Source organism: Macrobrachium nipponense, chromosome 15, assembly GCF_015104395.2.
Source record: "Macrobrachium nipponense isolate FS-2020 chromosome 15, ASM1510439v2, whole genome shotgun sequence".
NCBI classification, from domain to species: domain Eukaryota; kingdom Metazoa; phylum Arthropoda; class Malacostraca; order Decapoda; family Palaemonidae; genus Macrobrachium; species Macrobrachium nipponense.
In genome coordinates this window covers 6,923,242-6,995,330 of record NC_087208.1, presented here as the reverse complement: position 1 = coordinate 6,995,330, position 72,089 = coordinate 6,923,242, and the positions used below count along the sequence as shown (strand labels likewise).

Sequence of the window (72,089 nt, the reverse complement as noted above, 5' to 3'; positions counted from 1 at the left end):
CCCAGCAGGCAGGTCTTCCTGCCTGCCTTGTGGTAGGGGTGTAAGAATACTACCATTGTAGGTCCTGCGTGTCGTAAAAGGTGACTAGAAGTACAGCTGCTGCCTTACTCTTTTAGTAAAAGGCAATGCCCACTGCCAATAACTGTGGAAACTGCTGTCTTGCAGTTTTAATTTTAGTAAAAGGCTAGGCCCATTGCTAATAAATGTGGAAACACTGCCTCGCAGGTGGACTTTTTAGTCAAAGACAAGGCCCACCACCAATAACTGTGGATGATGACAGCAAGGGCATGCAGTCGTAAAAACCTCTTTGCCAAACTATAAACATGCCTGATGTTGTAAGAAAAGTTGCATCAGGCAACCGACCCCTTAATGTAGGGATAACGGTGGGAAAGAAGAAGAAGAAAGCAGGTCTCCCCGGTTGACCAGAGATGGTGTATTCTTTTCAGGGTACTGATTTGACTGAGATTGGGTCTACGTTATATGGTATAAGGCATCTTGTAAGTAATGAGATAATGAACAACATAGGTTTTGGGTTCAGCATAATTAATGTTGTTATACATAGTTCAGTTTAATGAGATCACAGATGCAGTTATAGACTCATAGGGCTTTTACCTAAAGAATTTTTTCATAAATGGGGTGGCATAATGGTTAATGCTGGTTCAACCAAATATATTGTTGAACTCTGCTTGTAAATCATAATAAAGATAAGATTTGTTTATTATTATGGTAGTATTATCATCATGTTAAAGCTGAGCACACATTAATTTGTAAGAAAACCAGAAGACCATTAACTTATTAGAGAAGTTTCCTAAGAATATAATGCCCTCATCAGGAAAGGATAGATACTATATACATAAGTAAGCAGTGGCTGGGAAGGTTAAAAAAAGGTTGCGATTTTAAACTGGGCAAGAGGAATTGGAATAAGAATAGAATGAGTTGGACTGCGATGTTGGAAGAGACCAAAGTGAAAAAATGGGCCATAAAAGAAGCATTGCTGCTGAAGTCCAAAGGGATTCTGCCGAGATCTAATGCAAATGCATTTCATCATGCAAGGCTTACTGTAGCATTCTACTTGCAGACAAGGTAAGAAGAGTGATGCAGAATTAAATATCATGGGACATAGGCATGCATGTCAGAGGCAGAGATTTACTTTAAGTGCATATCTTATGAAAACAGGTAAGAGCAAAACTTACAGGAGCTCACTATCACCACAGCTCTGGGATGGTAATGCTCCAGTCATGCTTTAGTACTAGATGATTCTCATAGACTTATTTTTCGAGGTCTTTTGGCACTATCGTCTAAATAATTTAGGCTTCAGATCCATGATATCTCTTGTGGAAGTTGACTCATTGAAATGTCATAATATAAAAATTAATGTGGCCTTTACTTTTCACAGGCCAAACTTTGGTGGACAGATGGAAGAAGATTCTGAGAACTTGTGATATTCCTCAGTAGATCTCCCAGGTAAGTAAGAAAGCTTTATCACCAAAAACTGAGACGGTTAAGCAGATATTGCACATGAAGAAGATACACTCCGAGTTTCTTGAAGATTACAAGAAATGTTTGTGATATATAATGACTATATGGAAAACCTTGTTTTTACTGTAAAATTTTTGTTTGATTGTATGTCATTTTTTATTTATTGTAATAAATAGTATAAAATTTAGACTAAAGTACTGTACAAAGATGGGAACTTGCCTGTCATCTTTTATCATTTGATTTATTACTTTACATGTCTCGCATATTGTTATGAAGCTTTTGTTATATGAAAGTGGAAGACATTCTGTACCAGTTAGCTACATTAATTTTCTTTTAAATTCATATTTAGTGGAAAATTTTTGTGAAACGGAAACTTTTCAAAGCCTGTGCATCAAGGTTTGTTATCATTAGTTTTGGAATCAAAGATCACAATGTTATTCAATCATGAAATACGTAGAGTATTGGTTGGTTTTTACTTTTATGGGTCATACGTCCATTTCTATCATAGGTATTCTGTCTCCCTTTTACAACACTCAGTTTGTATCAGATCTTCATCCTGTTTTGAGAAACTAAGAGTCCAGTTTTATAGTTCTTATGAACTATTGTAGCCTTACCTTGTACCTTAACTATCTCTTTAATTATCCCATAATATCCCAACTTATTCCTTATCTTATTTAGCAATTATAACCATTTCTTTTTTTAAAGCATAGCCACTGTTTGTCCTCAAAGGAGTTACTCTCATGGTTCCCCCAAGGCATCTGTAAGAGAGACCAGCCTATCTCAAAGAATTCTTTTATAGTAGTTGGTCTCAGACAAAATGGTGCTTGTTGGCTCAGTGATAGAATATAAATGACTCAAGACAAGAGGGCTGTATCTCTTGTATACTGCAACTGCATGGCTATTTTCCTAATCAAAGTTTCGGACTGAGCCAGTGTTGGATATCCAAGGGTTTTGTTCCAAAAAATTTGTTTTTGAGTTCATTTTTCTTATCAAGTGAAGTTTTTCAAATGATGAATAATGAACTCAGTGAAAAGTATTAGTTCCGTTAAAATTATAATAGGTAGGCTTATTTTTGTTAAAATTGGGAGCCAGTAGGTCTCTTGGCAGGTGAAAATTAGAATGAGATCATTATGCTATGCTGTAGGTGCCCTGCTGTTCTTGCCTATCTAACAAAGCAATATGTATTTAGCATTAATGCAATAATATTAGACAATTTTGATATTGAAACTCATTAGTGAATTACTTTTTTTAATACAATGGCGTTCCCTACCAATGCCGATAAACCACTCGTAAGTGGTTTATCGGCATTGGTAGGGAGTTTATTGGTGTTGGTATGTAGTTTATCGGCTTTGTTAAGGGAGTTTATTGGCGCTTATGCCATTATAAACATCATTTATTACCATAATTATTGTGATGTTTCAGTGAACAACGATTTTTGGTTGTCAGCACTCGACTTGGAGCGGAACCCCCTCATAGGCCGTCCCCGGTTAATGGCGGGAGGGGGCGGTGGTTTGTGTTCCATTCTGTTCTCAGCAGGGTGCTGATAAGCGAAAACTGCCATTAACCGAAACTTGGTGATTTATGTTGCTGAGTTTCGGTTAATAGTGCTTCTGTTAGGTATGTTATGGTGCCACTACAGTGTTGGCGTCCCACCTCGGTGGTCGCGAGTTTGAATCTCGGCCATTCCATTGAGGAGTGAGAGATGTGTATTTCTGGTGATAAAAGTTCACTCTCAACGTGGTTCGGAAGGCACGTAAAACCGTTGGTCCCGTTGCTGAATAACCACTGGTTCCATGCAACGTAAAAACACCATACAAACAAACAATCTATTATCAGTACCCTGTGGCCACAATAACCGAATCTCTACTTGTTATGATGCCATAAATTGCCGATTTTATGGCACTAGACGAACGCCATAAAACTGGATTGCCATTCACCAAGTCTGCCAATAACAGAGGACTGTCTCTTGTATAGCACACAAACAATTTCTTACTGGGAGGCCCCAGCCTTCTGCCCCTTCACTTTTGAAACAATCACTCATGTGAAGACAAAATTTCAGGATTTTGTGGTGACTGAGAAGCAAGAGTTATGGCAGAAATAAAACTACAGACAGTCCCCAGTTATCAGCGGCCTCGGTTATCAGCTGGTTTTATGCACTTGTTTAACACTGGAAATTGGCTATTTTTGGCACCGAAATGCACTGATTTCCAATTATTAGTGTTGATGATAGAGTACTATTAGTGCCGATACATGCCTAACAGAAGTCCCATTAATGGGTTATCAGTGCCAAAATCCTGTTTTTGGTGATTTTCACTTGTCAAGCATCAGAATGGAACCCCTGCCTATAACTGGGGACTGCCTGTATTTGTCTCTGCCATCCCAATATCAGATAATTCTACAAAAATTTGTCCTTCCTTTTGAGGGAAAAATTCCCAGTGATGTGGCTACACTGCAATTGGAATTCATATAAGAAAAATCTCAGATATGACAGACATGGCTGAATTTCATGTTAGGCTCCTCCTCTGAAAATCAACTCCTGGACTGCGTAATAAAGGCAAGGGAAAGGATGTAGCCCAATAAGACTTTTGGGGGTTGTCTTCTGCAGCATCACAGGCAGTGGGAGTCTTTCCCTTGGGAAGACAATATTATTTTCAAGTGGCTACGGTGGAAATGGTACCACCATCCCCCTCCTGTAAAGAAAATGGTTGATAACATTTTTTCCTTGGACCAGTATTCCAAAAACACTACATTATTGCTATGAGAGTGATGGTCATACTGAGGTTAGTGGGGAAAGTGCAATAATTCTAAAGTCAGAGCCATGACCAATAATACGTACAGGTAGTCCTTGAGTTATGCTATTTTGAGTTGTGTTTTTTTTTTGAAGTTACGATGATGATACCAGTTACAACATTTCGAAGTTACGATGGCAGTACTGGTACAACAAAATTTGAAATTTTTGAAATCTGGCACAGTGGGCATAGGCAGCAGTGTATGATGTATATGTTGCCTTGAGAGTCTGGGATGTCTGTATCTCTTGCCTTGACCGATCCCTTGCTCATGCTCGCCATCCACAGTGTCAAGTTGTGTCAATTTGTGAAAGATCAGCATGTCTTTCAAATGCCCAAGTGAGTCCTGCTGGTGGTGTGATGAAGAAGAGGTATATCATCACTGTAGAGCAGAAAGGCAGTCACAGTTAGGCTGCCTCTGAGTTACAATATTTTCATGTTCAATGGATCATTGTAACGTATCCCCATTGTAGCTAGAGGACCACTGTTTGTAGGTTTGTGTATTGATGTTTTCTTTTGCCAAACCCTAATGGGTATCTAGAATAAAGAAAATAGTTGATTACATGCCACTATACCTTGGACCAAACTTTGATCTTGGTGGTTGGAATTTACTATATACTATACTTGCATATCATGCAACTTTTGAAGCCTTAATTTTGAAGCTGATTTTAAAGGGGTCACAGCATACATGAGATGTAAAATTAGTTCATGTAATATTTGCATATTAGCATCTTATAACTTACAAACATAACAAGTATCCATCTTTGCTATGGATGTTTTAAAAGTTATGCTTTACTTCACCTTATTATCCAGTAATATTGTATGTAAGGTGGTACCTCATTTGTCGAACATTCTGTTTTTTTAACTAAATTTTTTAGAGCATTTTGCATGGTTTGTCTGACAAATACTCGTACTTTGAACTGACTGATTATTTGACTAATTTATACTTGTATTCAACGGCCTATTGCATCCCACAAGAAACACTGTATTAACATGTTTTTTCCTTTAAAATATATAGTTTAATGATAACCATATTCAACAAAATGAATAAAAGAATGAAATATTTCTATATGAAATTTAGCATAAGAGATGTACAAAATCATACTTCACCATGGTGACATCATGCGCAGCTGACTTGAGACTGAATAAGGCAGTGGTGACATTGAGGAGAGATGGAGAAGAGAGAGTTAAAATACTTCTGGATGTATGTAAAAGCAATAACAATTCACATTAAAAAAGGGAATTTCACAATAAATTTAACATATAATAAAATATGAAAACAGTCAAATGCAATACAGAAACAGTGAAAATATAAAAAGTCTTAGTTGAGCCAGTGTTTGGTGCGCTGAGTGAGACAGTATGCTTGTTTAATGATAACCAAATTCAACAAAACAGTAAATGAAAGAATAAAGCTTTCCATAATAAAATTTAGCATAAATGATTTTAAAAAATCATTCATCAGTGCAGTGATGCACAGATAACTTGAGATAGAGGGAGAGAGCATGTATATTTTTGAGGAATAATGAATGAATGGTTTTAGGTTATCATGCTCCATGCAGAGGCGTAACTAGGGTTACTGGCACCCAGGGCAAGCATAGAAAATGACACCCTTTGTTATGGAATAAATCCTAAGGATTATGGATCTGTACCACAAAGATTCAGTTGACAGTGTTACCATCATTATTGAGGGAGATACAAATGTTTTACCAACACTATTCTGCCCACAAAAAAGAAATAGGGAGTATTTGAAAAAAAGCAATACATAATCATGAAGTTCTGAACTGAAAAACTGTGGAAATTAGCATTGATAAAAACAGTTTTTGATCAAAGTTTTAATGCACTCAAGCTTCACAGTGATACAAAATCATTAGTTATAGTCATGGAGTTTAGTGATACCAGCGTTATTGAGGGAGATACAAATATTTTACCTACAGTATTCTGCAAAAAATAAATAAATGAAATAAGATTTATTATTTATAAAAAAAAATAAAAAAATAAATAAGCAATACATAATTCTGAAGTTCTGAACTAAAATAATTGGTAAATTAGCAGTGATAAAAACAGTTTTAGAGAGAATTTTTAAATGCATTCAAGTTTTAGAGTTGCAAACTTGTTAGTTTGAGTAATGATTTGACTTGTCATTCTCTAATAGCCCTTACCAATAAAACGACTTTCATTAAAACTGAATAAACAAAATGAAAACTAATTTTTCAGCTTCTGAAACCGCTTAGATTTAACATTTAGAATGCAACATTCATTATAAAGAGATTAGAAAAAATAAAAGTTGATGGCAATTATATTTGGACTCTGAGAGACTTTGCTGAAGTAAAATTATCAATAACATCATCAAAGTTAATGAGTTCTACCTCTTCATGCTCAATATTAAGAAATGATGGGGTGTTAAGTCTATCCTGCTCCCATGAGGCTCTGAGATAAGCCACAATAAATTTCAGTTTACTGAACGAACGTTCACAGCTTGCAGTTGAAATTGCTATAGTGGGCATAAGTTGGATTGCTACTCTTAAGTTGGGGAAAACATGTTCATCACCATATATTATATTGTATAATGAATTGGATGAACTTCTCTGAGGTGGAAATCTGAACATCCGTTCTACTGGCCAAGAGCATTCTGCAGTCTAAGATTTCCTCTCAAAGTTCATTACCATCCAAATCACTACATAGAATTCACCAACATGTAAACAGTTTTCCTTCATTCTCTCGACACCCAGCCTTCAAAATTCAAATTCCAAGGTTACGTTGTTTTAAGGACCATCATTCTCTCTCTCTCTCTCTCTCTCTCTCTCTCTCTCTCTCTCAATCCTTTAAATTATATAGTCTAGAAAGGAGAAGAGAACGCTACATGATAATTCAGGCATGGAAACCGGTAGAAGGAATAGCTGAAAACATCATGGAGCTAAAAATATCAGAAAGAGCAAGCAGAGATAGATTAATAGTGCCCAAAACTATACCAGGAAAAATAAGGAAAGCACACAGGACATTAATCCACTACGCACCAGCATCGATAATGCAGCGTCTATTCAGTGCGTTGCCAGCTCATCTGAGGAATATAACTGGAGTGAGCGTAGATGTGTTTAAGAATAAGCTCGACAAATATCTAAACTGCATCCCAGACCATCCAAGATTGGAAGATGCAAAATATACCGGAAGATGTACTAGCAACTCTCTGGTAGACATTAGAGGTGCCTCACACTGAGGGACCTGGGGCAACCCGAACAAGATGTAAGGTCTGTAAGGTCTAAGGTCTCTCTCATTTCAGTTATTTCAATATGCTAATATTTTCTATTTTCACACAGTATATCACACGAATATAGTATATATGTATACAGTGGGTCCCCGTATTCGCGGGGGATGCGTACCAGAACCCCCCGTGAATAGTTAGAACCCGCGAATGTTTGGAACCCCTATAAAAACGCTAAAAACAGCCTATATTGTTAGTTAAAACTCAAGAAAAACCCACTAAAAATGTTCATACTTGGTTTTTTTAATAGTTTTATCACAAAAAGTGCATTTTACGATGAAATTGATAAAAAAACCAGGAATTTGGGGATATTTCTCATAGAAAAATACCATGAATGTGCGAATTTTCCATGAATAATGCAGGGAAACGTTCCCAAGAGAAATCCGTGAATGTGTGAGTCCGCAAATCGGATACGGGGGGGTCCACTGTACACACATACACACACAGATGTGTTTGTGTGTGTGTGTAGAATACAAATATGTACCAGAAACCCTTGATGATGATGATGATGATTGTTGATGATGATGATGAATTATATTATTTAAAAAAAAAAACTATAATATATATTATATATAATATTATATATATATATTAGATATATTATATATAGTAGATTATATTATAGATAATGATATATATATATATATGATATAATTATATATAAATTATATATATATATATATATATTATAGAGATATATATATAAATAATATATATAATATATATATATGATTATATATATATCTATTATATAGAGAGGATAGAGAGTAGCTATATATATAGAGATATATATTATATATAGATAGAGATATAGTAATATGTATTATATAGTTATATATTATATTACGATATAGATAATAGATATATATATATATAATTATCTATATATAGGATCTATAAATCTATATATCTATATAGATCTATATATAGATATATATATTATTATAGATAGATATAGATATACCACATATATAATAATATACAGGCAGCCCCCGGTTAACAGCAAGGTTCCATTCCTGAGCTGAGCATATATATATATATATATATATATATATATATATATATATATATATATATATATATATATATATATATATATATATATATATATATATATATATATATATATATATGTATACTATATATATATATATATATATATATATATATCTATATATATATTATATATATATATATATATATATATATTATATATATATATATATATATATATATATATATATATATATATATATATATATATATATACACACACACATATACATATACAGGCAGCCCCCGGTTAACAGCAAGGGTTCCATTCCTGATGCTGAGCAAAATTTGCCCCTAACCAAAATTCAAAAGTCTACAGGAGTCACAATCCACCTTACAGTGCCCTACACTTGTTAATGATGCCTTAGACAGTGTCATGGCCAGATATTTTGCCCTAATATGTAATAATTCTTTGATGAAAATGTGGAATTTCATTTGCCTAATTCTCTACTATGGCCTGCTTGATAATAATACAAATTTTCAATGTCAAATTCAATGAACTTACTGGTAAATCTTGGCCTAGTGCGAGAGAGAGAGAAAGAGAGCTCTTTATTTATCATATCTTCCAGTTAAATCAACTAAAAAGAGCAACGGAAAATGGTAAAAGTATCGTATCGTTAGTACCGTTATAATCGTTGGTTGAACGCTTCAGCCATAAACAACTTGAATGATAACAGTTGTTTTGTTACAACAACCAAACTGAATCTGATGATAACAATGTTTTGCTTGCATTTCAACCATTGAATGAAAGAAAAATTACCGTAGTTATGTTATAAATGACGTAAATTAAGTAGAATAGGACTTGAATATTTTTGCATGATGCCTTTATTTAGTATGGAGAAAATATTGACAAGGAAATATAGTACTACTAAATTTAAGCAGCAGTTGTAGCTGAAGCTGAGAAAACAAAATTTTCACACTGCTAATGACTAAATTATTGTGAATCAGCAACATTGATGCAACTCACTGCAAATAATAGTGGAGAAAAAAGTACTTTAATATAAAAAATACTGGCGTGAATGAACACAATTTACTGTTGGTTTTCATGCCAATAACCGATAGATATATAAATCTCATATTATTATGAAATAGGATGAAAATACGAACATAATCAGTTTTTTGCACACTATTAACGAAAAAAATAGAGATCGAGTTCACAACAAGACGCACATATTTAAGTCATATTTCAACTTAAAAGCACTTCATGTAATGAAAAATAACCAATTTACGCTAAATCGAGTCAATTAGGGTGAAATAACCCTGCCTCTGCCCTCAGCTGATTTTTCCAAACCAAAACATAGATCGCTTTGTTTGTATTTTATAATACTATACATAGTAATATGAGACCACATACAGTATTATTGGATTCAGTGAAGCAAAGCATAACTTTTTAAAAGAGCCAAGGAAAAGATGCATATTCATTATGTTTGTATATTTTATGAGGGTCTCTCAGTGCTTTGGCAAGTACTGAAATACGCACCGATAACCAGACAACAGCGCCATCTATTAACGAAAAAAAATAATTAAGTTATAAAACACAACAACAATCAAATGCAATACAGTAACAAAAAATAAAAAAGTCACTTGAGCCAGAGTTCGGTGCGCTGAGTGAGACGGTGGAGAGGAGTAGTGAAGTAAGGGATGGTGGTGGGTTAGGTGGTGAGATAGGTCTGCTTCCTACTGACTTACCAGCTGGGCTGAGATGACTATTCGCCCATTTCTTTCACTTCGCTCAATTTGCCCAAATCACTTTTTTTTTGTTATGGTAAAATACCTATTGAGTGACAATTGCTTTTTATGACTTTTTAGCAATGTGAAAGTAACTCGGCTCCATAATAAACACTATGGCACCACGTTCAGCTTCTGTGTGCCTTCGATTGTTTGTTTAAAAGAGGTTAGTCTATTGTAATTTGGTCTCTCAAAAAAGGACCTTGCATGATACATGAGATACATGATAAAATAATTTTTTAAGGGTGAAAATTTTGGGGTGACACGATTTGCGAGGTCGCACGTTACACGAGTACAAAAATGTTCTGACACACATATTTAGCACTTAATGCATATGCATAGACTATTTTGCTGCACTATGAAGAGAATAGCAAAATTACAGTTCAGGAGATCGAAAAGCGAGTGTGTCAGAACATTTTTGTAATAGTCATCATTGACTCTCATGGAAACTGTAATTTCATTATTTGGGATTCATCACTTTTTGGAGATAGGGGGACATTGAGACTGCTGTCTTAGCTCTTGCATCCATGACTAAGGGCAGAGAGGTCATATGTGTTTGTTCATGAGCGAAAGTAGATGCACTTCCAATCTGTGTCACAAATTCTTCCCATTTAATGAACTCATTACGTGTCAGTGACGTCATCTAAAGGGGAGTGTCTTGTGAGGAAAGTTTGTACATGAGTACGTACGTTGTGTTGACCCTTGGTGAGAGGTATCGATGGAATTTTAAGGCACTGCGATTATAGGGCCAATCCCGGAAAGGTGGTGCGGTGCAGCTGTAGGGACTTTGCAGAATGGACATAGAGGTGAGAGTCGTTGAAAACTTTCACTAATAACTTCCTTTTCAGTACCTCGACTCATTTATAAAATGTATTACTATTTCAGTCATGGTGTATGTTAATGAGGGTCGTGTTTCTTTTTGACAGGAGCTCTTGTTGGCCTTGGTGGGCCGAACTATTACCAGTTCTGATAAGCCCATGTTGTGTATTACGAAATGAAGAGACTGTTTGATACTGTGTGACTTTTTTAAAATTTCTGGACTGAACCTATCTGCATTCGATGAGAAATTATTATTTTCTGTCTTACTAGTGGGTTCACTTCAGTTAGCCAGGTCTTGTTTTAAACAGTCCATGTTCTGTGTATGTAGTTTAATTGAGAAATCTTTATTTCAATTAGTTAAATTAATCTAATTTTTCTCATGGTTAGTCTTTTGCTTTTTCTTTATAAATAAAGTCTGTTTTTTAGTAATTATGGATCTGATTTAATGACCTTAGGCAATTGTGGTTTATGGGTTGCATTGAACTGCCCCCTTATAGCTCATACAGTATTTATTAGGAGCTAAGCCATTTTGCCCCCTGTCCATTTCTTTTTTAAGCTTCTTAAAGGATGAACAGCGACTATGCCATATAAAAAACAAGCTTTGGTGTAGGTAAAACCTATTTTTGGTGGCTGCTGTGAGTCCTCAAACCATCTCGCTTTCCCTGATGTACAAGCATGGGACTAGGGTAAACATTTGGCTTGCACAGACTTGGCGTGTTATGAGAAAAATAGCTGACATACTCATTGTTGCCAACTCTGTGTGAGAAAGATGAAGGGAAAACTGAGGCAGTCACTGTAGACCAGAGACAAGCGTCCTATTGTCTGGAGTCTTACTTTCTGCCATTGTGCCAGCAAGCCCTATTCTGGCTTAAACCAACTGTAAGAGAATTATTTGAGATTGGTTGGTATGTCTTACAGAGCTCTTGGGGAGCTGTGAGAGTAACTCCTTTGAGGATTCACAGCATCTACCAAAAATAGAATTTTCTTATATCAAAACCTGTTTATTACAAATTGTGCATTGAAACCTTGCATATAATGTGCCTTGACCTTTCTTGATGACAACAGTGACTATGACTATTTGCAACCTTAATACGTATACAGTTAATTTATTATTTTTGTGTGCTAAAGATTTTATGGGTACCTCTTAACCCATGGAGTTGATGGTGTGAATTCAAGTTGGAAAAAAGTGTAATTCATAAATTTTCCTCTTGATAGCATATTTTATTGATGGTGTTATTTGTGTTTTGCAATTTTCCATTGGAATAACTTTCTTACTAAACTACAGAGTACTGTAATATGAAAAAATAACATGCACAGTACTAGTGGGTTTTCATTGCACTTGGATTTAAGCAGTGAGTTTCTTTCTCTTTATCTTAATCCTTGTTAAAATGGTACTATTATATTTGAGTTTTACTGTGTATGCATTAAGTTACTAGTTTACAATTATTTATGTTTATCTGGGGGGTTAGACTAAGCCCTGAATTACAAATGTTTTCATTAGTGCTGTTTAACTTGTTAATGTCATAATACCATTGGAAACATAGCTCTCCCATTCATTGGTCCCTCCCTTTCCTTCTGTCAACATCAAATAAGTAACCCAGTCCTTGCTTACTTGCTTCCTATCATCCTTGCTTTATTTTGTATTTTCCTGTTTTAGCTCTAAAGTGGATCATATAAATTGTTGATAATTAATTTTGTTTTTTATGTTCAGTTATGTAATTTTGTATTTCCAAGTTTCACAATGTTTGTCATACTTATCAGAGCATAACAGAATTGTGTGTTTTGGTTATTGCTACAGTATCACTGAATTGCCTGTTATTTCTTTGGCAATTAATAGTCTTGTGCTATCTTTATATTTTATATTGCCTGTAGATTTTCTGATGCTCAGTGATAAAAGTTTACTATTTCAGTGATTCTGGAAGTATACTGTATAAGCTCCCAAAAATTATTTTTAAAAACTAATGCATTGCATTACATACTTATTCATAAATTCATCAGTATCACCTCCAATGCTTTGTGACACAAAGGGCTTTTGTGAAGTTTTGCCACTCATGTTTTTCCTGTGCTTTATTTGCTGTAAATCTCCCTTGATCTTCTGCCTCCCTTCACATAGTTGTCATCCGAGTCAGGTGTGGGCCTTCCATCATTTCTAGTGCCCACAAAAGCCCAGCTGATACAAACTGTTGCTGGGCTTGTGCAAAAGATGTTTTCAAGCCATCTCCATCTCCCTTTCATCAAAATGTAATTGCATAAGGTACTCATGTAGTATTCCTTATAGTACAGGCAGTCCTTGGTTATCGGTGGATTCAGTTATTAGCGATCCGGTTTTATTCTAGCGCCATAAAATTGGCGATTTATGGCGCCATTACTGAAGTGAGAGGGCGAGTCCTACTGCTTATATTGTGGCAGTGCAGCGGCACGAAACCCCCCGCTGCACCGCCACAATTTAAGCAGTAGGACTCGCCCTCTCACTTCAGTCCTTCTCCCACCTCCACCCAAGAGGATGTCTGAGATTTATTCAGACGAAACGTCCGGAAATAATAGAAAAGAAATAGAATTTAACATCAATTCTAGCTGCAATAAACTCTACGGGATATACCCGAAAATTACCCCCACTGGAATTTTTTACCAATAAAAATCCAACCGTTTGACTATTACCTATTTGAGATATGTCAACCTTCGGTGCGTTGCTCACCAGTTTAAGCAACAATGAGAAAGCAATAATTAGAAAAATAGAGAAGAACCTGTATAAAATTAATGCAGCTGAGGCAGCAATCACTTTTGATAAAAAATAATAGTAATAATATTTGCTTGAAAAGGTTATTCCTTTTCATTATCTCTGCCATTTGATGATTGGAATTTTAGTGCTTTGTAGGTACTTCTATAAGCAAAATGTGAAAATACAAATTACTAAGAGATGAGTTTCCCTTCCCTTTATCTTGTTTTTGTCACTAATTCACCATCACACAAGAGATAATTCAACATTCAGGACTTGGTCTAACCTACAAAAACTGACAAAATAGGCATTTATAAGGCAGTGGTTAGGTGTGAGATGATATTGTTTTGGGGACTCCATTTTTTGCATGTACTAGTTGTCACTCTCATTCTTCTCTTAAGAATTCATGACTTTAGCCCCTTTGATTTTCACTTTGGTGACATTTATAGAGTTTGATATTCCATATGAGATGTGGATTTGTTGATCTATATAGTAAACTATATTGTATGACCAGATTTTCATGGGTGTTAATCATAGGTCTTTGTGTTTGTCTCAGTTATGAAAAGGTTCAGTAATGTGTGTATTACATAACATCTTTACCTTCTTTTTGTAAACTGTCTCATTTACTGAAGATACGTACGTCCAATAACATTTTTATTTAGTTTATGTTCACTAATTCAATTACCCTAGGAGTTTGATAAACCTTAATTAACTTAAATGTTTCTTTGTTCATATGCAGAACAAACCCTCGGTCTTAACAATAGGATAACTTTCCAGGCACCAACTGGTAACTGGTTAACACAATCAAAGATTGTAAAGCAAGGAATCTGTGAGATCTGGCAACTCCTGTGCGTACGAGGTGATAGCTGGTCAGAGACTTTCCTTAACCACCTTGGGGAGTAGACATAGGGAAGGAGATTTATCTCCTCCTGCTTCTTCTCCATCACTGCCTCGTCATCATGTAAGACGTTGGAGGATAAAGGACTTTGTGGTTTCGTCTTCTGCGAGTGGAGGGAATGCATCACCTCCTGCCTCTCACGACTGTCTCTCACCCATGCACGTCCATGTTCATGGGAGAGAGGTGCTTCGCCAGCTGCCCCGCAGGTTCATGCTTCTCCATCGCAGGCTCATGAGGCTGACAGTGAAGCTTGTGGAAGGGAGGCATCCTTGTCTTCGTTACATGGCCATGTGTCTCCTGTGTGTGCTGGTAATCCATCGTCGTCTTCTCTTCATGGGTGTGTTTCTCCTCATGGACGTGTTCTTGACAGTATGAGTGTTGAGTCTTCACCTTTCTTAGACGGACGTGTCTCATCCTTGCATGTATGTGTTGATGATTTTGGAGGTACTCCTTCTGTTCCGGTTCCAGTTCGTTGAGGTAAGGATGATAAGGCGCCGATTAAAAGGTTGAAAGTTGCAGAGACGGAAATGGTCCAGCCTGTGTTTAAGGATTCTTTACTCGACAGGATTGTGGTTGACAGTCAGGAACATGAGGCTTCCCTGGCCCATGGACGTGTTATTTGTTCCCTTGGAAGAGGCCATAACCTTAAGTGTCAAACGACTTTGAGTAGCTCTCTTCAGCGATGTTCCTTGTCTCGTGACCATGCTTGGACAGCATCTCATGGACGTGTACTCAACTCGTCACATGGCCACATACTTGCTCATGATAGTTCCAGCGATGGTTGTACATGGTTCTTCACACAAGCCTGTACTCGGAACGAGCTGGGACCATGCGTGAATGTCGTTGCATGATGACACTCTGGAACCTTCGGTTGCAGGGTCTTCGAGTTTTAGAGACTTTTCTCCTACCAATAATGTCCAGAATGTTAAGCTTCCTAGGGAAGCTTCATCAGTGTTGTTGCGAAAGGAGGACGATACTGCCAAGCCTTCTTCACGTTGTTGGTCACCATTGCCGGAGCAGGAGGAGGGAGACACTCAAAAGTTTATGTCTTCCTTCACGGAGGTTCTTGATCTCATTTGTGAGTTCAACAATCTTGAGTGTAGGATGCAAGCTCAATCTTCTATCACCCCTACATGCATAGAGGCCTTGCTTGGTGCCAGTCAGCATCCCAGGACTTTTTGAACTTCCCGTTGGGTCACGCTCAGTCTCATGCAGCGTGTAAACACTGTGGTGTCAGACCGAGATGGCTCTCTGCATTCCCAGGGGTCATCCAGTCTCATGGCTTGACTTGTGGTCCACTGTGATAGCCAAAATTGCTTCGGATAGGGTGGTAGGAGGATTAGTGAGTTCTTCCTCACTCACTAGACTGTTGCAGTCTGGTGGTAAGGCATTTTCTTACCTGTCCACCTTAGTGTGAACTTGTGGGCCAACCATCTCCTAGTGAGGAGAGACACAGCTCTGTCCAAGGTGGTGAGTTCAGTGGACTCCAAGTCTTTATCAGCGCTCAGGAATGGGGATCTCCTGGATTTAGTCAAAGGCACGTTCAGGACACCCCCCTCCTTCTCCTCCTTACTGACAGGAAAGAAAATCTTCACCTGTTAAATCTCCTAAGGGTTCTGCTTCTGCGTTGGTCTCTCAGTTTCCCTCTCAGGCTAAGTCTAACGAGCAGCAGTGTCCCTTTCAGTCTCGCCTCTACAAGCCTGGGAGGGGCTCTAGAGGAAGGGGTCGTCAGTAGAGTGGATGCCTCTCCCTCTCCTTTGCCACGAGTTGGGGGGTGCCTTTCAGGCCAGTGGGCCAAGTGGCAAAGTTATGGAGTGGTGAAATGGGTGGTATATGTTCTGCTGGTGGGATGTCTACTACCATTCAACTTCTCTCCCCCCCTCTCAGACAGACCCTTTCTCAGTCATATTTATGCTCGCGTCTCCCCAAAGTTCTTAGCTCTTCAGGAGGAAGAGTTGAAAATGCTGAACAAAGGTGTGAAAGAGGAAGTAAAGTGTCCTGCTCCGGGGTTTTACAGTCACATTTTCCTAGTACCAAAAGCAACTGGAGACTGGTAATCGACCTTTCCACCTTGAATCATTTTGTCAGGAAGACAAGGTTCAAGATGGAGACGCCTCAGACAGTGTTTGCAGCAGTAAGGGACAATGACTTCTTGCTGTCAGTATACCGAAAGGATGCTTACTTCCAGATCCCTATTCACCCTTTGTCCAGGAAGTTTCTTCGCTTCACTCTGGGAGAGCAGATATACCAGTTCAATGTCCTGTGCTTCAGCAAGCTCCAAGGAGAAACTGCTGCAGGACTGAGATTGTCGTCTTTGGTTTTGTTGGGAGCTAGGCATAATACCAAACCTAGAGAAGTTGAACCTTGTTCCCAGCCAGAAAGCTCTTTATCTGGGTATGGTTATAGATACAGCAGCGTCAAGAGTTTTTCCATCAGACCAGAGGTATGAGAAGTTGCGGTTGGTGGCACGCAAATTCTTATCACAACCAGACCAGCCAGCTCACCAATGGCAGGTCCTTCTGGGGATTTTGTCTTCTCTGGAGAAGTTAGTCCTTCATGGTCGTCTTCATCTTCGGTCTTTGCAATGGAGATTGAAAGACTTCCGGTCCCCAGCAGGGGATTCCCCTCTTCAGGGAGTTCCTCTGTCTGAAGAGGTGAGGCAAGACCTTTGTTGGTGGTTGGACGACCAGAATTTGTCGGTGGGTATCCCTCTATGTTTTCCCCCTCCAGACTTCCTTGTGTTTTCAGATGCCTCTATCACAGGTTGAGAGTGCTCATCTAGGGGACCTCATTGTGTCAGGCATTTGGGGTGCATAAGACAAGCTGCTACACATCAGTGTTTTGGAGCTGAAGGCAGCTGTGCTGGGTCTGAGAGAATTTCGAGAGAAGGTAGAGGGCCATTCATTGGTTCTGATGTCTGACAACACCACGGTGGTCACCTATGTGAACAAACAGGGTTCTAGTGTCTCGTCACCTCCATTCGTTGACGGACGGTCAAGTTACACCAGTGGGTAATCGACAACTCGGTGGAGCTCTCTGCCAGATACATTCCAGGCAAGAGGAATGTGGTCGCTGACAGGCTGAGTTGTCAGGACCAAATCCTGGGCACAGAGTGGTCTCTGCATTAGGTCGTGGTGGATAGGCTCTCTAGGTTTGGGGGGAGACCTATGCTAGACCTCTTCTTGACTCGCTTTAACAAGAAGCTGGAAGTTTACTGTTCGGTGCTTCCAGATCCTCTTGCTCTAGCAGAGGATGCCTTCCAACACTCTTAGGACAACCTTGAGGTGTACACCTTCCCTCCATTTTGCTTGATCCATCAAGTTCTGAACAGGGTAACGAGTTCTCGAAATCTCAGGATGACTTTGGTAGCTCCTCTGTGGTGACAAGTGGAATGGTTCCCGGACCCTCTGTCAGAGGCTCCAAGAGAGATTTCCCCATGACAGCAGCTTCTTTGCCAGCCACATGTCGAAAGGTTTCACCAGTCGGTAGAATTCCTGTCTCTTCACTGATGGAGACTATCAAGTATTTCCTCCAAGCGAGAGGTTTTTCTCAGGGGGCAGCAGGACATAGGTCCAGTTACCTCAGGAAGTCCTCTTCAGCAATTTACCAGGGGAATTGGGCAGTCTACTGTGATTTGTGTTGTCGACGGGTTTCTCCATTCAAAACCTCTGTTCAGCTTATAGCAGATTTTTTTAGCTTCCTCAGGGATGAGAAAGGCCTTTCTGCTTCTGTGGTCAGGGGCTACATAGCAGCATTTAGGTTTGGTATTACGTCTGAAAGGCGTGGACATCTCTTCATCCTGGGAGATCTTGTTGTTCAGGGGTTTCAAGCAGACCTGTCCTCCAAGGGAACTTCAGCCTCCAGAGTGGCATGTTTCGCTTGTCCTCAGAAGTCTCACTCAAGCTCAGTTTGAGCCCTTGCGTCAATCATCAGACAGGGATTTGACGCTAAAGATAGTTTTCCTGTTGGCCTTGGCTTCTTCGAAAAGAGTTGGGGAGCTTCGTGGCCTAAGTTATGATGTGAATTCATGGCCAAGACAGAATTCCTTGGTGCATGACGATAGATTTACCTCTTTTTCCATTCCGTCTGTGAATGACTTTGTAGACAATGACCCGAAGAGCTCTTGCTATGTCCTGTCAGAGCCCTACAATGCTATTTTAAAAGGACTCACCATCCAAGACCTAGGTGTTTTAGGTCCAGAAAAGAGGTTTCCAAGAACACCAATTCTTTCTGGATCTGTGAGGCGATCAAGCAGGCTTACTCGTCTCTTGATGGTTCTGTCGTTGAGTTTGTGCAGGCTAGAGCACATGACATCAGAGATATAATTTCCTCTCTGGCATTTAAGAAAAATATTGCTGTTCATAGGATTTTGAACACTGGTACCTGGTTGCATCAATACACGTTCACTTCTTTTTATCTAAGAGATTTTGCCCACAGGTCTTAGGACACATTTTCCTTGAGTCCTGTGGTGGCTGCCCAACAAGTTGTGTAATTCACCCAGTGCCCTTCACACTGCAACTTTGTATCTTACTTATGATGATTGTGTGGACGAGAGAATGAGTGAGTTGGCGGTCTCTTTCTTTCTCTGTGTTCCTTTCTTCTTCCAATGGGCGGGTTGAGGAATAGACTCATCATATGCTGGACTGGTCTCATACAGGTGAGTAAGGTGGTCATACTGATAGTTGTTTTGCTTTATGTTGAAATAATCAAACCCTCTATTCAGTAGCAAATTCTCCTCTCCCTCTAGCAAGGGGGAGTGAGGAGTGATAACAAACCCCTGTGGCTAATATGGTTTGTTATATTGAACAGTCAAGAGTTTTCTGCGGTTCCCTAGCTGCAATGAATTTGCTCATGTATCATAGTGTTTTAGCCCAGACGGCTGAGTTGTTAGATATTGATTTATCTAGCTTCTCACGGGCATGGAGCCACCATCTTTAGAACTTTCTTCTAGGAAGGGTGGTCAGATGGGTTAACTCCCAGCCAGTTTAGGATACTTGTACCTTCCATCAATTATAAGTCTATCATATTGTCAAGACTGAAGTTTTGTTCTGCATATGAACAAATGACATTTTTAATCAATTTGTATTTTTCATAGCTAACAAACCTGAGGTCTTAACGTTTTACTGCCCACCTCTAATTGCCCCTCTCTCTCTTTTATTATACAGTGGACCCCCTGTATTCGCATTCTCCGGATTCGTGGATTTCTCTGTGGAACATTTCCCTGCGTTATTCATGGTATTTTTCAATGAGAAATATCCACAAATTCCTGGTTTTTGTATCAGTTTCATCATAAAATGCACTTTTTGTGATAAAACTATTTAAAAAACCAGGTATAAACTTTTTTAGTGGGTTTTTCTTGAGTTTTAACTAACAAAATAGGAGGTTTTAAGCATTTTTATAGGGGTTTCAACTGTTCGCGGGTTCTAACTATTCACAGGATGGGGTCTGGTACGCATTCCCCACAAATATGGGGGGACCACTGTATTTCCTGGTTTGGGAAAAAGACTGCAGCATCATGAGGTCTGGTGCACGGTCTCTGACCAGCTATCACATTGTACGCGCAGGAGTTGACAGATCTCATAGATTTCTTGCTTTATAATCTTTGATTGTGTTAACTTGTTACCAGCTGGCGCTTGGAAAGTTATCCAATTGTTAAGACCTCAGGTTTGCTAGCTATGAAAAATACAAATTGATTAAAAATTTGTCATGTTGTAATTTGGTAACAATTGAAGACCATTATATTTTTTACTTTCATTTGAAGTGATATAAACTTTTGTTTGATATCCAACAAATTTTCTTAAACATCTTGTTTTTGGAGCAATCAGCCATGATTGTAATTAATGAATGGTAGAATGTGTGTGATCATGAACTAGGTAGTAACAAATTAGAAGTGATCTACCCCAATGCAGAATTCATCATACCGAAAGGAATGGCGCAAGTAATTTTGACTTGACTCAGCATTGGTCACTCTCGTGAGACCCATGGATATTTGATGAATAGCCCACATGATCTAATCCTTTTATGTGCAGTGTGTAAAGTGACACTAATTGTTAAATATTTTTGTGGGAATGTTCAAATTATAATTGACAATGAATTTCAAGTTTTGTTAACAGATCAGTTAAACAAATTTTGTCAGAATCTTTAACATTTTTTAATTAACCCAATTATATGATTTAAAAAACTATGATTCAGTAAATAAAATCCAAATTTTAAAATAAATCTTTTGTGCTAGGCCTGCAAGAGCTGAATATGTTAGCTCAGTGGTGTGATTAAACTACTAGATGATAATTATAATAATAATAATAATAATTACAACAATGATGATTTTGTATTATATGATTGTAGTAGCAGTAAAGTTGTAGGGTGGAAGAATCATGGAATTTGTAATGTGGAATTGTCATTTTCTGACTTGATTTTATTAAGCTTAGGTGTCATGTATTCCTCAGGACTGGGTAGTAGAAACTCGAAACAGATGTCATCTAAAGGTGAGTTGTATTCATCATTTACAGATTTCATCATTTTAATTTTAAAAACACTTCCTGGTTACATTTCATGTTCTGTATTCACCATCAAAATGATAAGTTTCCCTGATTACATTAGTGTAGTATTATCTTATTATTTGTTCTCCATATCTGTATGTGCAAATTGCTATTTTTTGATGATTTATTTTTAAACTTTTCATCAAGAGTATGGAATGGCCTTATAAGCAATCAGAATTGACTGTAGATTTGAAAATGTCTATTTGATTCATTTTTTATTTGCATAAAGTTTATCAGGAAAAAGGAAAACCAATATTTTTTTATGAATCCTTTGACATTCCATTGGGCTACTGTATGAACCTCCCCAAAAAGGAATAACAGCAATATCTGTGCATCAAGTAAAAAAAATACGTCCTCTTAAAATACTTAATGGTGATTATTTTATTGATATGCTTCCATAGTAAATACTAGTCATGTTTTGAGTAAACATTCCTTTCCTGTCATTAGCAAACTGTGCTCTTTGCCTATTTTGAAAGCATATTTGAAAAACATGTGTCATAAGACTGCAGCATTTATTGGCGCAAGCTTTGTTTTTAGTGTTTATTCTTTTATGATTTGGTGCATTTTATCTTATGGTGGTGATTAATGTCTGGTTTGTTAGTTATTTATACCTGAGTAATGTAAATAGAAGTTTTTCAGTTTTCAGTATTCTGAGTACATATAGAGTTATTTATATACTGTTACTTTGGATGGGTGATTCCACAAGTACTTTTGCCTAAGAGTCATTTTATCTTATTTTGTTAATTTTAAGGTCTTTTCATCATTATATTTGCTCTTGGAGAGAATATTTGGTGGGAGAGTTAGTCCCGTAAATGAGTTAAGGTTTTGAGTGAGAGATGTGCTGTCTCCCCAAGTTTTGTCTTTATTATTAACATTTATTTATTAATTTTATCCAGGTGCCTCAAATTTGAATGAGGCTCTCTCCCAATGCTGGCCATTTTCTACTCAGTAGTATTCCTTTTATGTACACTTGATGTAATTAGTCATGTTATTTTGCATGTGTTGGATGTGTATTAACCTAGAAATATTTTGTATTTAGCTTGTAGTAAGGTTTTTGTTATTTTATCATCATTAGTATGCTATAAGCGCAATTGATTATTGTAGTACAAAGTTCAGCATTTGGTTGGGTATAGATCTTTATGAGTATGGTCAGGTTTCTAGTAAGAATTTACTTATTTTCATTGTGTAAAGATGCTGTTAGTTTCTATCTGTTAGATTTCTGTTTTGATAAGGTCATTGAAATTTCACTGATAATATTGTTCTTCGGTTTATGAAGTCTTCCTTACTACTTTTTAGACCAGTGGTCTTCAACCTTTTGAAGACCATTGCCTCCCACTTCTTGCATTCCAAAATAGTCATGGCTCACTGCCCTTCAGATTTAGACTTTATCCCCATAGGTAAATAAGACTTATGTACAGTGTAGGTAAATAAGACTTATGTACAGTGTTTAAAACTTAAAAATACTTTCAGGGCCAGAAAACAATTACTAGAACATACACATAATCACTGTTGTTTTACATTTAACTACTAACAAGGTCAAGCAGGTACATAATAATATGATGGCTATATACTTACTTCTTATCTACATGCAGTATTAGGCTTCTGCCCTTCAGATTTAGACTGTAAGATATTACAGATTTAGACTTCATTATTTTAATAAGTTCCTGAATAAAACATACTTAAGAATTATGTTATATTACAGTTTACTTTTTATTACAGAGAAATTCACCAATTTACTAATGTAACTATTAATGAAACTTGTATACGTATTGTATTGAAACTTAAAAATACTTTCATGGTCAGAATCCATCAGTGGACCCACATTCTTTCTTGCTTCAGTTTGTCGCGTATTTTTGTGGAATGCTTCTTTCACTTTTACTCGAGAACTTTCACCAATTCGCAAATTTTTCTATGGACTGTATCTCTAAAACATCACTAATTCTGGAAATAAAAATACCAAATTACACTCTACTTCACTGTATTCAATAAAATTTGTACACATTTTCCTAACATACATACATTACTGTACATGTACTGTACAATCAACCTCCGTAATTCGTGTTCTTGAGATTCGCTGACTCGCCCATTCTCAGATTTTTCTTTGGACTACGTCTACCCATTATTCACAGAGAATTCGCCTCTTCGCGGCTTTTTCCGATGATAAATATTCACTAAGTAATGTATTTTGTGTTATTTTCATGAGTAAATACACTTTTATGATATAAAAATGACTAATTTTCAAATATTAATATTGATTAATATTGTATTGGTAAGTTTAATAAGATTAAATATTTGAATAATAAAAATAATTATTCTCTTCTCTCTCTCTCTCTCTCTCTCTCTCTCTCTCTCTCTCTCTCTCTCTCTCTCTCTCACTCTTACAGAGAAGCATACTTTTTGTATGATAGATAAATGATTTACTAATTTTCAAATATTGATATTAATGTAAACAGCAATAATATCAATTCATTAAGAAAAATACTATTGTGAATTAGTAAGGTTTTAGTTTATAAATTTTAAAATTATGTAAGAATGAAGGAAATCCTAGACTTCTCTTTCTAACTCCAGGTACTAAAGCTGTCAAATATATCAAGTAATGTGACAGGAGGGGGAGCGAGCGTGTTGTGTTGCGATGCTACTAAATGTTTATGTAATCTCTCTCTCTCTCTCTCTCTCTCTCTCTCTCTCTCTCTCTCTCTCTCTCTCTCTCTCTGAATAAAAGAAGAATAGAAATAGGCCCTCCAAGAATTGAAGGGAGATTAACGAATGAAAAAAAGGAAATATGCAACATATTGGCAGAACGATATAAGAGAGAATTCACCCCTAGAATTGATAATGAAGATAATGATATAGAAGTAAGGGACAAAAATAGTGAATATTTAGCTGACATAGATATTAATGAACCTGATATTGTGCAGGCTGTTAATGAAATTAAAAATGGAGCTGCTGCAGGGCCTGATGGTGTCCCTGCTATTTTGTTAAAAAAAAGTAGTTCATTCTATCGCAAAGCCACTTGCAATATTATTAAGACAAAGTGTAGATACAGGCAAGATTTATGATGAGCACAAATTAGCATATATTACCCCTACTTTCAAAAGTGGATCAAGACTAGAGGCAAGTAATTATAGGCCTGTGAGTCTAACATCACATATTATGAAAGTGTATGAAAGGGTAATGAAGAAAAATATTATGAAACATTTAATAAAAAATAATTTGTTTAATATAGACAACATGGTTTCGTACCCGGAAAAAGTACACAAACCCAACTGTTAGTCCACTGTGAGAACATAATATAGTGGATAAAGTAGGAAGATGGTTAAAAGAATTTCTACACAACAGAAAACAGATAGTTATTGCAAACGATGAGAAATCGGTTGAAGCTAAGGTAATATCCGGTGTGCCACAAGGTATGGTGTTAGCTGCATTACTGTTTGTTATTATGATTGCAGACATAGACAGTAATGTTAAGGACTCGGTAGTGAGTAGTTTCGCCGATGACACAAGAATAAGTAGAGAAATTACTTGTGATGAAGATAGGAACGCTCTACAAAGAGACCTTAACAAAGTATATGATTGGGCAGAGGTAAATAGGATGGTATTTAACTCTGATAAATTTGAATCAATAAATTATGTAGACAGAGAAGGAAAGCTATATGCATATAGGGGACCTAATAATGAGACAATCACAAATAAGGAAGCAGTTAAAGACCTTGGTGTGATGATGAATAGGAACATGTTATGCAATGATCATGTAGCAGTTCTATTGGCAAAATGTAAAGCAAAAATGGGAATGTTGTTACGGCACTTCAAAACAAGAAAAGCTGAACACGTGATTATGCTTTAAAAAACATATGTTCGTAGTCCACTTGAATATTGCAATATGATATGGTACCCACACTATCAAAAGGATATTGCACAAATAGAGTGTACAAAGGTCCTTTACAGCTAGAATAGAAGAAGTTAAGGACCTTGACTACTGAGAAAGACTACAATCCTTAAAATTATATAGTCTAGAAAGGAGAAGAGAACGCTACATGATAATTCAGGCATGGAAACAGATAGAAGGAATAAAATATTGGAAAGAGCAAGGAGAGGTAGATTAATAGTGCCCAAAACTATACCAGGAAAAATAAGGAAAGCACACAGGACATTAATCCACTACGCACCAGCATCGATAATGCAGCGTCTATTCAATGCGTTGCCTGCTCATCTGAGGAATATATCAGAAGTGAGTGTAGATGTGTTTAAAAATAAGCTCGACAAATATCTAAGCTGCATCCCAGACCATCCAAGATTGGAAGATGCAAAATATACCGGAAGATGTACTAGCAACTCTCTGGGAGACATTAGAGGTACCTCACACTGAGGGACCTGGAACAACCCGAACAAGATGTAAGGTCTGTAAGGTCTCTCTCTCTTCATTATTATTATCTCTGTCTCAGAAATAATTCATAATTTCACTCTTGATGGTCAGATATATGATGTTGCCATTCAGTGCTCTCTCTCTCTCTCTCTCTCTCTCTCTCTCTCTCTCTCTCTCTCTCTCTCTCTCTCTCTCTCTCTCTCTCTCTCTCTCTCTCTCTCCATTATTATTTTCTCTGTCTCAGAAGTAATTCATAATTTCACTCGATGGTCAGATATATGATGTTGTCATTCAATGCTCTCTCTCTCTCTCTCTCTCTCTCTCTCTCTCTCTCTCTCTCTCTCTCTCTCTCTCTCTCTCTCTCTCTCTCTCTCTCTCTCTGCTATGGCTGTACTATATATTTTTAATGGTAAAATGTTTAAGATGACTCTGAAGTTATACTAATAATATAATCTCAAAGATTAATACAGTAATAGGACAGTAATTTAAGGTATATTTGAAGTAGGATGTTATTTAAGGTATACATTTGGCAGTTACAGGCAGTCCCCGGGTTACGACGGGGGTTCCATTCTTGAGACACGTAAGCTGAAAATCGTCGTAAGCCGGAACATCGTCAAAAATCCAAAGAAAACCTTACTTTTAATGCTTTGGTGCATTGAAAACTATGTAAACTGCATTCTTATGGCATTTTTCATCAAAAAAAACCTTGAAATATTGATTATTTTGCATTTTTGGTGTCATATTTCATCTGCCAGATGAGTGTTGTAGGCGTCGTAACCCTGGAAATAATGTCTGATGAATATAATTGAAAAGCGTCGTAACCTCGGAACGTCATAAGCCGAGATCGTCGTAACCCGGGACTGCCTGTATAAGCATTTTTAGAGGGGTTTTTAATTATTTGTAGGGGGGACAGTTTCTGGTAAACATCCCCGAGAATACAGGTGGAACACTGTATTCAGTTTACAAGTAAATTACTACGGTTCTTTATGCTACCTTCAGTACAGTACATACTGTATGATACTGTACTTGAAGTTTTGATCCATGTTCTAGCTTTCTTGGTATGAACAGATATTTGCAGAACATGCCACAGTTACACACAATCTAGAATAAAAAAAATTTAAACAAATTGAAAAGTTTATAACTGCCTATTTTGATAGTTTGGTGCCTATTTAATAGTTCAAACAAAGATATGCTTTGGGCTGTCACCCTGCATCACTTTAATATTGTATCTTGTTCATTCGCGGAACAAACCTTTGGTCTTAACAATAGGATGATAATCTAGCGTCAGCTGGAAACCAGTTAAAAAACAATCAAAGATTGTAAAACAAGGAATCTGTGGCATCTGGCATCTCATGCATATACGAGGTGGATGCTGGTCACTGATGGGGCTTGGAACCTCATGACGTACCAGTCTTTCTTTAACCGCCCTGGAGAGTTGACTTTTTTTTTTTGCTCTCCTCCCCCCCAAGCTGGTTTTTTTTTTTTACCTCAGCCTGTGGTTTGATTCATATTTATCCTGCCCAGAAGTCCCGTGGACACCTTCCTTGATTCCTGTGTTGACCTTCCTTTGGGACAGATGCAAATTCCAGATGTGCCTCATGCCTTTTCCACTGCTTCGTCATCGGCTGTTATGTGTAATGCTGGTCCATCTCCCAAGGGAATATTGCCCCTTCAGGGAGAGAGGGATCAATTACATTTTGTTCTTTAGCATTTTACATTTGTTATATTGAAGATATTTTGGAAACATTTGTATTATGATATTAAAATTTTATGTATCTTTGATTTTATCTAGTTAACTTTTTCTGATGTGGATGTCGTCTCCCTATAACGTTCGATTTGGTAATCATTTCAAAGTTGAAGATTGAGAGGTAATCATTTCAGTTTGAGATTAAGATTAAATCATATGGGTACTCACCAACTATGAATGTTAATTAAAGATGATGAATGATGATGATGATGATATTGTATAACTGCACAACAAAGCAGAGGAGTTAATCTCCTTTGAGGGTGCCTCTTCCTTCTTCAGGAGGTGCTTCCTCCCCAAATTCCACCATTTGCACTTCAGGGGTTCAAGAGGGTTTATAGGGACCTTTTTCTGCTCAGTAATTAGGTGAGAGGCAGCTGCTGTCACTACTTTTTTCATGTTACAAGGAGATTATTGTAAGGCTGAACTTTAGAGTGCATTCCATTTGAGTAGCAAGGGTTAAAAAATTATCCCTCACCTCCTTGAGCGTCTTCAAAAGTTTGGACAGAAGTTCCAAAGACTCACTTTGCCCCCTGAACCTGGAATAGATATACATATATTGATGAAAACTTACGGTGGTAAATGTACATAAAACTTACTTTTCTGATAACTACTAAAATATGTAATGTTCTGTTTATAAAAGTAAGTGGTCCATGTAAGAAGAAAAATTATCATTGTATGTAAGGTAATGTAAATGCTATGGAATAACTGTATAAATGAATTTTTGGTTGAGCTGAGATGCAACATTTACTCAAAATTATTTGCTGAAATCCGATTGTTTTGAGTTCTAATACAATCGAGGTCTGGGTCTCTACTGTACCTGAGATCGACAGTCATTTGTAGGGTCAGAAGCCCTGATTTCTCCTCAGTGCGCTGGTTTGAATCCACGAGAGGAAATTATTATCAACAAAAAAATTTCCCTTCAGTTAACATCTATCATGAAAGTATAATAATTCCAAGGTAGAGTGAATTAGATATTGAAGGACATTTGAAGCTTAATACATGTATATATGAATCGCAGTGATGTGATAGAAATTCATAATATGGCTATGTGTGGCAAACGTACGACTTTGCTAACATGGCAGAGGTGGGTGGATATCAATTCTAATTACAATTACCTGAATTCGACAGTGATTTGTAAATGTTGGAATTGGTATTAACTAATACCTCACTTGTTGGCTGAGTCGGTAACATCACTGAAGTCCTGATTTCTCCTCAGTGTGCTGGTTTGAATTCACAAGAGGACGAAATTATTATCAACTAAAATATTCCTCTTGTCTTGTGCCTATTTCTCTGTAAAAAGAAAAAAAAACACCATCTCCATCATCCACTAACATGACTATAAATTATTAACATGTCAGCAGAGTTACATTTTTCTAAACACCAGGATGATATTTGACTTTTACAATCATGACTTAAGCCATACTTTCAGTTGTATTTGGCACCTTAACTTTTAACATAATAATCTGTTGAAGAGAGGAATAATTCATTTGCATACTTTGGTAGTTGGTGTATACATGTTGCCATTAACCCTTAAGAACCAGGCTAAAAAATCAATATGCAGCACCCCAAGCTGGGTAAACTTTGAGGTCAGCCAATTTGATAAAAAAAACACATCTATGGAAAGAGGAAGATATGCAAATGCACAAGGTCTAAGAAAAAAAATTATAAAAAAATTTTCCCTATCTTCTACGAGAAATTGAAAATGCCTACTTAATTTTAGCCAGTCTAAAATTTGCCATTGGTGAATTTATGGGCTATAGAAGTTAAGGAAACTCTTTCCCCGCCTGATTCCTTCAAATCGATAGCGCATAATATTGATACTCATTTGAGTGGATCCGTCTACCACTTAAAACTTGTTATTGCTCTCATATGAAGGGATCCATCCATTAAGGGTTAAAGAAGTATTTTTTTAAGCCAATTTTAAATTTTCATCAGTGTTAAGGAAAACTATGTCTGTGGTTCTAAAAACAAATACATACTATTTTAATATGTAACTGACTTACTAACATAAAAAAAATGCAGCTTTTTTATTACATCTTTAAACACAGGTTAGATATCTCCTGAATTACAACTTGGAATTTAGAATAGGTTAAGTTTGTGAAATGCTGGTCAAGCTAATTTTATATTGCATACAGAACAGACTAAAGATTTTGATAGGTTGGCTGACGTTCTGTTGTTTTGATCTATTCAGTGTGTAATATACTCTAGAAGGGCGTTAATAATCGAGGATAAAAAATCTTGCTTGTCAGGTATTTAGGGAATTTATTTTCTCTACTGGGTTGGATAATACAGTGAATTGGGTTTGTCTAACATTGTCAGTATGTTTTAAAGAAAGACCAAATCTGATTACATTCATACAAGTTATTAAGTGTTTTTTTCAATTTGGTAAGGTGTGTTATTCTTTATTATCACAGATAATTGTTGTGCATTTTGCATTTATTTGGAATTTTATAAACATTTTATTGCTCATTTGATTTTTAGCTTGAAATATTAACTTAGAATTTAGAAAACACTTTATTTGGTGCTAGCACGAAGGCTAATCAAGTGACAACCTTTTCAGCGTTCACAGCAGTGATTGCAGATTGCAGTTTATCCACGTTTATCCAGATGTACAAAAGGCTCTTTGTGTATGTTAGAAAGTTGGTTTTGTTAGTTAATTTCATTATTTCCCTCTAAAACAGATATGTTCTTAGGATGACTTTTTGAAATCTAATTTAATTAAGAATTTTATGCAAAGATTCTCTGCAATCATTATACCCAGTGTTTTCATTAAAGCTATCTTTGATCTTATCCATTGTCAGTTCTTCCATCCAGGCTCAGAAATCTAATACAGATCATTGCCGGACATCATAATGATTGTTCCTTCTGATATGTCTGGTGCTTTAGCAGTATGTCGCAATGCTTTACCAGCATCAGTTAAATGACCATTGTGTAATTTTCTTTGGAAAAGTGTGCCTCAGTAAACTTTGAACAATCCTTCTACCCTGTGGATGCAAATTTCGGTTTGGAGTTTCTTCCATGGTGCTTGTTTGATGACCTTCATGTAAGGAGGCATCTCTGCATACCCTAAGGGGGGCTTCACTTGATTGTGAATTATATAAGAGAACTAGCAGATTTCATACTCCCTGGGTTTCGTATGATTCGGTTTTTGTTGACTTTTTCCAACAAAATTTTTACTTAGATACTGTACATATCCTCGGATTTCGTACACCCGGAAACGCTCCTTCCAGTGTCCACCTTGTGACTAGGCCCTGTATCGAGCACCTAATCAAACCATCCTCTGTTCTCTGGTGACCCTTTCTGCTTTTGTGTTCATTGTTTTTTTTTTGCTTTTTTATGTAAGTGCAACTGCTAAATAAGCCATCATAGTGCCAAAGAAAGTTCCAAGTTCCCTTCTGTAAAAATGGCGAGAAAAACTATAGAATTTAAGAAAGAACTTGTAGCAAAGTGTTAGAGAAAGTTGCATGCTGATATCAGTAAGAAAATGCCTACAAGTGCTCCTGTTAGTGAATTTTAGGCCAGCAGAGGCCGGTTTGAAAAATTCAGAAAGCAAACGGGCATATATAATGTGCCTACTTCAGTGATTAAGGACATGTTTGCAAAGTAGAGTGAGGTAAAAAATTTTGTGGAGATTTATCATCCCAACAAAGATGTAATCTGTGTCTCCAACATTCGCATTAGGCAAATTTTAAAGACGCGTCAGAAAAAAATGTCTGGACAGCTTTGTTGTGCGACATGGGTCCGATGACTCTCAAGCTTGTCCTAGTGCCAGTAAAAAAGAAAGAGGGGAAGTAACCCCAGATAGGTCTTCGATACCTGAAGGCCTTCTGGAGGGGAATTCACCTTCCAAACAATAACCTCTCCTCCTCCCTCTCCATCTTCCATACGTAACAATAGTCTTCCATAAAGGTAAGAGAGATGTTAAATGTTTATTCATCAATTTTATGAGTCATTTATATTTATTTCTCATTGTTTTCTGTATCTAAAACTGTTTATTCTCTATAAAATGTATTTATTAATATTTTTGGGTGTCTGGCATGCATTAATTGTATTTACATTATGCCTTATGGAAATTATTGTTCCGGATTTCCTAAGTTTCGGACTTCGTGAGACATTCTGGAATGGATTACATACGAAAACCAAGGTTCCACTGTAACTTGAAAATATTACACATGGTTTAGTTTTTTATTGCATTCAGAGCCCTGCATATTGGTTGGGAAATTTGGTATGACAGTGCTGTGCACCACCCTTGGCCTGCCTAAAATGCAAGGAAAGTTGGGAAAAAGTAATTGCAAATTCTTTACATTAACACCATAATAAGAGATCAGTCAGTCACATTTAACATGAAGCAGTAGTGACTTGTTTTCATACAAGGCTTGTCTTTATTAAGGAACACGGGACTGCAGTCTGTACTGGTATGGGGATATGTGATTTACTGATTGTTAGGATATAACAGTCTTCCCTCTCTTGTAAGTCACACTTTTCAGTGCATTATTATATGAATAAATGGAGTATGACATCCCTGTGTGTATATACATATTAATGAGAGAGAATGGAAGCACTGCAATGAATATATCAGGCAAAAAGCACAAGGATTTATAAAATAAGGAAGAGTTAGTAAACTTTGCCAAAAAGTTAAAGTTCTATAGGTAACTCTAATGCTAAGGCTACCTATGGACCTCAGCAGTAAAGTCTTTAGGTCGTTTTACTGCTAAGTCATTAAATGAGTGAGGTATGAAACTGGAAAGCGAATTCACTATATTTTCAAGAAAAATTAAGTTTTATTATAAATTATTTTGCAGCATCTTCTTAAAATATGATTAAGTCCATCTGACAAGTGATTTTAGAGGGTATACGTACTAGTGTCGTTATCCAACCAAAGACAAGGTGAATTAGAGTAGCGTTAAAACTTGGGTGCAGCCTATTAGTAAATAAACCTCTTTTGGCATTAGTAAAAAAGTTTTGAATTAACAGAAAATTTTGTGTGAAAATTTGTAAAATAAGGGTAACAGATGAATGTGTACTGTTTAACAATGCTATCATAAATTCAGAATAAAGAAGTAGCAGTGAAAATAGAGAAGTTCACAGCTTCTACCCTAGACATAAAGAGTTCTAAATTACAATTGTGACATTTGTTCTAGTTATGAGAAATATAGTACCATAATGGTAGGTATAAGAATTATCTCTTACACATCCAAGCTATTGGAATCTTGTTTGGTTGTTTAATTGCTCATACAGTATTTTGAGTTGTTACAATTTTTTTAATGTCCTTTAAATGTAATACTTTTGTCCTGCTAGTTAGTCTCAAGTTTTCCTTCAATGCTGGAATTATATCCTGTAAGATGAGCATCCAGTAAATGCATTGTCACATTAAACTAACCTTATTTGTTATGGAAACATATTTAACAATATCCTGAAATTTGTTACGAAAAAATTATCATTTGATTAATCGGGGCCATTTATTTGGAAGGCAAATGATGAACTTTTCTAATAAATAACTTTCTAATAATGGGAAAGTATATTAGTGTTCTTTGACCTTGTGTATTTTGAATAGTTATGTGACTGTTTAGTTGCCAGATATCATATTTTAGTATAGGTTTTTTTTTAAGAAAAATGAATTTTGAACTTTTTGTCTTGAAATATTTTTTGTTCTTTTCTTCAGTGAAAATTTCTTATTGAGTGGCCTGTAGTTTATTCTGCTTCATTTATGTGGCTGTATTGATTAAGATTATATTTTATAGGAAGTAGATTATGGAGCAGTGATTTAGTCTTTTGTTGCTGTGTTACAGTAAATTTAAATTACTCGTTGATCCAACTTTTGATGTGTTGAAGGTTTTCATGTTTTTTCCACCAGGTTTATTTTTTAATTTGACTAATATCTTACTTTCTTAGGGATTGTCCTAGGGTATTTTTATTTTGCAAACTTTGAAAGCATTACTGCATGGTAAATTTATCACTTGATTCTTGCATGTGATGAATTTGTAGTTTTGGCCATCCCCTCCCATTTCTTGGTTACCTGGATACACCAACTTTGCCTAAGTTAATGTAAACTGAAGTTTTAATTTTTTGCACTTCATTATTCTTGTACAGGGCTATACAGTATAATGAATGCTCTCAAGATTTTTTCGAGTGTTTCAAAATATTCGGTAATGTGTTTTAGGTTGAGAGGGTTTATGGTACAACTTATGCCTTGTACAGAGATTTCTTTATTTTTGTGTTTCTGAAGGACATACGACATATTAGAAATTGGTCTATCTTTTTTTCTTAGATTCTACACTGTCTACTGTTCTTAAAAGCAATTAAAAGTGCTACATTATGTAAGAAAAGCAATTAAAAGTGCTGCGTTATGTAAGAAGAGTTGTGCAGTATTTGTTTACTGTCATGATCTCTATATTGTGCCTTATTGGGTGGGTATCCATATCTATTTTTGTGATTATGCCCTACCTCTTTTTTGCCAATGGTGTACTAGTTGTGATTGAATACAGCTGTTGTATCCCTAGTGAATCTAAACAAAACTTAGGAGTCTCAGTCCAGGATATTGTATTAGGTATTTAGATAGGACTCTTAAGTAAGTACCATAAGTAAGAATTTTAATGCTAGTATTATGTTAGTGGGCAATGATTGGTAGTTGTTTGGTTTTATGTAAGGTTTTCTTGCTCTTCGATTACTCTTTTGCTCTAGTTTTTATGTGCCATATTATAAATTGATAGTCCCATTTGTGTTATAGCTAAACATTTACTAAACACACCAGCCCCTCTAAGTCCTCCCACATGTGAGTCTCAAGTACTAATGGTGATTTTGTGTAGACCACAACTTAAGACTGATTGGAATTGTTTAGAACATAATGGTAATGGAAAAATAATGGATATATAATTGAATGATTGACATTTCTATTTACTATGGAAGCAAAGTTATTTAATCTTTAATTCCGTTCCTGTAGAAGAGGATCATCTGGAAATTAGTAAGTTATAACTTATTAGAGGAGGTTTTACAACAGTTAATTGATACTTGAGTGTCTTTATTGCCCTCCAAAATGTACTTTTGCAGTGCTTATTTTCTGCTAAACTATTTAAGAAACTTTTTCCTTAAAATTAGTAGATTAAGTGCCAAGTGTACTTGTTCCTTATATTTTAGTATTAAAGTATTGTTTTATAGCCTTGCCTTTTATACTCTTTTGTGAATAAAGTCCTTTAACTAGCTTTGTATGATTGCTTTAATTACTTTGTATGATTTTACTAATGCATGTTGGAGTTACTATAGTTGAGTTGCCTTTGTAAGTAAACTGTTCATATGATTTAGTTGTGGTTTGTGGTGAAGGTTGCAAGAGTGAATACTATCAATCAAAATTATCTTTTAAGATACAAGATTAGACTTGGGAATTAATTGATGTTACATGCATTGGTTATTGCACTTGTTAAAGCTGTACAAGAAAAAACATTTTATGATTATAAATAATTTCTGTGTACATATACTCTACTGTAGTACTATATGTAACCAGTTAAAACAAGAAACACAATAATCACAATGGAGATACTGTAGATGGGTGGGTTGCGAAGAAATCATTTTGTATTTACATATAAACTTGTTAAATTTTACAGGCCAGTAAATTTTATGGATTGAGAATTGTTGTGCTTCATTATTTGCAAGGCAGTTATATTTCAAGATTATAAAATATGAGTATGTTTTGTAAAAGAAAAAAGGTGCCCTTTTATTATTATTTTAGAATCCACTAAAATATCATCCTTATAATTGCAGCACTGTAAGACTCAGTAAGCAGTTTATTTGTGGCCGAGATCCTTAATTTGGAGGAAAAAAGATCGGCAAAATAAATTCATTTGAATTTATTTAAAGAGAAATATTATCAGTACAAATAGAAAAGGAAAATGAAAGATTATATCCTGTTTTAACTGAATGGCTGAAGTGTATTTGTAGAATTAGGACATGTATGGTATATGGTTGAAAAGATCATTATGATATTATAGTAAAATATGGAAGTTATTGCAAGTGCCTGTACCAGCTTTTTATCAGTGTTCATTCATTCCATACAGTGTTAATTCTGAAATGAAAGTTTCCTGATATTTGATGATGAAGTGGCATTATCCTTACAGGGATGGTTATAAGAGTATGGTACATAAGGGGTGGAAATACTCTGATATCCATCATATTTTCTGCATTCATTCCATTTTTTGTTCAGGTCAAAGAAAATTCATAATAAAAAAATATGAAAGTTTTTCATTTTATTGACTGGTTTAATGCACTATAGCATGCTGAAGAAAATTTATTTTGTTCCCATACAGATATTGCTAATGTGCTATTCATTGTTGAAAAATCTGATACTTCCTCTGCGTAGGCTTGGGTGTCTTTCTTCAAGATAACAAAGAGGAATAAAAAAGTTCACATTGGATAATTGGAAATTTGAAGGAATTTAGGGATGGAAAGACATACCCATCCATGAGGATAGATAACATTCAACTGGAATGTGCAATAAGTCACATGTTAAAAGGATTGCCGTGTCCTTGAGGAACGGAATCTGAGGTATTGTTTTTGGATGAAGAACATGAAACTTAAGCCCCTGTGTTTATTCTAAATTGAGTAAAGATCATGATTATTTTTAACTGTATATGCATGAAAGTAGAAGTGTGAAGTGAACTTGCATCGTGCATTGTTAAAACAGTAACCTTGTATTTATATAAATTATGTATATTTAAAAAAAATTAATTTTTATAAAGTGGTAAATTTTATTTATAGCCTGTTATAGGTTTTTTCATAAATTTGCAATTGAATACAATATTAAATACTGTATTACTGTCTGAGGAAGAAATATATTTATATTCAGTATTGAAATTCTATTATTTGACAGAAATAAAAAGTTTGATTGAAAGAAAACCTGATATATATATTTATAGGTTAATTGGAGCTGCTTTCACATTAATGCCACTCCTTGATGGTTGAGGATTCAGTGCCACAGATTCTATGCATCTCTTTGCCTTAAATGTGTTTACTTACCTTACACAACAGAATTGTAATCACCCAGAAACCATGATATGAACAACCTACTTTTATTTTGGAAATTTATGAATGTTCAAAAGTTTCTTATATACATTATAGGCAAAAATCTTCTGGCACAGGACTGCTTATAATCAAACCATTATGGTGTGACTGCTAAGAGTTATGTCCATTTGGTATTCCTGCTCTGACCAAACTCTCACTACTTGCCCTGTAAAGAACACACAGTGAACTTACTTTGGTCCAAGCTTACCCAGCCTTTCTCACCACTGGCCTGCCCATAAATTATGCAGCATGAAGTTACCTGGCTCTTGCAAGTCCAAGAGGGGAGTATACTCTGTATACTATTGACATAACTCTCTTAAATCTTCTAAAACCTTTGGTGACAGGACTTACTAATGATATGTAATATATTGTTCTCATCAGTTTTAGGAAGTGAGTAAATACTTTTTTTAGTGTACCATACTGTTTTGCAATGAATAGGAAAGGTTTATTGAACAAATGAGAGGAGAATTGTTGATAGTTATTTTAGTTAAAAATAACCTGTTTCTCTTGTTTTCAGCAAATGTTTGGATGGAAACCTTTGATCTGGCTTTTTGTTTCATCAAGAAAGAGCGAAGCAAAACAGTAGTCACGGGTTACTAAGGTGGTAAGCAAAGCCTTGTAAGGCAGTCCCCGGTTATCAGCGGACTTGCTTAATGGCGATCTGGTTTTATGGCGTTTGTCTAGTGAGATAAAATCGGCTATTTGTGGCGCCATAATGCATCGAGTTCTGGGTATCGACACCATAATGTGTCAATGATAGAGTTATGCGCCATAACATACCTAAAGGAGGCGCCATTAACCAGATTAAGGCGCCACAAGCCCTATAAATCACCAAGTTTTGGTTAATTGCAGTTTTTGCTTCTCAGCACCCTACCAAGAATGAAACCCCTACCAATAACTGGAGACTGCCTCTATAGAGGCTGAGATAAGCTTTCAGTCTTTGAAATGTCACAGACCCAGCTTAGGATTTATGCAGTGGAAGTGTCATCTGGAACACACAGGTCCTTCCCAGGTTCTTCATCTAAATCTTCACAAACACAAGACTGTCCTTGGTTGAGTCAACTCTAGCCCTTATAGGTGTCCAAGGATTGCCAAATGAACCAACAGATTTTCCAAGCCTTGAAGGTTAAAGGTAAAGAACAGGTGAAGGAAAATTCCATGATCTATGAGAAGTATCAATGGAGGAAACTGTTAAAGAAAAAAATGATAGAATGGTGCCTCAACTCTAGGTCGTAAGCAGCCAAGGGAGATGGTAGTGGGCAGAGAAAACCCAGAGGGGTGTTGAGCGGGAAGTCTTGTCTAGAACTTCAGTGATCAGAGGCAGAGTAATTTCGAGACCTTTGCTGAGTCAGAGAGGACTCAGAAAACCTTCTCCTATGGCAAATGACAACTCAACATTTGGTTATGCTGTAGAGAAAGATTAGTCTCATACAAGAGAAAGCTGACAGTCAGACAACAGAAGGCTTCACTATATATATAGGAATAATGTTCAGTGCTGGTCTGCCTACTCATGGGTTAAAAAGGAATAAACTTGTGGCAACACTTCAGAATACTCTTTAGAAGGGGAGGACTCTCATTTCATTTCTTAAATGCCGATAGTCACACCACAGGGTGATGCAGCAGGGGGAGGAATGTCTTCTAAATGAGACCCTTGAGTAGCAGTAGAAGAAAGAGGCACTATATAAGTCACAGGAACAGAACTGGAATCAGAGACTGCTTGCACATCTAAGGTCATTTAGCAGTGGTGGTCACTATTGATAATGTAGATTATATAGCAGATAAGATGGGCGTACCAGGGGGCAAAGGAAAGGCTAAAGACTATGTTGAAGTTTAGGATCTGCAGTCAACTTGTCCAAAGACAAACCAGCACTACTATAAACTGATCATGAATCACTGAAAGCATTCTCTTCTTCAAGTGATGTACGAGAAATGCAGCAGCAGATCTCAGGAGCCACATTGGAGCAGTAGGAGCAAAGCTGAGAGATGAGCAGGCAGCACAAAGCTGGAGGCTGAAGATGAGAATGGTGAGGAAGCAGGAAAATCCCTCACGGGAGAAGCTCCTGGAGAAACACACTTCTAAGGAGATGAATGTTCAACAAATTGAAAAATGGTTGCAGTCAGCATATCAGACAAAAGGTCTGCACTTCATACCTTTCATGCTCTTGTTATGAGGATTAGGCTTCATCTGCAAAAACTCAATCAATAACTGTAGGAGTAGTACCATGGGTTTATAAAGAAAATTCTTGGTTGACATCTGTTGAGGTCATGGAGCACTTTGCACTTAAAAGTCTTCTCATATGCATAGGGAAACCAGTGGTCAGTAGACACCAGTTCACATACATACTAAGCATGTCTTCTGGAGGAATGCTTTTGTCCTGTATGAAGAGCACTTCAAATTTTAATTCATACCTAAAGAGAACTCAGTAGCTGTAAGCATGTTTATCAGCCTACTCACAAGTGATTGAAATCACTACTAAACTTCCCCATGTTGAGTGAAAATTTATAAACGCACTGGTGTTAATGAAAAGATAATAACCATAAGTTGATATTGACAATTCATGGTAAAAAGCAATTAAGCAGTAAAATATGCTGGTAACAGAAAATAGAGACTCAGCAACAACCATTAATGTAAATCTAGAAAGAACAACAAATGCATTAAACTGAAAAATTAGTTAATGGAATTTATTATTGAAAATTTTTACAGAAATTAAGGTTAGAATAACTTAATGAAACAAACATTCCTCAGAAACCAAAGAATGTTGGGAAGTACTTACCGAAAAAAAAATTAACCATTTTAGTAATAGTTAACAAAACTTTTTACTGAAAAGTTTTACAGAAATTAAGGCTAAAATAACAATGAAACAAACACTCCCCAGAAACCAAAGAATGTTGGAAAGTATTTATTGAAAAAAAAGGACAGTGCCAACAATAATACTTGGAGACAAGTGATGCCACTGATGAGGAAGAAAAAAAATTAAAAATTCACCAGTTATTTACAAAACACCATCAGAATGAAGGAATGGTAAATGAATGACAGCACACACCCAAAAGATGTTAATTCTGGAAGAGCAGCTTGTAATACGTCTGCACACAGTGAAGCTGAGTGGAAGAGGCTTTGTGGGATGGAAGAGCATGGTCTGGCATGCAGTGGGTTCATTGGTTTTCAAGATATGCTGCAGCTAGGAAAGCCATTGCTATTCAAATACTTTTCAACTTATTACTAGGAAATAAGACCAAGACCCAGTCCAGGATTCCAAAATCCAACTGACTAAGACATGGCTTTGAGAATGTTTCCACTTGCTCATTTGTGTGCTTTTTACATGGTCTTCACTGAACAAGGCCGCCTAGACTTTTAGCCCGTTGTCATTGAGTGGTGGGCTTTAGGAAATTGGTCCTTAACTAAATTAGCAAAGCTTTCTCTTTTACCTACTCCAATTTTTCCCTAACTTTGTTAGGATGGAGCTTTTGTTTATGACCTTGCATAATTCAGCACGGATTGGATTCCCTGTAGATCTCAAAAGAGCGTGAGGATGGACAGCATGCCTCCTTACCTATTGGATCTGAGCACCTGACTTTGTTGCGTGGGGTGAAAGTCTGATGATGTCAAGTTCTGATCCTTTAGCTGGGTCAGAATTTGATTGACTGATGACCAAGGTACTAGAGCATTGCATATATATGGATGTAAACCCTGGATGGTCTGTAAGTAAGAACATCATTCATACTTTAAATGTAGCTCCATGGCTGGTGTGGAGAAATACATGGAGGATTTAAAATAACCCACATAATCTCGCTCAACATTGATCTTCAAAATTGAAATCATGTGGATTTGCTTCAAATAAGATATTAAGATCATTTGAATTATAACAGAAAAAGTTCTGACAAGGTTCAAGCTTATTGAATCATTTTAATTCCCTTTTTAGATATTAAAACTCATTTCCAGTATTTTAAATGGATAAGAATGTAGAGTAGGTTTTAACATAGGAAAAAACTTATTTTTGGTAGTCGAGTCCTCAAGGATTACCCTTTCCAGGGTCTATCCATACCTCCATGGTGACCAGACTTAATGTCAGCGAATTCTCTTAATTGGTCTTATGGCCTGGTATTGTGTCATAATGATAAACACTATAACACATGATAGAGTAGAAATGGACTCAGGATAAGAGGGCACTTTCTATTATCCTCAGTGAACGCTAATACCTAGTTTACCTACTACGTCAAAACCGCAAGAAGTGGTATGCGCATACGCACCATCATATTGTTTATATACGACCAAAATCTGACCAAGACACCATTCCTTTCTGTTGGTCAATGTAGGATCATGCCTTACCCAAAACCTATGTCTTTTTGTCAGGGAAGTTGGAGGGTTTTGAGGACTCAACAGTTACTACCAAAAATAGGGTTTTGCCTACGTTAAAACCTGGTTTTTGATAGCGTAGTCACTGTTTCGTCCTCAAGGAGCTTTACTGAGAAATTGACAGGTGACAAAAAGCTCTTGGATTCTAATCATAACCCAAAAACATTTTTGGTCTAGGGGTCAAGCCACTTGTTTCAAGGCCCCATTCCTTATTCCAAATACTTTAAGGTTTGGTAGCAAAGAACAAGAAACTATGTGCAAACTTAGGTTACTTTTTTAGGGTGAAGTTCAGTGCTGACTTGCCTAAGCATGCTGGGTACGGTTGCAGTACTATTGTCAAACCCTCCCCAGTAATAATTATCATAATCGCTTGTTGGGAAGACCAGTGGATTGCCGCTGTAGTGCCTATGGGTCAAGAATGTAAAAAAATGGACCTTTTGGGATGTCTGCCATGACTTCTAGGTTAACCTTAAGTACATGAACTGGGCATAATGTTATGTCTACTAATTCTAGTTTACTTGAAACTGGAGATTTCCTTCTTAAAGGGATCCCATTCTTGGCCAGGAATGACAGGCCAGAGGACAATAATAATTGATTGTTAGCCCTTTGCTTGATGTATTGTCCCTGTCTACGAGAGCCCAGTTTGCTAATACGAATTCCTGATGCTAATGCAATCAAGAATATTGCATACTGTAGCTTGTGAATTGTGGTTATCCCCGTCTAAGAGGAAGACCCATGGTTTGTATCATGTCCACTGAATTGAGGGACTAATCAAAGTCCAAGCACCTTGTTGAGGGACCAAGTAACTGGAACCCTTCTAGAACGGATCTTTGTAGTGCAAAGGACCGCAGAAGGGAAGTGAAATAAATCAATGATTCTGTTAATGCTGCCTTGTATTCCATGATGGCTGTAACTGCAAGGTGTTTGTCTTCAAAAGGGATAAGAGATTTTAAAATTTGTTTCCTTAGAAGTTTTGACTGGGCTCTCTGTATGAATATTGTGTAATTATATCTTGCGTACATACTGGTATTGCCAGATATATGAAGTCTGTAACTTTTGCACTAGGTACCCAGCAATGTTGGGCAAGTAATTTTTATGGTATAGATAATATTTAAGAGAATCCACTCATGAAAGTCTTGGCTTAAAAAGGAGGATCCTTAAACTACTTTCCCTCCTACTGGCTGGAATAAAACAGGGGAGAGTTTTGGAATTTATCTCTTTGCCCGTTATTAAAGTAATAGGAACCAATGCCTGTTTGGCCAATTTATGACTATTAAGTAAGCTGTTCCTTAGTAGGGTAGGAGTTTGTTCAACACCCTCGAAATCTGGAACTATGAAGGAAAGGGTATATCGTCCTCCATTTGTTCCAGTCTTGTAGGAAGGCGTCTCTTGCTGTTGCTTGCCTGAAGGTCCACTTCCATTTGTGGAAGCATGTTGGCTATTTTCTGAAAGAATGGTTGTCTAATTCCACTGTGTTGATACTGTCAATGTCCTTGATAGGGAGCCTACTATCACACTGAGAGACCCTGTAAGGTGAATTGCTGACAAGTACCACTACCTTTCTTGCCCCATTGAAGGATGGCTAGCATTACCATATTGAGAGGAGGTGAGTATCATCCCGACCTCTTAATGAAGGACATTGGTGTCATGTTGTCTAGAACCAACTAAATGTCTCTCTTCTGGAGGTTTGAGTTTTTTGAGACAAAAAGACAGCCATCAGCTCCAGGAAATTGATACATCAATTCCATAGAGTAGCTAAACACCTCCCTGCCACCTGACGCTCCTCCCAACCTGTCAACAAGGCATCTGTGTGTATTGGTGTATTGTCATTCATACAGGCTGAGGAGTCAGGGTGACCTGTATCACCAGAGATTCTTCTCGGGATCAAGGCTGAAGTATCTCCCCAACTTTTTCAATCTTTCGGTCAGGTCGGTCTCGCATCTTGTTGGTTGCATGCGATAGCTAGAATTTGTTCACATTCATTTATTGTAATCCAAGTATTGGATCTATTATTGATGAAAATTGCAACAAGCTCATCATACATTCCCCCGTAGGGGGGCTAGTGCCGTCAGTGCACCTCATTCGGTGCAATGTAGGCATTACTTAAGGTTCTTTGCAGCGTCCCCTCAGCCCCTAGCTGCAACTGCTTTCATTCCTTTTACTTTACCTCCGTTCATATTCTCTTTCTACCATCTTTCTGTTCACCCTCTCCTAACAATTGTTTCTTAGTGCAACTGCGAGGTTTTCCTTCTGTTACACCTTTCAAACCTTTACTGTCAATTTCCGTTTCAGCGCTGAATGGCCTTAGTTGCCCCAGTGCTTGGCATAATGGCAAAAATCTATGTAAATAAAAAATTTTAAAAATCGTACATTCTAATTGCTGTTTGGAAACTCGGGACTGTGCTAGGCATATTTTGAGGACTTGCCTCATTCTGTTTCAAGTATGATGGGGAAGGACAACAAGCTATGAAAAGTATCCCAATGTAGTCCCAGCTACTGAAAGTGTCTGTTGGGTCTGAGGTGGGATTTTGCCAACTTACCATAAAACCTTTTGATTGTAGTCAGTTGACCACTGCTCTTAGGTTTTTCAAGCACTTTTCTTGTGGGCCCCCAGATCGAGCAGTTGTCTAGGTGGGCTGTTATAGTTGTATTTCCGATTTCTCAAAGAACTACCATTACTAACTTTCTCAAATCTTATGGCAATGTTCAGCCCACAGGGCATGGCTTTGAACCTGTACTTATCTTTTCCTATCCGGAGCCATAGGAAGGGACAGAAGGGAATGATGACAGAGACGTGTCAGTATGCACTGTCAGATCTAAGTCCCTTTTAGAACAATTGAACACACTAGGGCAATGGTAGTTACTCGGAAAATATGGCAGACAGTGCGCTTGTTCAATGCTGATAGGTCTAAGATCACTTTGTTTGGAGGAATCCTTTTTGGGAACATTTAGAGACGTGCTTGATGACAGATATCCACGTTTCTATATGGCTCCCATTAACAGGGACTTTCTGCATATAGCATTCCAAGGAGGGGTCTGGTTTTTGGAAGCACCCTTGCACAGTGTGGGGAGGGATGAGACTGTTCTCACCTCTAGCCCATTTAAAATTAATGCTGTGTCTCCCTAGGGAAGACCTCAGTTGCCTGTGGTGTCATTGAAGTCGACCCCCAAATATACCATTCCCATTGGTATCCACCTCTTCATCTACCCCTACCCTTGATAGGCATTCCATTTGTTGCTTTTATACTTCCTATAAGAGGGTCTTTGGAATCGTGCTGTTGTTGTCCTTTTGTGAAGCATATCCTAGCTGAACACCTATGTGTTCTTTGAGGAAAAAACCTTTTTGGGGGGACTGAAGGCTTACCTTTTTAAGCAAACCTTTTTTGGTTGGGTAAGGGGAATTTTTGGATTGTTCTTTTGTAAATTCCCCTTTTCCCAAAAGAGAGTACTTTCTTACAATTCTATTGGCGGGCTTGTTCGTTAAGTTTTTAACCACAATAGACTCCTCTACGTGTCATTACAAAAAGGGTTATGATGTAATAAAGAAGTTACATTGGGAAGTAACTAGTTGGAGCCCTCCAATGTTCTATTTGCACTTTTATAGGCCACTCTAGCAAGTCATAGGGTGCTTGCCACAGGGTTCTTTTAAGAGTTTTAACCACAACAGCAACAATTGTTTTGGAACATTTTGGAAGACTTTTGATGGCAACTTCCAGCAAGGTGGTAGAGGTTACAATACTAAAGAGGTGGATCCTAGTACAAAATTCTGCTGAGGCTGTCACCTCTAAAATTCTTCTCATAGGGGTCCTGAATTGCTGTGTAGCTATAAATAAAGGAAGCTTTTCCCCTTCGGAATGGGGCTGAAGCATTGCCCATTCCTTGGTGGAGTTTTCTAAAACTGGGATGACCGAGGCAAATGACTACAATGCTTCCATTGTCCCTAGTCTTTTAATCACTACAAAATTCTGAAAAATCTGTCTTACAAGATTAATAATTTTGAAAATGAAGGGACAGAAGGCTAGAACTCTTTGGGGAGCAACCTTGGTCTCGATAAAGTGTCTTCTATAGCTTTTAATGTTAATGACACATGTAAGAAGACCGTTTTATAGTTTTTCTCTCATTAATTAAATATTTACTAAAGGGAGAGAAAATGCGCACTGATGCGTCTAACCAAGGATTATATGTATCATCAAGGATGAGTATTGGAGTATTGAAGCCCCTATCATGTTTTGATTTGAAGTTTTGAATTCAGAACTGACTGATAGGGATTTTCAGTCGTAATTCCTACACTAGACCTTATTTGGGCAGCATCTGCATCCCCTCTCACTTTTGGGTTGCAGAATACAGTACTTTTACACTTTGGAGTGTACTGGACTAACTTAAATTCCTTTTCGGAATCATGCATCATGTCGCTCATACATTGCCATTCTGTGGCAATGACATTTTCGGATGTTATATCATAATTTCCTTACAGAATTGATCGAATACTGCAAATTGTGCATCCTTTCTGGGGGAGCTTGCGTAACTTGACTGAGCATCTACAGCTGAGCTGCAACTGCCTGCTCCCCAGGGGCAGAGGTCCTGGGTGAATTACCATAACCCTCAGAAACTGTTGTCATTTCCATTGGGTTCAGGTGGATCCTTGTATCCCTTTCAGGGGATCCTTATTTCCTTACGGAACTGGTCAAATGCCACAAGCTGTGTATCCCATTTGGGGAAGCTTGCACATTTTGACTGAACTTCAGCAACTGAACTGTAACTGCCTGTTACTAAAGGGGCAGAAGTCCTGGGTAAATTACAATACCCCTACGGAAATACTTATAGTAATATCAGTCGGAATCAGATGGATCCTAGGACTCCGTTTGGAGGAAAAGATCCTCTTCAGCATCGATAGATGTAAATGTTATAGAATTCCTTCTATAAGGTTTCTCCTATGGCTACCTGAAATTTGTGTCCCTGATCCATCTGGATTCAGCAGGGTCATTTCTGTGGCAATCCCCCCTTCATATTCCATAGTGAGAATGCCTCCCCCGTGTACAAATTCCTTTATTCCCCTCTGTGGGTTAAATCTGGGACAGTGGGGACTGATGTTATTGGGCGTTTGCCCAAACATAAAACACCTAGAAGGTACTGGGGACTGATGTCACTGGGTTTTGACCCAAACATAAATCTTGATCGGAGAAAAAGGGTTACATATCTGCTGCCTGACTTTTGCCGGAATGGTATAATTTCCCCTTTCTTTAGTCCTACTGAACCCTAGGAATCACAGAACAGTTTAATATGAGCAGTTCCATCCTTAAAACTTGCTGCCAGTAGCATACTACGAGTTTGATACATATATGTCGACCAAGCAAAGTTTAATTGTTTTTTACAAGACTGTACCCATGCAGGTGGTATGTGCCATATCCACTGGCACAAAATGACCCAAACAATTTGATACGGAACACTTGAACTGAGGGTCCTGCATAATGGTAGCCCTGTAGTGATTTAAAGCAAGTTGTTATTAGAAGTCAGTGATTATTGAATTATTGAGGGCCACCTGTAGTTATCCATAGTTTCTATATTTGTAATACTATTAGAAATCTGTGTTGACTTAAGATCTTTGAGGTCCAAGTTAGTTTTGACAACCATATATGGCTGTGCAGTATTAGTCTTTAAGCACTAGCTATGGAAAATTTTAATTTGAATTATCATACCATTTGGACTTATATCCTATGTAGGTACTAATTTGTTTAGTTAGCCCAAGCCACTGTTTTAAATGGCTTTAGGTTATTTAATTATGCCTAGGATACCATTTATATCTGGTCCTAGGCTGTTTAGGCTAAACTACCCCTTAGCACAGTAAGTTCCAGAAATGAAGCGACAAATTTCACAATTGATCGTATTTCTGTAGAAAATCTCGTGGGGTTGCCAGGTACTATATTTTATTCCAATTATTGTCATTCTCTTTGTCTGATAATACGTATCAGTGATTAACTGTAGAAGCACAGAAAGTATTTCCTCAGTGAATGATCAATGTTAGTTCAATAATTGTTTATATCTTTATAAAAAATATTCCCCATAGAAACACCTGTGGCTCTCAATGTGATATCAAGTGTTCACCATTGAGTGGCAGCAGGAACTGAGTGCATAACCATTGGCCTAATAACTTTCTAATTTTATAGAGTTATATCGAAAGTCATAATGATTTCTTTTGATAAAGCTCAAAGAAGTTTAGCATCTGATTAAATGAAATATAAATAAGACAAGTTGGAGTGAAAAAAAAAATGAAATCCAAGTTATATGCACGTTTAGCATTGGCTACATGGTTAGGCATATTCAAGAATCAAGGAAATATATTTTCCAGCTTATTAGTTAATAATTTCATAGAATTCCTCGGTTGTGCAAATTTTTGCATGTGGAATTGCGTTCAGGGTCGCATTAAGCAAGTATTTACGTAGGTTTCCACTTTTTTTTCAAGTACATAAGTGAGAATTATTCTTGTCCATACGATCTGGAGTGTGAATATGCTTGGCGAGCACTAATTCGAGTATCTCCTGTTATGCTCTCTCTCTCTCTCAGGACCTTTTCATCTATACTCTGTTTTTTTCCATCTGTCCATCCACCTGTGGTGGTCGCGCATGGTAACACTGCGTCACGGGCTTTAAATAGGTACGCTATGTCTAAACTTTAGGTAAATAAAAGGATATTTGGGTGTCCATTTGCAACTGAAAAGTGTTTTAATAATTTACTGTATGCAAATTACACTGTTAATATTCAAAATAGGATATTATTTAAAGCCCGGGACGCAGTGTTACCATGCGCAAATACCGAAGGTGGATGGACAGATGGAACAAAAAACCGTATAGTCAAGAATAACCAGAGGCCTGTTTTAAGAATCGAGCACTAGGCCTATTGTTCATGCTTCGGTAGGGTGCTTCTTTATCATCTTATACTAATATATATATATATATGATATATATATAAATATATATATATACTATAGTATATATATAATATATATATTATATATATATTTATATAATATATTATATATAATTAAATAATATATAATATATAGATATATGTATATACTATATATATATATATATATATATATATATATATATAATATATATATATATAAATATAAATCCCCAGAAAACTCATAAATTCCTGTTATACAATAATGCATGACTTGATCGAACTGATTACTGGTTGCCTGTGGAAATATGAATTTGGGTGATATCACTCCCTTATGATACGCCCACCTACGCAAATTCAGTCTTAAATTGCACGGTTGGAAGATGGTTAGAAGGTTTGAGGTAAAAGGTTGAAGTGAAAAGGGTGGAGTTGGATTGTGGGTAAAGGAAGAGGTAGAGGGGCGGGGAGGGTAGTTAGGGTCTGTCGTCTCCCTACTTAACCAGGTGGTGATTTTACAGGTGTTCTGGTTGCTTGCGACCGTCTTTCTTATTTTTTTTTATATAGCGAGTCTGTTTCCCAGGTCAAGGACAGGTCCTGGTGTTGGTCTTAATGGTTCTATCTTTCCCTAAATAACAGACAATGGCCCTGCATTGTAAGTCTTGCTATGCCTGGAACTAGGCCTATAGTCACCTGAAGGTATCAGCAGCAGCAGTAGAGCCTTTCTCGAAGATGGTGTTTTATGCTCGATCCCTGAAGATAAAATCAGAACTACCAACCAGTAGTTGGTAGTTGAATCTAGGTGTATTCATGGTTGATTATGTTTAAAATTGCGGAGATTTTCCCTTTGCATTCTATTGATACTTGCATCGTTTTATGCATCTTTGCTAAAATAATTGATAATACACTAAGATATTAAATATTTGCTTCCACATTGCTCGAAATATACATTGGTAATGTTGGTAATTCTGTGTTTAACGAAAATTTCAAATTGTTTCGTTTCTCTAGTTTGAAGTTATTACCATACTTTAAAATAATTACTATTACCGTAATTTTTTCATATGATTGTTATACATATCGTAGATTTGATATTTGTGCATCATATGTTAGTTTTATTTTGCTTGATAGAGCTTTAACTGTAGAAAAATAAGTTTGTCAGCTATGTGTTGTAGTTTCCAGTTAGTGAATTTCGAACGAAATCCTCTGAAATTTGTTGCTTCACTTCTGGAACTTACTGTACACTAACAATAGGATGTTTCCTAAATTGTTCTCTCTTAGCCTAGTATGTATAGGGTATTGCTTAATCCAGATTATCCTAGGTCAAATGTAAAGGCTATATAAACACAAAGTTACTACATGTAAATTCATAGTTAGGCTAACATCTTTTGTCCAATGCAGATTATTTATATCTAGCCCTAGGCTATTTGGTGTACTATATAAAACAATAACTCACTGATGTGAAATTTTAGTTAGGCTATTGCTTAGTATTATGTTTAGGTTATTGTCTAATCCTGCTTAATTTGCCTTTAAAAGTATGGGATTGACCAGGTGTAATCTGTAGCCTTCAAGATAGGCTACTACCGCATAGCCCATTTGGTCTATGTACTGTTTTGGGTCTACTATAGCGAGGAAAGCCTATCACCTCGCCCAGGTTATTGTCTAATCATTCTAGATTATTTAATTCCCTTGTAAGGGTATGCACATGATAGCCTACAGTATTAAGACTATGCTTAAGTATACAGGCTATATAAAAAGGGAAAATGCCTATAGCCTTTTATCTAACCCTAAGGTCTTTGGTGTAAACTTATAGACTAGACTACTGCTAAGTCCCATAGCCTAACAGGATATGTCTTTAAATCTTACCTTAATTTAGATTACTTACCTATTCCAGGTTATTTTTGTTCACCCTTAAGGATTATGACCCTGACCTGGATCGCTTGGTTCTCTTAAGATACTGTGGGACATGCAGAAATCAAACGCTCAGTGATTAACTTAACACCGGTCTTATATTCTAATGAAGTTACACAAGGACCTGAATGAAATTGAACTTAATATCTACAGTACCGGCTAGTTTGCGACCGAGCAAGGAAACCGGCAGAGGGCACCAGGGGGAACTGCATGTCCACCCTATTGCTTGACTGACGGCTAACTGCCTCCTTCAAGGGGAAACCTTAGCATTCTTTCCCTTTCCTCTACTCCCCACAGCCCCCGATATTTTCCCTCTAGGATGTGATTGGCTCCGGCACCTCCTTAGGTCTATTGACCAATGGGTGCCAATATAGGTGATGGTAAACACTAACGAACTTTTGGTGGGATGCTGGGGGGGAGGAGACGCTCTTCTCAACCTGAGAGAGAATGACCGTTATAACACACTCACGGAGTCCTGTGAGGCATTCAGGAATTCTTGGGAGCTCCTTATAAGCCCTCTACAATGGTTTATATATAATCCTAGGTTATAGGCTTCAGACAATATTTGCTGCAGTCTAGCTAACATAGCCTGGTAGACTATTGCTGACATTGTTATCTAAAAGGATTATCTATGCTTATAGTAATTGTGGAATATTTCTTTAGAAAAAATTTCTAAATAGAATGGTAAATTCTTCAAAATCATTGCTTCTACAAACAGCTAACTATCACAAAATGTAAGAAGCACCAACGTTTAGTGACGAAAAAAACAATTTACGGCTTTTAACGCACAATAAAATCATTGTTCCACAGTCTAATATAACAATTTTTTAACTGGAATTTGAAATTATGGACTCAGTTTTCAAGTTTGATGTTTCCATGAACTTCAGTAATGAAATCAATAAGCGAAGGAACAAAATTCTCGGGGTTAATGAGCCTAAATAGCTGGCGCCGACGTTTATTGGCAAAAATGGACAGTTTACGGCTTTTCACACAATAAAACTATTATAAACTAACAAAATTTTTGCAATGAAACTTAAAATTGTACACTTAGCTTTTAACTTATTCTAATAAGTGCCAATGTGTGCTGGCGAAATAAGCCAAATACAGGCAGTCCCCAGGTTACGATGGGGGTTCCGTTTTTGAGACGCGTTGTAAACCGAAAATCGTCGTAAGCCGGAACATCGTCAAAAATCCTAAGAAAACCTTACTTTTAATGCTTTGGGTGCATTAAAAACTATGTAAACTGCATTCTTATTACATTTTTTCATAAAAAAACCTTCAAATATTGATTATTTTGCATTTTTGGTGTCATATTTCTTGTGCCAGATGAGCATTGTAGGCGCCATAACCCAGGAACTTGCGTCGTAACCCTGGAAATAATTTCTGATTAATATAATTAAAAAGCGCCTTAACCTCAGAACGTCGTAAGCCAAACCCGTCGTAACCTGGGGACTGCTGTAAGGCTTTTCACTCACAAAAAGTCATTGCTCCACAGTAAAAAAAAAAAAAAAAAACTTAAAATTATGCACTTAGCTGAATCAATAAGCTAAAAACGGACTTCTCTGAGCCTTGGACCAGAAAAGGAATGGCATCTCGATCAGATTTCGGTTGTATGTAAACAACATGATGGTTTATATGTGCATTACCACTTCTTCTTGCGGTTTTGATGATAATAGAAAGTGCCCTCTTATTATAATACATTATACTCATGTATTATAATGTTTATCATTACAACACAATGCCTAGCCAGAAGACCAGTTAAGAGAATTCTTCGACATTAGTCTGGTCACTACGAAGTTCTGGATAGACCATGGAAAGGGCCCTCTTATTATAATACATTATACTCATGTATTATAATGTTTATCATTACAACACAATGCCTAGCCAGAAGACCAGTTAAGAGAATTCTTCGACATTAGTCTGGTCACTACGAAGTTCTGGATAGACCATGGAAAGGATAATACTTGAGGACGAGAGACTACGCTATCAAAAATCACCATTGAAATATTAAGAAATTTTATTAACAAAATATTCAGGAAGAGAAACATTATTTAGATAGATAAAAAAAACATGTTGCAAACATCAGAAAAACCAAAGGCAGAATCAATGTCTGATAACTAAATGTAACCCAGTTTAAATTACCAAGCAATGAAGATAGCTAAAAAAAGACCATATTTTGACTCTTCACAAAGCAGAAGATTGTGAAATCTACATCATCTTTGGCAAGAAAAAAAGAATTATTGAAAGTTGCAAAGATTACCCTATATTCACTGGACAGTTTTCCTGTGAAAGTCACATTCTAAACCAGAAAGTAAAGCAGAAATCACATACAAATCAGTCCATTCAAAGAAAAAAATTGGATTATATATGTACACACATTGTAACAATGACAGTAAATGTGTATATTGAGGATCTCGAGGTGATGCAATGCCAGCCAACACATGGGAAAAAATATGAGGAACAATTAAGTAATGTAATGAACTGGTAATTCCAGGGAAAATAATTTACAAAGAAAGTTTTGATAGAGTAGCCGATGTTTGTCCTCAGAGGAGTGACACTCTCTTGATCCCACAGGGCTTCATAAGCCCCTGTCCACACTGGCAGGCACTGTTTTCCATAACCCGTTCCACTATACTGACCAACCAAGTATATAGCCAAAACAATGTGATTGTCTGGTAACACTGCTTCAGAAGCGAGAGGAAATATAAATAGCTAGAAGTGCCTGACGGCCATGCCCGCTAGTGTGGACAGGCCATAAGACAGACCAAGCAATCTCAAAGAACTCTCTTACAGTTGATCTTGGCCAGAATAGTGCTTGGTGCATTATGATAGAATATTAAGGACTCGGGACAAGAGGGCTCTATCTCCTCTCCACAGTGATGCTTCAGTTTTCACCCTCTCCCTCATTTTGGGACCACTTGACATGCTGAGGAGGCTATCGAACCTCAGGAATTTCTTCCTAAGAGTCCCATATAACATTACATCTTATGGGGTTAATATTTGTGGATTTTTCCACTTTTGTCAAAATTTACCAACATTAATAAACAAGAAAACATATCACAGCTTGGAGTGAAGTTAAATCCGAACTAAATAGTGAGAACTGTGATGGATCCATCATCTACCTGATGTTCAGACCTGTTTTTTCAGGCGGGACTATTCCATGGAGCTGGACCACAGAATCCAGGGGGCACTGGTTCTAGGAAAAGAACTCTTGGAATTCTGTCCTGTTCGGCCATAATTTGATTAGGATGGGGATAATTGTATTATCATAATACTCTTAGTCCTAGCAAGCAGGTTTTGCTTACATTTGGGTCATACCAATCATGTTATGTTATCCCCTTTTTGGGGTAGGGTAGGGATGCGGACATTTGGAGTCATTTCTCACTTGTGCCATTGGCGAAAGATTTAACTTCATGAAAAGCCAGTGAAATCTTTTCAAGATATTAAGTTTTTTCCCAATCCTTTATGATAAGTAAACTTAAAGATTAAAGTACCCCTGGGTCCCTTAAGGGACAAATTCTGGCACAGGTGATGACCATTGGAACTTTATCCTCGAATCTCCCTCAGCCAGTTCCAGACAATAAAGCCTGGGTCACACATTGGCGATTTCAGACTGTGACTTTCATAAAGGCTGGGTTTGGCGATCAATTTCATATATTCGCGGGGCTTGGGCTCAACAAAAAAAGAAAAGTCAGCTGATACCGACTCCATGACGACTTTCGCAATGAACTATTACAACATCAATGCACAAGTTGAGATGAGATTGCGTATTTACGTAGTCTCACGCGCAAGTCACCGATGATTTAGGCCACACCCATATTTAACAGTTTGTACAGGACGGCGAGTTTCGTGACGGCACGAAGATTTTTGACAATTTATTTGCGATTTAGTTACGTAATATTCCAACTTACGTAAGGGGATTGTACCGAGTTGTGAACATGGATGCCATCAAATACATAGAAAGTCTAATAACTAAATCAAAATTTTCCATTTATCTCTTATAGACTCAGTGTGTTTCAGACCCCCATAAATCTTCTTCATGATCGTATCGAGTCATTGGTGTTGGCCGCATGTGTGTAGCACAACTTAATTTAATCCTACTATCAGGAGTGAGCCAAGTCAAGAGGACTGACACATGAGGTCGTCTTCGTGATTATGTAAACTCCCCTACAGACTTCGTTCATTGGCAGGAATCAATGATATACTAATGAAACTATAAAAAATGCCTTCTCATGCTTCTGGAAACATGTTGAAAAACTATGTAAATTTCCTGAATAAAACTTAAAATTAAAAGAGATTGATATAATTACCAAATATATTTTCTTTTAAGTAGTATTCAGTGTCATATTTATCTATATCTGAAGTTCTCAAATTATATCAAGAATACCTACTGAGTCTATAATGCAATATCTATTTTACTCAAAATAGAAAATGCCTTTTCATTTCTTATACTTCAGAACATGCTAATAAATTGACTTTGATTGCAATGAACTCACTAAAGAAAATCATGTTGAAATATACTGCTACCAAAAAATTCAGAATAGCACCTGCTCTCTCCCTGACCCAGACTCGTTCACGTCTCCCGACGGTCGCCACTGATAGTCTGATACACGCACCCCACCAATGGCTCGACACTTGATGTGGTGGTGGGGCTTGTGAGGTGCGAGGAAGAGGTGGACGATGGTAGCCGGGCAGTTTTCTACCATTGCAGGTGCAACCATGCTACTATGGCCATTTCTGAGCACTCAGACTAAGTTCGATCCTCTTTAGAACCTTCTATTTTTTCAGTCTTTCACTTCTTCCCCTGTCACGATGAACCAAAAGTTGATGACCTTAATATGTTAATGGATGATGGCTGTGACAACTGTAATGTGATGGAGGGTAGGGATGGGCGGCATTCCTCCTCACCCGTGAAATTCGAGTACCTGACGTGTGCGAGCGATGGGAAAGTCTTATGTCAAACTTGGTCCCCAGTGGGTCGGATCTCGACGGACTGACGACGCCTTAAGTGCTGGGATCAGAATGATCAGATGTATAACCAGGAAGTAGCCTCTAGGGGTGGCCTCTCAACTTGGCATTCCACACCCCTCCCTTGTTGGGCTCCATGGTCGGTGGAGGACTGCCTGGCTGAAAACTACACTTTCGTGTTTATGTATTCATTATTAGGCCTTAATGTTGATGACCCCAGCGTGGAATTAGACTTGGCTACTGAATTCACCCAAGAAAATAAACCTACCATAACAAGGATGGCACCTTACGAGCCATTATTAATAAAAGAAAAATGTACACCCAACCCAACATAATTCATGACATAATGAATGGCTGATTGAAGCCACAACAAAAGCCCAGTCAGAAACATTTCAGAACCTAAAAGAAATTCAAGGGGTTAATGTAACAGTGAAAAGCCATGACATGCTTAACTATGTCCAGGGTACACTTGTACTACCTCAAATTGAAAATGAAGAGGAATTGCCAGAAAAGAATATTATATTAGAATCACTCAAATTAAGATACGATAACATTCATGACCTGGAGTGATATCAAATTCCAAGCAAAAGAAACAAGGAAGTTTCCATCAAAATAACAAAAATCAAATTTACAGGCCAAAATTTACCCGCAAAGATTAAAGTACTTGGTCAAAATAGAGAAGTACGCCCTCACGTACCGAAACCAATGCAATGCAAAAAATGTTGTAAAGTCTGGGAAAAATTTAGGAAAATTAATGGATCTCAGAGACATGCACTAATACATAATGGCCAACAAGTACATGATAGTACCGCAATTTCGAATATTTTAGGGCGTAACATCGAAACAATCAGTAGTATAATCAATATAGATGACCACTTTCGAACCATTAAAGCCCGGGAAGAAGCTGTCCCACTGAATTTTGAAACATTAGAGGATATATATTATAACCAGATTTTCACAGAAGAGGAATTTGAATATGCTTTATCTAACTGTAACTCTTCTGCTCCGGGCCAAGACAACGTAAATTTTGAGATGATAAAAAACCTGGTTCTTTTAGCAAAAACATACTTATTGAAGCTTTATAATCATTTATGGGTAAATCACCTGTTTCCCAAAGCATGGAAACATGCTATAATCATACCAGCTGTCAAACCAGGGAAAGATCCAAGCAATTCAAATAACTATAGACCAATATCCCTGGCAAGTTGCTTTTGCAAATTACTAGAAAAAATGGTAAATTACAGATTAAATTGGTGCCTACGTAAGAATAACGCTGTCTTCAAGTCAATTTGGCTCACAATCTGAAAGATCTACTTTAGATTCACTTTCCCATCTAGAAAATTATATACGGAGAGGGTTTGAACGTAAGCAAATTACAGTTGCCATATTCTTTGATATCCAAAAAGCATATGATACGACCTGGAGATACTAAATTTTAAAGTCCTACACGAAAATTCTTTTAGAGGACACTTACCAATTTTTATCGAGAATTTTATCCATCAAATAACTTTTCAAACACGAATAAATAATGTATATTCTGACTCCTTCAATTTAGACTGTGGAGTCCCCAAGGGAGTGTTTTGAGTGGAACACTTTTTGCTCTAGCTATTAATAACATCGTAAAGCAGTTACCACAGGAAATACAAAATAGCTTGTTATGTAGATGACTTTGCTATATATTATTCCTCAAGCAGTCTTCGTCATCTACAAAGAATTCTAAATAAAGCTATTAAAAACATCCACCTACAAAGAATTCTAAATAAAGCTATCAAAAACATCCACAACTGGACTTTGTCAGTTGGCTTTAAGCTCTCTGTAGAGAAAACCCAAGCAATTATGTTCTACAAAACTAGTAGATGGAAACAGAATCAAGACAGATCTTAAATTAGGTGATAGCCTCATTCAGTTTAGTAATACTGTAAAATTTTTAGGCTTGGTGTTTGACACTCATCTTAACTTTGATCACAAAATTGTCTCGTATTACTTGGGGAGCTAAGAGACAAGCATTACTTATGATATACAAAGCACTAGTTTTATCCAAAGTAGATTATGGAAGTCCAATTTACGGGTCAGCATCACAAAGTACCTTGAAGTCCTTAGACTCGATCCACACTCGAGGCCTGAGACTTTGTAGTGGAGCCTTTAAATCTTCTCCAAACACTTCAGTTTGTTGTGAAAGTGGCGAACCCCCATTATCCTTACATCGTGACCTTGTAACAATGAGAAATGCTTTAAAGATAATGTCCACTGATTCCCCCCACAAAAAAACTGTTTGCCATGCGAGACATATTTATTAGTAATCACAAACCACCTTTTCCAGTAAGAGCTAATAGGTTATTGGAATCTAATGGTGTTAGAGTAAATATACTCCCACCCTCAAATTCTCTACCTCCATGGATTATGAAGAAAATCAAAGTGTGTTCTAACCTACATCATTTGTCAAAAAAGCCAGATTATGCTTCAGATCGCTATAAACAGTATACATTAGAACACATTCGAAGTAAAGGCCCACATAAAGCAACATACACTGATGGATCCAAATCTTCTGGGGGAGTTGGTTGTGCAGCAGTGTCATCATGCAAAGTAAGTCAGAATTCATTGCCAATTGAAACAACTGTCTTTACTGCTGAATTAACAGCAATTAAATTGGCAATCAATCAGATAAAATTGTCAAATAATAAACTGAATACCAAATTTGTAATCTATTCTGACTCAAGAAGCGCAATTGAATCCCTCAAAAGTTACTCATATAAGAATCCTTTAGTAAAGGAAATTAAACAAATAATCAATAAATTATATTCACGTGGTGTTAATAATGAAATCTGCTGGATTCCTGCCCATGTAGGAATCCAAGGTAATGAAAAGGCCAAGTCTGGGGATAAATTCACCAATTTTGGACAATAAATTGCCTGCTACAGATTATATAAACTCAGTGAAGCAGCGCATAAAAACAAAATGGCAAAAAATGTGGCATAGTGAAGTAGACACCAATAAATCAAAGTGCATCAAGCAGAATGTAGACATGTGGAATACATAAGTACAAAATTAAAAACGAGCTGCAGTAATATTAACAAGATTACGAATAGGCCACACAAGACTAACTCACGAGTATTTAATGATAACTCCACAAGGGTACATCCCTCATTGCAATGTCTGCAATACAATTTTAAGTCAAGCATATTTTATGTGATTGCCTAATTTTTAATATAGAAAGAAATTTATATTTTTTGGCAAATCATTATCAAAAATACTATCAGAGTCAGACAATTTTCCTTATGTAGAGTATTAATATTTAAAAAAAGAGGCTAATTTGATTAATGTAGAGTATTAATATTTAAAAAAAGAGTAATTTGATTAATAAGATTTAACATATTTATACCCTACTAAAATAGATGACTTTTGTCTTTTTTATCTATTTCAGTCTTTTATAAGTTCAATTCATATTATTCCAACCTCATCTATCATTCAACAATCAATCCTCATTTATCATTAATTTACTGTAATTCATTAACTACCATTCCACTTTGTAGACATGCATTTCATGTGCGTATTTTTTTTTAATAATAATTTCCTCCCGAATGTTTTCGGGCCAGCACTGTAAGAGTCTAGTTACACTCATTGGGCTAGTAAATCTTAACTTTATAATAATAAAAACTGATATACACAGCGAGCGCCACAACAGACACACGCTTACGACGGCCATTAAACCGCTCCCATTTATTCCTCCACCAATCTCTCTCTCTTTCTCTCTTTCACGCAACCCTCAGAGACATTGTCAAATATAAACTACCATTATCACTCCTCCATAGCGAGTCTGGAGCAAAGGCAAATATTTTTTCCTCCAACGGGACCAGAAAATGCCAGCTAAGGCTTGAACTCACCTCCATTCTGCTTTGTACAAGTCCCTGTCATTGAATTCTCCCAAGGAATCAGCAGTGAATTCATAATCAGTTTTCTGAGTTAACAGCACTGATGGTGTGAGAATCAGTGGACATTCTGGATCAGAAGAGACAGGTACGAGAATTCTCAAGTTGATGATTGGACAGACTTCAGCCATAAAGGTGTTTAATACATTATGCGTTAATGTCTTTCCAGTATTGCTAACTAACATGGAATCTAATATCTGTTTGGTGATGCCAACCATATGTTCCCATGCTCCTCCCATGTGCAATGAGTGTGGTGGGTTGAAGATCCATACTGTGTTGCAGTCGAAAAGATACTTCTGTACTGGTCCGTCTTCAACATTGATGGCACCAATTTGCAAATCGTCCACTGCTCCAACAAAGTTTGTTCCACAGTTGGATCGGAATATTTTTACTGGTCCTCTGATGGCGGTGAATCTCCTGACAGCGTTGACAAAGGCAGATGAGCTCATTTCATCAACGAGTTCTATGTGAACTGTTCTTGTAAAGACAACGGCCCAAAGGTGTTCACTCCCACATTAGTGAACGGTGGTGATGCCTCCAGATGATCTTCTGGAAGATCAGACATGATCTGGAATTCAGTTTTACCTCTCAGTTTACAGTAGGTCACACACCTGTGAATGACGGATAAGGTCGGTCGTTTAGCACCTGTAATACACAATCCTGCAGATCTGATAGCTCCCTCTGTGAAATGTCGACCTTGTTGTGTAATCTTGTCGTGATGTCGACCTTGATGTGTAATCTTGTCGTGATAATGTCTAACGAGCAGTGTAGCCAAATGGTGATGTCCTGGAATTATGATGGGTTTCTTCTCTTGTAAGCATAGATCAGAATTAGAGATGCGTCCACCTACCCGCATCATTCCTAGCTCATCCAAGAATGGGTTTGGGTTAGCAATGGAACTTCGTTTGCTGATGGCGTTCCACTGTAGGATGTGGTTCTTTTCCTCTCTAAAGGCTGTTGATTGAATGGATCTCATGATGAAGTGCTCAGTGTCGAGATAGTCATCAATGGTTAAAGTGCTCGTTAGCTGTTTCTTGCTTCTGTAAGTGCGTGCGAACCGTTTAAAAAAAGATATAGCTTTAACAAGTCTTTTCCAATATGAAAACCTTTCAAATCTATGGGTTTCTAAGCCACTTTCAAATGCAGCACAAGTTTTCAGTACAGTGACTGCAGGCCAGTTCTCACAGTCTTCATCCGGATCCACAAGTTGATGTCCTTGGTTGCAAGACTTCTCACAATTACTGGCTAAAAATTGTTGTGGTCCACAAAGCCAGATGCTGTCCTGTAGATCTTTAGGATTGTGATCTGTAGGTATGTAACCCCACTGACTAGGATTTGAGAATTTCCTGATAAGCTCCACTCTATTAGTGACATATATGAAGATCCTCCTTGTTTCATTGAAGATGTAACCCTAGACTATTTTGCTGTCTGTGTAGTATTTCACATAATTGATGTGTATATCGAGTTGGTCTACGGCACATTGTGCGATGTCGACACCAAGCACAGCTGCACACAGTTCCAGATGTGGAATGGTGTGCCCTCTAGTAGGTGCGTCTTTTGCCTTTCCAAGAACGAATCCAAGTTGGGGAGTCCTATTCGAGTCTGTAGTGCAAAGATAAACGACAGCTGTGATGGCTTTTTCTGTTGCATCGGAGAAAACGTGTAGTTCTCGAGTTATTCTGCTGAGGTAAGGTACATATGTGCGTGGAATTCTTAGTGCTTTGAGTGGTTTGAGAGTTTCCTTCCATGACTCCCATTCAAGAGCTAACTCATCAGAGATGGGATGATCCCATCCTGAGTAAGAGTTTTCCATATATATTTACAAGTGCTAAAAATCCAAGTGGATCGTATATGCTGTTGATTGTAGATAGTATTCCTCTGCGGGTGATTGGTTTGTCCTCAAAAGACAACTGAAACAAGAAATAGTCAGTGTTTAAGTCCCAGCTTAATCCAAGACTGCACTGTAGAGGTTTGTTGTTATGCGTCCAAGTCCAGAACCTTCGGATTCGTGGCGAGATCACAAGCAGAAAATGCTGACATTATGTTGGGACTGTTAGAAGCAAACTAGCATAGATGAAGGTTTCCATAATCTCTCAAGGCACTCTGATTGTCTTTCAGGATCTTAATGGCCTCTTCTGTTGTTGGGCACAACGTCAAACCATCTTCATGACAAAGTTAGTGACAAGTTTAACATACTCCAGTTCTGCACTCTGAACAATCTTGCATAATCTTAAGGTTGCGACGGCCAGTGGACTGTTGTCAAATATATGTACGGTCATTCTGTACTCGATGATTTCCATGTCCAGGCTGTTGTTCTTGTGCCAAAGATATGGCAGATAATTCTTGTGATCCTCTCTAATGATGAAGCAGTGAAACATGTGTTGTATATCTGCTGTAATGGCAATCATTTCTCTACGAAATCGTCGCAGCACTCCACTTTGCTGAAGAGTCAAATACTCCCTGGATTTGATATGGTTTCTTCGGGTGGTAGACTCCAAATAATGGCAAGTACCAACATTCTTCGTTGTCATGCAAAGGTGGAGCAACTTCCTCGTGGTTGTTGTCCAAAATCTTGCCCATGAATGTGAGAAAGTGTTCTTTCTTTACGGGGTTCCTCCTCAAACTTGCATCTAACAACTTAGCCCATTGAACAGCTTGTTCCCAGCTGTTTGGCAACTGTTGTCATTGTGTACAGAATGGTAAAGGAGCTACCCAACTTCCTGAGGCATCTTGGGTGAATTCTCTATCCATTTGTACTCGTAAGGCATTGCTGGCTTGTCGTCTTCCTTGGTTTTAACGAAAAGTGAGTTGTCGTCGGCTTGTCGTCTTCCTTGGTTTTAACAAAAAGTGAGTTGTCGTCATGTGGAAAGGGCCTATCCTAAACTGATTAGTACATGGTTTCAGTGCAGTGGGCTGCCCAGACGGTAGTAGATATGTCTTGAAGACATTTAGTGGAAGAGGTGCATGTTGCTTGTTCAAATGAGTCTCCCCAACAATCAGGGCCGTTTCTAGCTTTGTGGGGGCCCTAGGCAAGATGCTGTTTTGGGGGCCCTAGATAGATAGGTAGGCAGGTACTTCATTTATTCCTGAGGGGTTTGTCAAACTGTGATGAAGTTATTCCTAGCCCTTTAGATAGTCTACTAAGATGCAAGAAACTATTATACTTTACATTTATTTATTTCATATCTATTTCAAAGTGCAAAGATTATAAAAAAAACAACACTTAAAATAATGCTTAATTAACATCACAGTCACACACTTCCAAAAAAACAACTAATAATATACATTATTCACAGTAACAATGTATTGTCCTCAAAATGTCTGCTTCCTGGCTTTTTTTACTTGCAAAGTCATCAATGATGTCCTCATATGACACCTGCTTGCCCACCTCATGGTTGATGCAGATTATTGCAAGACCAGTGAATCGATCCTGTCCCATGGAAGACCTTAGATAGGTCTTGATGAGCTTCAGCTTTGAAAGCTCCTCTCTGCTGAGGAGGCCACAGTCACAGGCAGAGTACAGGCATGATTCCTAGGGCAACCCACAGATTGGGATACAGTTCCTCCAAATGTTTTTTTGTGGATAAAGGTAAGGAGCTCAAGAGCAGTCATGTCATCTGAGGGTAAGCTTGGCAAGTTTTTTTACTTCCACAGCCAGCTCCTTTCCATCAATGTTACTTTCATTTCCAGTGCTTAATGTCATGGAGAGGTGGTCACAATGGTTGCTCAGTGCCTGATCATCCAGTTTTTGTTAATTGAACAGCACTCCAAGTCTCTCACTTCACCCAGTGTTTCAAACCTATCAGTCAAGGATTCAGTGGCTGTGTCAACAACAATATTAAAGAATGTTACCTCTAGCCTCTTCATGGCATCTGCAATGGGCTCATCTGGGAGTTCATAAGCAAAGTACTTTTTGTGCTTCTTAATCTTTTCTCTAAGTACAGCCTTTACATTCATTTCCTCACACATGTCTTTAGCAGAGTACTGAGCTGAAGCAAAGCCAGTTCTTCTGTAGTTAGTCAGAGATGTTTTTGCTTTAGTGAGGAGGTCAACTGCCACAGCAAACTGACATGGTTCAAAGGGAAACTTCAACTTTTCATCGGGGGCCCCCGGATGGCTTGGGAAATTTAAATTTTCCAAGCTACCCTGGGGGCCACTGGTGGCTTGGGGGCCCTAGGCAACCACCTAGTCCGCCTATAGCTAGAAACAGCCCTGCCAACAATGACCCAACCTGGCTTAAGCTGTTGGGTGTGCAGAGCTTTCAGCGGTCCATAGACCTGGCGTATCATATGATGTGCTTCTAAAAGATCTCTACCAGTCAAGATGAGATTATGACAGTCATTGTTGACAGGCATTATGTTCCTACTGATCTGGTTGAGATGTGGGTAGTGTAATGCAATTTCTGGTGAGGGAATTTCTCCCGTTGTTAGGAATGTGGTCACATTCTATTAATGAGGGTAACTGCAAGCCCATGCTCCCATCAACTGATCTGATCACAAATCCTTTTGCTCATCTCCCTGAAGTCACAATTTTGCCAGTGCATGTTAACAGGATGTATGTCTCTGGAGATACTTCAATCCCAAATAACTGGAAGAATTCAGGTGACGCCAATGACCGGTTACTTTGGTCATCTATGATTGCGTACATACGGACTACTTCATCTGCCTTGTTCTTGTGGAAAACATTGACAGGTAGGATCTTTGCACAAGATTTCCCACTATACAAGCCTCCACATATTTCAGTGCAAGTTGAACCAAGTGATGGAACAGTAGGGTGGTTACATGGGTTCTTCGTCTCCCTGCCATACTCCGTCATGGAGGAGGCTGTTGTAGAGTTGGTGGCTTATCCCTCTTAGTGATATGCAGAGCAGTAGTATGTTGCTTACTTCCACATTCCTTACAGGTAATACTGGTAGTACACTCATGGCTCTTTTGGTAGTTTGATGCGCAACACTTGAAACAGATGTTATGTTTTCTCAGTAGTTTCTTTCTTTCATCAAGGGATTTCGCCCTGAATCCTCTACAGTCATTCAAAGAGTGTCAGTTTCATGACGTATGCATCGTTCCAATGGCATGTTCTCGACGTTGGTACCTCCAGTGTCTTCCGGTTTCCTGCTGACGTTCGTTTTCTTAGCGAAAACCTTATCGTCAGTGTTCTGCCTTCCAGTGGTCTTAGAAGTAAGAGAAGCATCTGCTCATAGTTGAAAGCTGGGTCATTCTTTATCCTACTCATTTCTTTGATGAAAGTGCAGAACTCTAAAAAGGGGGGAAAGGCAACATCATGTTTAATCTTGTACTTGGATGCTCTCATGATCCACTTCTCTTGAAGTACATGTGGTAATTTGGTAACTATAGGTTTCACCCCAGAAGATGAGTCAAAGTAACCAAGAAGGTTTCTGAACTTGAGATTCTCCTTGATGGAACTGATTTCTGGCAAAATGTCGGACAGCTTGTAAAGGTGCTTGCTATCCTTGTTTGAGAGTCGGGGAAATTTGACCAGCCTCTCCTTTAACAAAGCTTCTATCATTTCCGGTGAACCATATCTTTCATTAAGACGTTCCCATAACAGTCGTAGACCTCCATTGGTGTTGTCTACATTGAAGTTTTTAATGCTGACAGCATGCCTGCAGGATTTGGGTCCAAGCCATTTTATGAGTAAATCTAACTTTTCAGAGTCTGAAACTTGGAGTTAATTCATAATGCATTTAAATGTCTCTTTCCATACAGTATGACTTGGGCCGGTCATTGAAGCTGGTGAGTCTTGAAAACAAGAGTTCCTTCCTGAGCAGGAATCTCGTGATTTCAGAAGTTACATTAGTATCTGATGGGCTGCAACTAGTTCCAGTTGACATGACTTGTGGCACTATGTGCAAACACGATTGCTGTACTGCAGGAACAAATACTGGTGTATGTTGACTCAGTTGAGGCGGTATGAGTCTGGACATGTCGTATCTAGGCTGAGACGAAGTGAACACATTTGTGTGCGAGAGGCTGCTCACGAGGACAGCATTGCTCGCTCTTTCCCGTCGGATCTCCGTCGCGCGTAAAGTTATCTCCGAGCATCGGCGTAGTGTTTGCATTTTTTACGTGTTTTTTGCATTAATCAGTGCAGAATTAAGTGAATAAGCAATGGGTCCAAAGCAAGCGAGTGCAAAAAGGGGTAGTGAAAAGAAAAAGCGTATGATGACAATTGAGATAAAGCATGAAATAATCGAAAAACATGAGAGTGGTGTATGAGTGACTGAGCTGGCTTGCCAATATGAGAGGAGTACATCAACAATATGTACCATCCTCAACCAGAAGGATGCTATAAAGAACTCCATAATAATGTCACATTTTATTGTAGATCATAACCAGTACATAGGTATCTGTTATTTTGTGGGAGTAGGTTGTGAATTAGAACAATTAAAAACATGTTTTCCCACTGTAATATACTGCTTTTAGGTGTTTTTTCAGAGGGTGGGAACGGATTAATTTTTTTTAGTTATTTTATATGGGAAAAATTTATCCGAGATACGAGCGAATTGACATACGAGCTCAGGTTCCGGAATGCATTAAGCTCGTATCTCAAGGTATAACTGAATATATATATATATATATATATATATATATATATATTATATATATATATATATATATATATATATATATATATATATATATATATATATATATATATATATATATATATATATATATATATATATATATATATATATATATACGTAAATATATAGATATTTATATATATATATATATATATATATATATATATATATATATATATAAATCTATATATATATATATCTATATATCTATATATATATATATAGATATAGATATAGATATATATATATATATATATATATATATATATATATATATATATCTAAAATAGCTAAATGATATCTATATATATATATATATATATATATATATATATATATATCTATAGATATATATATATATATATAGATATATATATATATATATATATATATATATATATTTTTCTCTGTTGTTGAGTACATAGTTGGAGTAATTGTGAATGCACTTGTCCTCGTTGTTACGGTTTAGGTCGAATGATCCTCCCCAGTTGGACAAACTTCCCTTCTGGTGAACACTTGTTACCTGTTCATTATACCTCAGGATGGAGTTTTGAATAACATTTTTCACATGAGTAAAATCAAGATTGCTAAGAGCATTCCTGACCCTGTCCTCAATGGCGGCGATGTCCTGCTTCAGTCGGGCAGACAGTCTCCGTTTGTGGTCGATTTCTTGCAATAAAAGAGTGTGTTGGCAATCCTCATAAGCGGGCGATTGGATGATGTTCATTCTATACACTTTAAATCTTAAAATTTCGGCATAATATTCTGTGAAAAGCATCTTTTCAGAAAGTCCACGTCCAATGAAGCCTTTGACTCTTGCTTTGCCAGCTTTTCCCATTTCCGTACGTCTCTGGTAGTCTGGGCATCATATCTTCTTCGGATTACAGTGAAAGTAGACAGATGTTTGGAAATCTCAATCTTCAGTAGGAAAAGAAGAGCGTAGGTTAAGAGACACTACATTTTTATTGCGACGCGTTTCCTTGTTTCTTCATAACAACATTTTCAAGCCTAAAAGAGACATTACAGTATTTTAATGGTAGTTACAAGATTATGTAATCATTGGCTGACAAAGCTGAGTAAAAGTAACAACAATAAGATAATGGTTAAAATCTTTAAAATAAATTGCACCAGTATACTAAAAATAAATTATATAAGATCTTTAAAATAAATTACAATCGTATACTAAAAACAGAATGGTATACGATTGTAATTTATTTTAAAGATCTTATATAATTTATTTTTTTAGTATACTGGTGCAATTTATTTTAAAGATTTTAACCATTATCTTATTGTTGTTACTTTTACTCAGCTTTGTTAGCCAATAATTACATATTCTTGTAACTACCATTAAAATACTGTAATGTCTCTTTTAGGCTTGAAAATGTTGTTATGAAGAAACAACGAAACGCGTCGCAATAAAAATGTGGTGTCTCTTAACCTACGCTCTTCTTTTCCTACTGAGATTGAGATTTCCAAAACATCTGTCTACTTTCACTGTAATCCGAAGAAGATATGATGCCCAGACTACCAGAGACGTACGGAAATGGGAAAAGCTGGCAAAGCAAGAGTCAAAGGCTTCATAGGACGTGGACTTTCTGAAAAGGTGCTTTTCACAGAATATTATGCCGAAATATTTAAGATTTAAAGTGTATAGAAGGAACCTCATCCAATCGCCCGCTTATGAGGATTGCCAACACACTCTTTTATTGCAAGAAATCGACCACAAACGGAGACTGTCTGCCCGACTGAAGCAGGACATCGCCGCCATTGAGGACAGGGTCAGGAATGCTCTGAGCAATCTTGATTTTACTCATGTGAAAAATGTTATTCAAAACTCCATCCTGAGGTATAATGAACAGGTAACAAGTGTTCACAGAAGGAAGTTTGTCAACTGGGGAGGATCATTCGACCTAAACCGTAACAACGAGGACAAGTGCATTCACAATTACTCCAACTATATATATATTATGACGGAACGTCACACTTATTTGTAATAATTATTTGTAACTATGAAATTATCGGGTGTTTAATGTTCAACGCCATCTATTATCAGTTATGTTAACTATTCTACATTATCCTTGGTTTCTTTTCCTTAACTTAGTCATACAGATGTTTGCATTCCTTAGTTTTTCGTTACACTTGTTATTTGTATTTTTCTTTAGAGAACTATTCATGCAGTGTTGAAAACATCTTTTTCTTTTGCTTATCATTACTAGTGTTTTTGTGATATTACGTGTGAAAGTAATTATATTGGAATTTAAGTTTTTTTTATTTAAGTATTAAATTAACGATAGTCTTTAGTGTTTAATTAAGATCCTGCTGGATTGGAGAGGTAATTAAAAGTGGTTAAAATAGAGGTGAAAATAAATAATACGTGAAGCAGACAAAAAGAATATTTTTGTTGGTGGTGATATTGTAAATTTATGAGGGATAATTGAGTGATTACAGACCAGCAACATCCCCACACCTAGCCACCAGTAAGATTCACTCAAGTCCCGTCATAAGTGGGGGCCCTGACCGGGATTGATCTAGTCTTTTTGTTTGTGACTATTTAAAGTGCAAAGAAACTTAGGTGCGTTGTTTATATAAGTGATAGTTATTTGTATTGACTGTTTTCTTTGTTTATTTTCTTAACCATCCAATCCAGCATTTCATATCTTCACACGTACGCTGAATGGTTCTCTCACTCAAAATCGGTATCTGTAAAATAAAGGATAGACCAGTAATTAAATATTAATTGGTTGGGTTCTGTGCTATGTAGCCCTTCTACTCCGCCTTATTTTACGAGCCAAAATCAAGGTTCTCTTCTGCCATAAACTACTTCTTACATGCATATTGTGCTAATCTAGATATCATGTTGTGCGCTATCGTGAGACCTTCGATCACTAATTGATCTCGGCCTTTATGTTGGCCATCCAATTTCGGTTAATCTATTTTCAGACTGTGTATTCTATTTGCGGTCTCATTAAATTTGTCTTGAGAAATTGTTGTAAAATTCATTGAGTTATATCTTGGTGTCAAATGTCTATATTTAAATTAATGGCATAACCTAGTGTGAATATAATACCTTGATATAATATCGCTCTATTAACATTACTTGGGGTAATCCTTCAGAATGTCGTTTAATTTGGAGAAATTTATGAACGAGATAAAAGGGGAAATTTTGAGTTTACGTTATGCCAAGAAACAGGAATTATTGTCTGTAGCCCAGAGATGTTGGTCTTGAGGTCGATCCAAAACATGTGAAAGCTGTTCACTTATTGGTAATATCCTGCAATTCTTAATAGATAAGGGAATCATCGAAGATGATGATGAGGACGTCGATGAATTGCGATCCCTTACTGGAGCATATGCCACCCCTGGAATAGATCCAAATATTGAAAAGTTGCGTCTTCAAATACATTTGCAACAAGAACAACAGAAAACTGCTGCACTAGAACTTCAAAAGCATCAGGAATTATTGGCGTTGGAGTATGAACACAAGTGTAAAGTGGCTGAACTAGAGATACAAAAGGAACAAAAGTCGGCAAATATACAGATTAAGCTGAAAACTGATGGAGAGATACCCAGTAAGTTCGACATACTCAAAGCTAAAAAGCTACTTCCGGATTTTGATGAAAAGGACCCAGAGGTATTCTTTACAACGTTCGAAGACACTGCTAAAACCTTGAAGTGGCCTCAGGAGCAATGGGTAATGGTTGTCAGAAATCAGTTCAAAGCATATTGTTCCTATTGTAAGCAGGAAGGGCATCCCATAGAGAACTGTCCTAATCCTTCGTGCAAGAAGTCTGATGTTGGAAAGAATTCTCCGAACCCTAATAGGAAGGATAATAAGAAAACATTTCATGTTGCTGCTCAAGAATTAGATGAGGACGTCTTCAAACCTTTCACATTGTAAAGGCACCGTCAATGGTTTATTCCAGTGACTTGCTTACGGGATACAGGATCCTCCCAAACTGTGGTAGCTCTGCCCTCAACAGACTTCAAACTGAGACATGAGTATGTTACCGTTTCTGACCTCAGTACCACCAAATCCATGCCTTTGGCAGAGGTGAATTTACAGTGTCCTTACTATCAAGGTAATGTTTTAATTGCAGTTTCACGAGATCCTTTGCCTTGTTCATCTATCCAGCTTTTAATTGGTAATGATCTTGCAGGGGCCATTGTTAATCCAGTAGTATCTGATATGATATTCTTATAGAAAATGAGTCCAATAAATTAATAATGCTGTTATTCAAATGGCATCAATTAAACCAATTGTTATAGATAATGGCAATAGAGTAGAGAAGACATTAGACCTTATAAATATGACCAAATCAAACTTCAAGGACTTGCAGAATAAAGATCCTGTCCTTAAGGCTCTTTGGAAGAAAGTTGCAGACCCAGATGATAATCCCAAAACTCCTTACTTTTATCTTGATAAAGATTTGCTTTTTCGACATTTTAGGTCCTCCAAAGCACCAGCAACCACAACATGGTTTGACTGTCATCAACTTGTTGTGCCACTCACTCTAGTTCCAGCTCTTCTTGAATTAGCCCATCTCATGTGAACCACTTTGGAGTCAACAAGACTTACTCTACCTTGGCTGACGACTTCTTCTGGCCTGGGATGAAGAAGGACATTCAACAGTTTTATTAAGCATGTCATCATTGCCAGACTACAGGCAAACCCAATGAGAGACTTCCACCAGCTCCTCTTCAGCCCATATCCGTACCAAGTTTCCATTTGAGAGGATTATCATAGATTGTGTTGGCCCATGCCTAGGGGACTAAGCAAGGTAATGAGTATTTACTTACTGTTCTTTGCCCAACAACTAGATATCCCATAGCAGTGCCAGTAAAGAATATAAATGCTAAAACTATAATTGGTCAACTTGTCAAATTTTCACAACCTATGGATTTCCAAAGACATTGCAATGTGATAGAGGCACAAACTCACTAGTAAGATTTTTCAACAAGCTATGAGAGAATTCAATATTCATAACATATATGCTTCTGCTTATCATCCCCAAAGTAATGGTGCACTAGAAAGGGTTCACCAAACTATTAAAAATCTACTTCGGAAGTACATGCAGGAAACTTCAGAACAGTGGGATAAAGACATTGATCTTCTGATGTATATTATACGAAGTGTACCACAAGAGTCCATTGGAGTGTCCCCTTTCGAATTAATGTTCGGAAGAAAGCCCCGTACCACTCTCAGTATGTGAAGGAAAATCTAATTCACAACAAGGAAGAGGAGATTACAAACATTTTGTCATATCTACAGGACTTAAAAGATAAAATTGTATCACTTCATGTATTTGCTAATACTAATCTTTTGCATTCCCAGGAGAAGATGTCCCGCTTATATGATAAAAAGGCAAAGCTTCGTGTTTTTCAGCCAGGAGAATGAGGTGCTTGTCTATCATCCAATACCCGGTTCCCCTTTACGTGAAAAATTTATGGGACCTTACAAAGTGCTTCAAAGAATTTCTAAGGTAAACTATGTTTCTCTCTACTCCTGATCGTAGCCGATCAAAGCAACTAGTGCATGTGAATTTGTTGAAGGCATATCAAGCACCTACTCAAATGGTAAGTCATCTCTCAATTTCTTCTGAGGCGAAATACTACCACTAGAGGAAACTTCCACAGAATGCTCCTAGATCTTCCTGAAGATGATCAACTAATTAACTTGAAAGACAACACCAACAGTCAGATTCTAAAATCCTTGCCCCGTTATTTTACAGGAATACCATCTCCTCAGAAAATTACTATCTCAATTGCTCTCCAGGTTTCATGATGTATGTTCTGACAACTTGCAGGGAAGTCAAACCATTCAACATGACATCGTCATCGAGTCAGGTGTTACTCCCATACGCCAGACGTACTACCGTATGGTGGGCAAGAAGTTGGACTCGTTGAAACAAGAGGTACAGTATTTACTAGATAATGACCTTGCAGAACCAAGCACTTCACCATGGGCTTCACCCTGTCTCCTAGTACCTAAACCTAATAATCAACAAAGACTCTGTACTGATTATCGTAAGTTAAATAAGGTAACCGTAAAAGATTCATTCCCATTACCTAGAATCAATGATATCCTTGATAGCATTGGTAATAAGAAAATTCTTACACGGATAGACTTAATGAAAGGCTATTACCAAGTACCTCTAACTCATTCAGCTAAAGAAATCTCATCATTTATAACTCCATTTGGGTTATTCTCTTATAAGGTCATGCCATTTGGTTTAACTAATGCGCCTGCCACCTTTCAAAGGATGATGTCAGAGGTAATAAGAAATATGAAAGACACTTACGTATATATGGATGATGTGGTGGTAGCTAGTGACGACTGGGACGAACACCTGCAGACCCTCGAAGAACTCTTCCATCGCTTCAGATCTTCAAGGTTAACAGTTAATTTGGCCAAGAGTGCCTTTGGGAGAGCTAAGGTAACTTATCTAGGGCATACCATCGGAGGTGGAAGTATAATGCCCAAAGACGCCAACATTGCAAGTATACTTGATTATCCAATTCCAACAAACAAGAAAGAGTTAAAATCATTTCTAGGAATGACTTCATACTATTCTCGCTTTATTAAGAACTACTCTGAAATCACAGCTGCTTTATATAATTTAACATCTCCAAAGATCTTTTTATTGGGAAGAAAAAAGCATCAACAGCTCTTTAATAATCTTAAAAGAGTATTTATATCTAAACCTATTCTTAAAGCCCCAAACTTCAATCAAGATTTTTTACTCCAGGTAGATGCAAGCAATTCGGGATACGGTGCAGTACTACTACAGATGTCATCAGCTTGCAAATCTGGAGATGAGCGCCACTGGACTACTTGTTTCCAGTATCTTATTTCTCAGGCTCATTCAAAGGTTCACAAATTAGATGGGCAACCATAGAAAAGGAGCTTTTTGCCATCATAGCTGCTCTTCGTCACTTTGCTCCATATTTAGAATGCAACCACAAGGTCATCGTCTATACAGATCATCGA

General features: G+C 37.2%; 1 protein-coding gene and 1 long non-coding RNA gene across 2 annotated transcripts in view; one reads left to right on the top strand and one right to left on the bottom strand.

Moving 5' to 3' along the window:
* Nucleotides 1-8,031, top strand: part of LOC135226942 (uncharacterized) — a 69,008-nt gene extending 60,977 nt beyond the window's left edge. The window contains exon 5 of the mRNA XM_064266623.1: nt 1,397-8,031. The gene's annotated coding sequence lies outside the window, so the exon portion shown is untranslated. The remainder of the gene's footprint in view (nt 1-1,396) is intronic.
* A 19,366-nt stretch (nt 8,032-27,397) lies between these two features.
* Nucleotides 27,398-48,445, bottom strand: LOC135226985 (uncharacterized). The gene is made up of 3 exons (XR_010317328.1): nt 48,386-48,445; nt 28,503-28,677; nt 27,398-27,923 (listed from the first exon to the last, which is right to left on the bottom strand). It is a non-coding gene; the product is annotated as an uncharacterized LOC135226985 (long non-coding RNA).
* Nucleotides 48,446-72,089: the final 23,644 nt, after the last annotated feature.